Source organism: Pongo abelii, chromosome 13, assembly GCF_028885655.2.
Source record: "Pongo abelii isolate AG06213 chromosome 13, NHGRI_mPonAbe1-v2.0_pri, whole genome shotgun sequence".
Lineage (NCBI taxonomy): Eukaryota > Metazoa > Chordata > Mammalia > Primates > Hominidae > Pongo > Pongo abelii.
The window spans coordinates 128,101,438-128,153,064 of record NC_071998.2 but is presented as its reverse complement, the minus strand read 5'-3'; the positions used below and the strand labels follow the sequence as shown (position 1 = coordinate 128,153,064).

The window sequence follows — 51,627 nt, the reverse complement described above, 5'->3', positions numbered from 1 at the left end:
AAACCCACGTCTCTGAGCAGCCAGCAGCCAAGCTGTCCTGATGACATTTCCGGGTGGGCGCACAAGCCTGCGCTGTCCGTATATAATCGGCCCAGGCTGTGCAGCAGGGGAGCCCGGAGCCAGCCTGCGCTCTGTCCGTATATAATCAGCCCGGGCTGTGCAGCAGGGGAGCCCGGAGCCCGGACCCCGCCATGGAGGCCAGGCTGCCGTGCACCATCCTGGGTGTCCTCGTGGTGCTCCGACCACAGGTGGCAGCAGCCATGGAGGAGCTGGACCGGCAGAAGGTGGCTTCTCCTTCTTAGTTGGTGGGGCTCCTCCTACACCCCCAGCCCCGCAGGCTCAGGGAAGGAGGTCTCTCCCGGTGTGGGGAGCTCGTGGGGACGCTGGTGCCTGGCTAGACACTTCCTGTTAGCGGTATTTTCTTCTCTGCTGAGTCTGTGCTGGCAGCTGGGCCAGAGGCGCGCATTAGTAGGCCCAGAGAAGGTAGATGCCGGAGACGAAGATTCTTTCCTCCCGAAAATGATCAGGTTTTTAAGAGTCTCAGCGGAAGTCCCGGCTCTGGGCGGGTTGCTGAGGGCAGGAGGCCCCTCCCCTGGCGTGGTTGGCAGGCTGGCGAGGCGCTGCCCGAGCCACCTGTTCTCTGGCGTTTCTCACTCCGCCGCGCCCTGCAGGCTTTCTCTTCCAGGACCCTGCTCCTGGGTCCTGCCTCCGAGGTCAGGCAGGGCCTGTGGTTCCTCCCCACATGCCCCAAAAACCCCAGGGACTGTTCCGCGGCTCTAGATGGCCCAGTGGGGAGGGGCCGCCCTGTCGGCATTGCTGTCTGATGGCCTGAAGGGACCGCTTGGAGGGACACATGCCTGGGGACAGTGGGCTCACAGATGTCTTGCTGCTTTGCCACCGAGCCTCACAGCCATCTGCTGACCTCTCAGAGCCCAGCAGGCCCCTGCCCGGGGGTTGGTGGAATGCCCCTGGGGGTCTCAGACCCACTGCTCAGCTCTTGGCCAGGCTCTGTATCTCTCTAGATTGGAGGATTCTGGCGGGAAGTCGGTGTGGCCTCCGATCAAAGCCTGGTGCTGATGGCCCCGAAGCGGGTGGAGGGCTTGTTCCTCACCTTGAGCGGGAGTAACCTGACCGTGAAGGTCGCATATAACAGGTAAGAGGCCTGGGGGCTGCTGGAGAGGAAGAGGCACGCACAGCCGGGGACTGGACATGGGTTGCTGCACCCGCTGCAGTGTGGGGTCTGGGGTGAGTGCTGTCCCGCTGGTGGGCCAGCACTGCGTGTGCCCCTCTGCCTGAGCCCTCGACCCCCAGGCTCCTGGATCTGCATTTTATCCCAAATATAAGCATAGTGTTTTAATGAAGCCCCGTGAACTTAGAAGGAAGGAAAAGGGGTGTGGGACAGGTGGCTGGCTGGAGGGAACAGAGTCCCCAGGGGAAGGCCCCACCTGGCACATTCCCCGCCTCATCCTGCTCCAGGCCCTGGGATGCTCCACAGTGCTGCCTGTGCCCTTCCTAAAGACACAGCCCCACTCCAGGAAGGAGCCCAGCAGGCGGGACACAGGCTAGCATTTTCCCAATGGGCACTTTGCTGCCTTTCAGCTCAGGAAGCTGTGAGATAGAGAAGATCGTCGGCTCAGAAATAGACACTACGGGAAAATTCGCTTTTCCTGGTAAGTGCAGTTGCCCTGTGATGGCAAGTGGAACCCGGCTGTGCACACAGCTAGGCCTTATTGTTCCCCATGCTGTTCCCTGCACTGTTCCCTGCACTGTTCTCCATGCTGTTCCCTGAACTATTCCCTGTGCTGTTCCCTATGTTGTTCCCTGCACTGCTCCCTGCACTGTTCCACATGCTGTTTCCTGCACTATTCCCCATGCTGTTCCCTGCACTTTTCTCTGCACCATTCCCCATGCGTTCCCTGCACTGTTCCCTGCAATGTTCCCCACATTGTTCCCCATGCTGTTCCCTGCACTGTTCCCCATGCTGTTCCCTGCACTGTTCCCCATGCTGTTCCCTGCACTGTTCTCTGTACTGTTCCCTGAACTATTCCCTGTGCTGTTCCCCATGCTGTTCCCTGCACCATTCCCCATGCTGTTCCCTGCACCATTCCCCATGCTGTTCCCTGCAGGGTTCCCTGCACTGTTCCTCATGCTGTTCCCTGCACCATTCCCCATGCTGTTCCCTGCAGGGTTCCCTGCACTGTTCCTCATGCTGTTCCCTGCACCATTCCCCATGCTGTTCCCTGCAGGGTTCCCTGCACTGTTCCTCATGCTGTTCCCTGCACCATTCCCCATGCTGTTCCCTGCAGGGTTCCCTGCACTGTTCCTCATGCTGTTCCCTGCACCATTCCCCATGCTGTTCCCTGCAGGGTTCCCTGCACTGTTCCTCATGCTGTTCCCTGCACCATTCCCCATGCTGTTCCCTGCAGGGTTCCCTGCACTGTTCCTCATGCTGTTCCCTGTACCATTCCCCATGCTGTTCCCTGCAGGGTTCCCTGCACTGTTCCTCATGCTGTTCCCTGCACCATTCCCCATGCTGTTCCCTGCAGGGTTCCCTGCACTGTTCCTCGTGCTGTTCCCTGCACATTTCATGCCCCAGACCTTCCCATTCTCCCACCAACACACTCGATCATCCTTTGAAAGCTTCTGTAGTGTCTCCAACCACTCAGGTGCTGGGACTGGGTGGGGGCAGGCTGGAGTTAGACCCTGCAGACCCTGGCCTTCGAGGTCCGTCCCCCTCAGAGGTCTCCCCCAACGCCATGGCCGGCTCCTGAAGGCCACAGAGAGATCCACGTGCTGGACACCGACTACGAGGGCTACGCCATCCTGAGGGTGTCCCTGATGTGGCGGGGCAGGAACTTTCGCGTCCTCAAGTACTTCAGTAAGCTTGGCCCTGGGGGGCTCTGCCCAGCTGCCGCCCTTCCAGGGACTGCCCGCCCAGCCCCCCTGTGCCCCACAGCTCGCAGCCTTGAGGACGAGGACCAGCTGGGGTTCTGGAAGTTTCGGGAGCTGACAGCAGACACTGGTCTCTACCTGGCGGCCCGGCCTGGTGAGCCCAGGGGCCTTGGGGTGGCGGCTGGGCTGGGCCCTGTGGGCTGACTCTGCAGCTCCTCATGCTGGCCTATCCCGCAGGGCGGTGTGCCGAGCTCCTGAAGGAGGTGAGCCTGACCCCCGACCCTGGCCTGCGCTGAAATCCCCAGGCCCCTGGCCCAGTCCCTGGCCCTGTCAGGAGGCCCCCGTGGCTCCACCTCCCGGCCCTGGGATGGGGCCTGTTCACCCCTTCCTGTGAACAGGACACCAAACACCACCAGTGGGCAGCTCCAGAGATGAGTCTGTCTCTTGGTTTGGAAAGAGCTGGAGCCTCCAGGGTGGTGACCCTAGGCTGCCAGGCAGGGACCCTGGGAGGCTGGGGTCATGGGGTGCAGAGCTGGGTGGGGCAGGGGAGCAGAAATGGCGCCTTTTCTTCGGTGTTCCGTGCAGGACTGCCGGCTGCTTCTGCCCCTGAAGGTCCCGTCGGGGGCGGGGCACGCATCCTGCGGGCGCTGCCTCAGGGCTCCCATGTTGGGTACTGCAAGAACCCAGTGTCTCCCTCACCTCGCTTTGTCTTGGCCCTAGAGGTTGGGCCTGTTACCCCATTTTGCAGATTCAGAAGGCGCTCAGGGAGCTGGGTGCTTTGCGCAAAGCCAGGCAGCGAGGGCAGAAGCCCCCGCCACGTGGCCCTCATCGCAGCCCCGTGGGGCCTCCAGAGACCACACGGGCCTGAGCCCCTGCACTTTTGTGTCACAGGAGCTGATTTAACGGAGTTCCTGCCTCAGACCACGAGGTTCAGAGCGCCCGCCCACCCTGGCCCCTCCTGGGCACCCTGCCCACCAGGTCACCTGCACCTGCTCTGAATAAACTGTGAAGTCAAGCCACTGCCTGATGTGTCTTTCCGGAGGGCCGATGGGTGACAGGTGTGGGGGGACTTGCCTGCCCCAGGTCTGGCAACAGGAGGTGTGTTTTCCATGGCTACTGGACAAACAGTGTGGCTCACGTGCAAGGCAGCAGGCCCTGCCCTCCTGCCCTGCTAGGGTCGTGGTCAGGCTGCCCCAGGGTGTGGACCAGAGACAGAAACAGGGCTCCTGATGGAGTCTCAGCAGGTCTCTCAAATGCATGGAGGCCACACCCCTCCTGCCTGCATCCTCCATGGCTCCCCACTTCCCAGGGCTCCAGGCTCACGGCCCGTGCCCAAGGCCCTACCTGATGGACCCCGATTCCGGCCTCCCTGGACCCCCAGCTGCCCAGTCCTGCTCAGTGTCCGCTTCCACAGTGGACTGTCACCCCGTGGCCTCAGCTGCCACCAGCCGACTGCATCGCTTTCTCCTCCTGCCTGGCCTGGGACACGGGAAGGGCAAGGAAAGTGGCAGTGTCAGCCCGGAGGTTCTGCGCCCAGGCCCCTGGGGGTCAGCCGGTCCCCACACACGCAGGTGAGACAACCCGGGCTTACGAGGGTGGCTGCCTCGTCGGGGCGGCAGAAAGTGATACCTGAGGTCGAGTGGTGCCGGGAGCTCTGGGAGAACAGCCCGAGTGGGGGGACCTCACCGGCCCCCAGCATCGGCCGGGACACCAGAAAGTCCCTGCTAGGAACAAGGACTGCACCCTAGATGCGCCTCAAATCCAGAACCGTGCCCCCGAGACCCACAGGAGGGACATGTAGAGGCTGCATTCTGACAAGTTAGGGGCTCCTGGGAAACAGCTGTGACTTTGCGCAGCTGTGCCTGGCCGAAGCCCATGGGTTCAAGGAGCTTAGCCTTGACTTGGATTTCCTGCCGGAGGGGCTGTCACTCTCGCTGTCTGCTCAGGCTCCCGTAACAAAATACCCCAGACTGGGCACCTTAAACAACAGAACTGTATTTCCTCACCGTGCTGGAGGGTGGAAGTCCAAGATTAAGGTGCCGGAAAATGCAGTTTCTGGTGAGGGTTTCCTGCCCACTTGCAGAAGGCAGCCCCTCGCTGTGTCCTCACCTGGTGGGGAGCGCTCTCTGGGTGTCTCTTTTTCTCCTAATAAGGACACCGGCCTGTTAAATTAGGGCCACTACCTTTGACCTCACTTAATCTCGATTGCCTCCTAAGAGTCCCATGTCCTGAAACAGTGACCATGGGATCTGGGGCTTCAACGCAGGAATTTTGGGAGGGCAGAATTCATCCCAGAACAAAAGTCAGTGCTGTTTACAGGGCGACAGTAGATGCAGGGCCAACAACGTCCTGCCCAAAAGTCACTGGACGTCCAAAGACACAGAAAAATATGACCTGTGTTAAAAAAAGAAAAAAAAAGTTACTAAAAACTGACACCGAGAAGACCCAAAGTTGTACTCAGAAGATAAAAGTCTAAAACAGCCATTATAAGCAGTTAAAAGAAAAGCAAGATATACTCTAAGGAAAGAAATAGTGACACAATAGCATTAAAGGACTAATTGAGAAAGAAAGAATTAAGGAGTGAATGTAGGAGATCAGATCAGGAAATCAACAGAGAAATGGAAACTATAAAAAAGAAAAAATTATGGAACTGAAAAGTATAATAAATGAAAAATTTACTGGAAGGACTAATAGGAGTTGACCATGGCAAAAATAATGTCCATGAATTTGAGCACCAATCAGTGTAAATTATCCAGTCTGAGGAACAGAGAAGAAAATGGTTGATAGCACCTCAAAGATCTGTGGGGCAAGATCAAAAATGTAAACTAGCCTGAGAAAGAGAAGAGAGTGAGAATACATGAAGAAACAGTGGTCAAAATAACCCAAATTTGATGGAAACATCAACTTAGAAAGCCCAGAGGCTTGGAGAAACCCAGGCAGGATGAAAAAGAAAGCCTCACAAAAATCACACCTGGGGACATTATAGTCAAAGCACTGCCAACCAATGATTTGGATAAAAATTTAAAGGGATCTGTGGGTAAAAGACAGGGCACATCCAGGCTTGGTGGCTCACGTCTGTAATCCTGTAATCCCAGCACTTTGTGAGGCTGAGGCGGGAAGATCACTTGAGGTCAGGAGTTTGAGACCAGCCTGGGCAACATAGTGAGACTTTGTCTCTCTTTCAGAAAAAACAAAAAAGACAGGGCATGATATAGTTTGGCTCTGTGTCCCCACCCAAATCTCATGTGGCATTATTGTAATGCCCAATGTTGGAGATAGGGCTGGGTTGGAGGTGACTGGATCATGGGGGCGGGTTTCCCCTTGCTGTTCTCGTGATAGTGAGTTCTCAGGAGATCTGGTTGTTTAAAAGTGTGTAACACTTCCCCTTTCATTCTCTCTCCTGCTGGACATGTAAAGACGTACCTGCTTCCCCTTCACCTTCAGCTATGATTGAAAGTTTCCTGAGGCCTCCACAGCCATGATTCCTGTACAGCCTGTGGAACCATGAGCCAATTAAACTTCTTTTCTTCATAAATTACCCAGTCTCAGGTAGTTCTTCATAGCAATGTGAGAATTGACTAATACAGGGCATAAACAGGGGGACACAATGGCTGTCTTCTCATGGCAAATGGAAACCAGGAGATGACAATAGGCCATCTTTACATTGATGAAAAAAATCAACACAGAGCTCTTTATCTAGGACAAATATCCTTCAAAACTGAGAGTCAAATAAACATACTTTTTGACAAATGGAAATGGAGGGAATTTATCTCTAGCACAGCTTTGGTACAATAAATAAATACCAAGGATGTTCCTCAGGCAGAGGGAAATGACTCTGGATGGTCACTCAGGTCTGCAGGAAGAAGATCCGTGTGACAAGTGGGGACCAAGTGAGCCCACTGGAACCTGCATTCCTCGTCCTCCATTTGGTTACTTAATTATATCAGCAGGGACTCAGCAGGTCCTGTTTTCTTCCATAGGTTACAATTTATGACAATCATTTCTACCCAATGGGAGTGCCTTCAAAGTGGCTTCAGAGTGTTGTTGGTACATTCCCTGATTCCTTAAGCACATTTTTGCTTTTTGGCACAAAAAACATTCCAAGTTCCTCTTACGTTTTCTGTACACAGGCTTTGAATAATTCACCAGAGTCCTGGTTCCTTTTCATATAGAATGGTGTTGAGAAACCAAGCTCTGAGTGTTGGGTGTGCTTTTACTTTAACTGGGTCCAATTGTATCTAAACCTTCTCAACAGACAGAGCCTGGACTTTCCTTCCTCCCCTTCCTCCCTCCTTCTTCTTCTCCTCCCCTCCCTCCCTCTCTCTCTCTCCTTCTTCCCTTCCCCTCCCATTTCTCCCTCCCTCTCTCCCTCCTTCCTCCGCTCCCTGCCCTCCCTCCCTTCCGTCCTTCCTTCCCTCCTCCCTCTCTCCTTCCCTCCCTGCCTCTTCCCATCTGTCTACCAAAATCGGAGTTCACATAGAAACTTCCAATTCCAATCCGACGCCACAGGGTTCACTTTGATCTCTTCCCTTTCTGTATGTCTATATTTATAATTCTCTTTTCCAATACAGAGAAACCCATTATCCTTGATATATTTACTCATTTGGTCCCTTCTAGAGCACATGGAAAGTAGTATCAGAATTGCTCACCCAAACCACTGTTAGTCATGAGCCTGCCCACTAGAGCTTAGGATGTGTTTACAGCTCTTTCTGCCGTTAGCCCGCGAATACAGAGAAAAACTACTGTGTCCAGAAGTTACCAGGGGCAGTCCTTTCCCCTTCAGTGTGGATGTCATTTATTTATAATGCAACTGTATCCTATGTTAGGAATTTGTTTATTTTACTTTTGAGTATAATATACCAAATTACCTTGATTCCAAAGTCAAAACTATACAAAAACGTTTACTCAGAAAAAGTCTAATTTCATCCCCCTACTCTGTTCCAGCTCCCCACCCCGGCAGGGAACTAGTTTCATTAGACTCTGAGGTTTATCCTTCCTGTGTTTCTTTCTTTTTTTTTTTTTTTCTTTTTGCGATGGAGTCTCGCTCTGTTGCCCAGGCTGGAGTGCAGTGGCACAATCTCGGCTCACTGCAACTTTTGCCTCCCGGGTTCAAGTGATTCTCCTTCCTCAGCCCCCCGAGTAGCTGGGATTACAGGCATGCGCCACCACACCCTGCTAATTTTTGCATTTTTAATAGAGACGGGCTTTCCTAGAGACGGGCTTTCACTATGTTGGCCAGGCAGGTCTCGAACTCCTGACCTCAGGTCATCCACCCACCTCGGCCTCCCAAGTGCTGGGATTACAGGTGTGAGACCCCACGCCCAGCCTCATTCTTCTGTTTTGTTTCTTGTTTGTTTTTGTTATGTTTTTTTTGAGATGGAATCTCGCTTTGTCGCCCAGGCTGGAGTGCAGTGGAGCAATCTCAGCTCACAACCTCCGTCTCCCGGGTTCAAGCGATTCTCCTGCCTCAGCCTCCTGAGTAGCTGGGATTATAGGTGCACACCACCACGCCCGGCTAATTTTGAATTTTTAGTAGAGATGGGGTTTCGCCATGTTGGCCAGGTTGGCCTTGCACTCCCAACCTCAGATGATCCACCTGCCTCGGCCTCCCAAAGTGCTGGGATTAAAGGTGTAAGCCACCACACCTGGCCCTGTTTTTAATGGTATAAAGGTTTAAGGTATTTTTCCTATGATCCCTGTTTTACATAGTGTTTTTATTATATTTATATTAATGAAATTCTGTAATTTCAGTTTGTATTTTTCTTTTCATCTGAGAGTATTTTTAAAAATATGTTTAAAATGTTCCAGGCTGGGCGCAGTGGCTCACGCCTATAATCCCAGCACTTTGGGGGCTGAGGCAGGTGGATCACCTGAAGTCAGGAGTTCGAGACCAGCCTGGCCAACATGGTGAAACCCCGTCTCTACTAAAAACACAAAAATTAGCCAGGTGTGGTGGTGAGTAGCTGTAATCCCAACTACTAGGGAGGCTGAGGCAGGAGAATTGCTTGAACCCAGGAGGCAGAGGTGTCAGTGAGCCAAGATCGCGCCACTGCACTCCAGTCTAGGCGATAAAGGGAGGCATTGTCTCAAAAAAAAGAAAAAAAGAAAGAAAAGAAAAGATAAAATATTCCAATTTTCTTGTACTGCAGTCAGAGAAGGTTGGCATATTTGCACTTTAAGAAGCTTACTTACACTTTCTTCATGACCTAATGAAGACGAAGTTGTGTGCCTGTTTAACGCTCTCTCTCTCTTTTTTTTTTTGAGACAGGGTCTCTCTCTATAGCCCATGCTGGAGTGCAGTGGGCGCAATCATGGCTCACTGCAGCCTTGAACTCCTGGGCTCAAGAGATCCTCCCACTTCAGCCCGTTGAGTAGCTGGGACCACAGGCACACACCACCAAGCCCAGATAATTTTAAAATTTCTCTTAGGGGTGGGGCCTCATTTTGTTGCCCAGGCTGGTCTGCAACTCCTGGGCTCAAGTGAGACTCCCAAGGTGCTGGGATTCCAGGCGTGAGCCCCTACACCCGGCCTGCTGGCCCCCTCGCCTAACCGGTGTACCCATCCTCTCGGCTGACACTTTGCTCTTAGAAAGTGATGACCACTCAGGGCTGGGCACAGTGGCTCACGCCTGGAATCTCAGCACTTTGGGAGGCGAGGTGGGCAGATCACTTGATGTCAGGAGTTCAAGACCAGCCTGGACTTCCTTTCCTCCCCTCCCTCCCTCCCTCTTCTTCCCCTCCCCTGCCTCCCTCTCTCCCTCCTTCTTCCCTTCCCCTCCCCTTTCTCCCTCCCTCTCTCCCTCCTTCCTCCCCTCCCTCCCTCCCTTCCCTCCTTCCTCCCTCTCTCCTTCCTTCCCTCCCTCTCTCCATCTGTCTACCAAAATCAGGGTTCACATAGAAACTTCCAATTCCAATCCAACACCACAGGGTTCATTTTGATCTCTTCCCTTTCTGTATGTCTATATTTATAATTCTCTTTTCCAACACAGAGAAACCCATTATCCTTGATATGTTTACTCATTTGGTCCCTTCTAGAGCACATGGAAAGTAGTATCAGAATTGCTCACCCAGGCCAGGCGCGGTGGCTCACGCCTGTAATCCCAGCATTTTGGGAGGCCGAGGCAGGCAGATCACGAGGTCAGCAGTTCGAGACCAGGCTGACCAACATGGTGAAACCCCGTCTCTACCAAAAATACAAAAATTAGCTGGGCGTGGTGGCGCGTGCCTGTAATCCCAGCTCGCAGGAGGCTGAGGCAGGAGGATCGTTTGAATGGGGGAGGTGGAGGTTGCAGTGAGCCGAGATCGCACCACTGCACTCCAGCCTGGGTGACAGAGCGAGACCCCCATCTCAAAACAAAACAAAACAAAACAAAACAGAATTGCTCACCCAAACCACCGTGAGCCATGAGCCTGCCGAAGAGAGCTTAGGATGTGTTTACAGCTCCTTCTGCCATTAGCCCAAGAATACAGAGAAAAACTACTGTGTTCAGAAGTTACAGGGGGCAGTCCTTTCCCCTTCAGTGTGCCTGTCATTTATCTGTAATACAACTGTATCCCATGTCTGGAATTTGTTTATTTTCCTTTGAGTATAACAGTATAACACACCAAATTACTTTGATTCCAAAGTCAAAACTATACAAAAACGTTTACTCAAAAAAGTCTAACTTTATCCCCCCACTCTGTTCCAGCTCCCCGCCCCGGCAGGGAAATAGTCTCATTAGACTCTGAGGTTTATCCTTTGTTTTGTTTGTTTGTTTGTTTGTTTGTTTTTTGAGACAGAGTCTTAGTCACTCTGTCACCCAGCCTGGAGTGCAGTGGCACAATCTCGGCTCACTGCAACCCCCGCCTCCGGCGGAGGTTAAATTTTGCATCAACAAGGGTGCAAGGAGCACGTCCATGCAACAAGGCTCCAGTGCCCAGGGCCGCCTGCACTCACAGAGCTTACACTGCAGCCCTTGCCGCCTTCCCTGTACCCACGCAGCAGGGCCTGTGACCACCAGAGTGCAGGAGGAAGGCAGAAACCACACAGCTACTGGGGGCCAGGCCTGCCAAGACTGACTGGGCAGTGGGGCCAAGCGATTCTCCTGCCTCCGCCTCCTGAGTAGCTGGGATTACAGGCTTGCGCCACCACGCCTGGCTAATTTTTGTATTTTTAGTAGAGACGGGGTTTCACTACGTTGGCCAGGCTGGTCTCAAACTCCTGACCTCAGGTGATCCGCCTGCCTCAGCCTCCCAAAGTGCTGGGATGACAGGTGTGAGCCACAGCGCTTCGCTTGGCTGATGGTGTGTGCTGTTTTGTGGCTACCTCGAGAACCAGCCTCCCGCAGCCCTTAGGGACACTAGTGGGGCTGGCAGGTGTTTCCTTCTCAGAGGCCTGGCCCAGCTGCTTGGCTTCTTCCTTTTTGTATTTTTATTTTATTTTAGAGATGGGGTCTTGCTCCGTCACCCAGGCTGGGTACAGGGAAGGCGGCCAGGGCTGCAGTGTAAGCTCTGTGAGTGCAGGCGGCCCTGGGCACTCGAGCCTTGTTGCACGGACGTGCTCCTTGCACCCTTGTTGATGAATGAGCGAAGGTGTGTGGGAGTGAATCCCAGAGGGTGCAGGCCACAGCACTGGGGGAAGACCCTCCCAGCTGCCTCCCAGTGGGCTTCAGGGGCTCAGATAGACCCTGCCGAGCACCTCTGTCCTCTGCTCCCGGACGGGGGCTGCAGAGAGCTCTCAAGGGGCCTTGGGAGGCACAAGCAGGCCAGGGTCCCAGGGAGGGGAGGCAGGAGGCAGCAGGGCCGGACGGTGGCTGCAGGAGTGGAAGGAACAGGACAGTCTGTTCTGGGGGTGCTGGCTGTGGGGGACAGAGGCCAGGCCACAAAGCAGAATGGTGGGTGGGCCAGGAGGAGGTGGGAGCCTTTTTCAAAAGGCTTTCAGGGACTTTTTATATTTAATGATTGAAACAAAAGATATCCAAAACCGCAGCTCCTAAGAACCACTTGTTCTTGCCCTGGTTCCTCTCCTTGGGCTTGACCTTGGCCTCCTGCCGGGCCTGGCTGTGGACAGCAGGGTCCCTGCTTCCCAGACTGGGCGAGGGAGAGCGTGGGTCCCCAGGAACGGGGGAGGTGGTGCGGCTGGCTTTAGGATGCCCATTCTGGAACCTTCTGGTGGAAGAAAGCAGGGGATCAGTACAGTATACAGTATGGTTGATCCACACACTCCAGACCCTCTCCCGGCTGTGCAGCTGGTCTGATCTGGGCTCAGAGGCTGCCACTGCTCAGTGCCCCCCTGAGTAATTCTGCAGGAGGCCAGGAGGGTTCCTGGCAGTTAGTGCCACCCACACGGAGAAATTCAGAGCCATATAAACGGGTCTCCAGGGCCTGGAGGGACTGCACATCCTGGGCCTGCGGCACGGTTTGGACCTGGGAGGATGGGCGGCCTGCTGCTGGCTGCTTTTCTGGCTTTGGTCTCGGTGCCCAGGGCCCAGGCCGTGTGGTTGGGAAGACTGGACCCTAAGCAGGTACAGTCCCACTGGGGGTGGGGAAAGCTGGTCCTCGGGGGCCAGCCCCTCCTTTAAGGCCACAGAGCTTCTGGGTCCCCCAGGGCCAGCCCAGACCAGCATGGGCAGTGGGGAATGAGCTGGGCCAGCCCTTGGGGGGGTCCCAAAGGCAGGAGCCTCAGGGCAGAAGGGGTGGATGCTGGAGGGTTGGAGGCTGGAGGGCTGGAGAATTGGAGGCTGGAGACTGGAGGTTTCAGGGCTGGAGGCTGGAGGGCTGGATGGTTGGAGGCTGGAGACTGGAGGCTGGAGGGCTGGAAGCTGGAGGCTAGAAGGCTGAACAACTGGAGGCTGGAGGCTGCTGGGCTGGAGGGTGTAGGGCTGGAGAACTGGAGGCTAGAGGGCTGGAGGCTGGAGGGCTGGAGAGCTGGAGACTGGAGGCTGCAGGGCTGGAGGCTGGAGGTTGGAAGGTGGGAGGGCTGGAGCCTAGAGGCTGCAGGGCTGGAAGGCTGGAGGCTGGAGGTTGGAAGGTGGGAGGGCTGGAACCTAGAGGCTGCAGGGCTGGAAGGCTGGAGGCTGGAGGGTGGGAGATTTGGAGGCTGGAGGGCTGGAGGGCTGGGGAGTTGGAAGCTGGAGGCTGGAGGGCTGGAGGCTGGAGGCTAGAGGGCTGGAGAACTGGAAGCTAGAGGCTGCAAGGCTGGAAGGTTGGAGGCTGGAGGGCGGGAGGGCTGGAGACTGGAGGCTGGAGGGCTGGATGGTTAGAGGGTGGAGACTGGAGGCTACAGGGCTGGAAGGCTGGAGGCTGGAGGGTTTGAGGCTGGAGGCTAGAGGGCTGTAGAACTGGAGGCTGGGGGCTGCAAAGCTGGAGGCTGGAGGGCTGGAGAGCTGGAGGCTGGAGGGCTAGAAGCTGGAGGCTAGAGGGGTGGAAGGCTGGAGGGCTGGAGGCTAGAGGCTGCAAGGGTGGGGAGGCTAGAGGGCGAGAGGGTTGGAGGCTGGAGGCTGGAGGCTGGAGGGCTGGAAGGCTGAAGGCTGGAGGGTTGGAGGCTGAAGGCTGAGGCTGGAGGGTTGGAGGCTGGAGGCTGGAGGCTGGAGGGCTGGCGGCCCTCACAGGAGCGGCCTCAATGCAGCTTCTTGGGCCCTGGTACGTGCTTGCGGTGGCCTCCCGGGAAAAGGGCTTTGCCGTGGAGAAGGACACGAAGAACGTCGCGGGGGTGGTGGTGACCCTCACTTCAGAAAACAACCTGCAGATGCTGTCCTCTCAGCACGGGTGAGTGGGGCGGGTCCTGCCAGGCCTTCCCGCAGGCAGGACTGTGGCTCAGCCACATCATGTACTTTGCACATCTGCTCCCGGGCACCGCAGCCTGGGGGCTTCCCACGGCCCCTCTGCATCCCCCTCACTTTTCCCACTGGGCTCTGCGCAGAGCCACTAGCCCTCTGCCCAGCCACTCACATCTGTGTCCTTGGGGCCTCCAGGTGGGACTCCCACCTTCAATACCGCGGGCGGGCACTGCTCTGACCACGCTCCTTCATGCATCCCTGTCCTGGGTCATCTGGGCTGCAGGCTGTGGTCAGAGCTGGGGAAGCCTGTGGTCTCAGCAGGCCTTTTCCGGGAATTCTGTTTAAAGGAGGGTGATGCATTTGGACCTAAGAACCACTGGTTCTTTCAAAACATGAATCCCCAAACAATATGGTCGTGGACGCTGTTGGCCAGACTGGCCTTGTGGCCTCAGGCGGGTGCACCCCACCACAGGCATGGCTGGTGGTGGCGTGCGGGGGTGGGGTGGGCCAGGCTGTGGGACGGCCGTGCTACACAGGGGACACCTACAGGGCAGCCGGGCTGTGGGGGTAGCCGTGCTGGGGCAGGAGTCGGTGCCCACCCTCCCTTCGCAGAAGAGTGGCCTGCTGGGTGGCGTGGTGGGTGTCTAGCCCCTGGCAGGCTGGCGGCAGAGCCCAGGCCTGAACCACTGAGCCAGGCATGGGGCCCAGAGAGAAGAACCTGCGCTCCTCCCCAGCGTGCCTTCCTCATGCGCCTGCAGGGTATGGGCAGGGGCCCCACTGCACCCCCCGGGCCAGGCCTGGCCTCAGGGCGAGCTGGGACCAAGGGGCTCCAGGCTGAGGTGGCAGCTCCCATGTAGCTTTCCTAGTTCTTGCTGTTTCTCCCGCATGGACTCAGCCTCAGCTTCCTTCGTTGGCAAACGCCACTGCACCTTTGCTGGGTTTTGCTCACTCTGGGGACTGACCACTTAGGGAGCGCCGGCCCCTTTCCCCGAGTCGCAGGCGAACCCCCACCCCACCCCGTCCTTCCCCCGAGTCACGGGCGAACCTCCCGTCTGTCGAGTCTCCTGTTGCGTCCTCAGCAGCATTCAGTGTTCCTGGTGGAGATCTGGCACTGAGGGTCTCTCAGGAGGTGAACGGGAGTGTCCGCCCCTCTCAGGACTCCCGCGCAGTCCACTCTCCGAGAGCAGGTTTCCAGGCATTGGGGCATCTGGCAGAAGATGGAAGCTCTGGCCTCACTGCCGGCTGGCCTGGCCTGGACTCCTGAGCTCCGTCTCCTCTCACCGGGCCCTGGGGTCTTGACCCTGAGTGGGTGATGGGCCCCTTCTTTTCCAGGCTGGAGGGGTGCAGCCAGAGTGTCATGGAGCTGATAAAGCGAAACTCCGGATGGGTGTTTGAGAATCCCTGTGAGTCTGACGGCCACGGCCTCACCCAGGCCGTTCTTCCCTGCAGCATCCCCACGCCCCCTGCGGGCAGGGACGGAGGGCTGACTCCACTCCCGAGTGCCAGGAGGCTACACGGGCTGGTCTTGGGATTGGTGCCCATCCTGAGGGTGAAGAGAGGCCCCTGGACAGAGGACTGGAACCTTGCTCCCAGCAGGCTCAGATGCCAGTGGGGCCCAGCCAAGGTCCCCATGCAGAGGTGCAGAGGGCGAGGGGCCTGTTCAGTGGCTGTCCACAGGGACAGGGACAGAGCTGGGCCGGTGTGACCCAGCCGCTCCTCATTCACACCCGGGACAGGCTGGGGCAGTGCTTGTCTGTCTGTCCGTCAGTGTCTGAAAGCCCCTTGATGCTGGCACCAGGTGGGGTCAGGGGTGGAGGACAAAGCTTGGGGGCTCTGGGTGTGCTTGGAGGGGTCTCCTGGGGTGGGGGGCTCTCACTTGAATTGGCCCTTCCGTCCCTGTGGCCAGCATCAGCTCAGTGGCCCCTGGATGGATACAGCAGCTGCCCTCCCCCACGGCGGGGGGTTTTGTTTCCTAGCAATAGGAGTGCTGGAGCTCCGGGTGCTGGCCACCAACTTCAGAGACTATGCCATCATCTTCACTCAGCTGGAGTTCGGGGACGAGCCCTTCAACACCGTGGAGCTGTACAGTGAGTGTGCCGTGCGGGGCCCACGTGGGGAGCTGTGTGGTGAGTGGGCCGCGCAGGACCACATGCAGGCCAAGTTCCCCCACTTTGAGGCTCGCTGCACTGGAGGTGGCCTTGGAAGGACCGGGGCCAGCATCCCAGGGCAGGTGGCCTCCTCCCTAACCCTTCCCAGCCCCTCCCCGGCCCCTCCCCGGCCCCTCCCCAGCTCTCAGAGGTTGCTTCCCCCTGCACTGCCCTGGTTGCCCCCAGGTCGGATGGAGACAGCCAGCCAGGAGGCCATGGGGCTCTTCACCAAGTGGAGCAGGAGCCTGGGCTTCCTGTCACAGCAGCAGGCCCAGCTGCAGAAGGATCGTGAGTGTCCACCGGAGCAGCCACGGGGGAGGCTTGGGGCAAGTTCTGGGGCCCACAGGCCGTGATGGGGTGACACAGACCCTGGGGCTGATTCTGGCTTCTGCCTGACTCAGTCGCTCTCAGGGAGTCAGGCAGGCTGAGGGAGTCTTCACCTGCCCTTGCCCAAAGTCAGGCCTGGGGGTCTGGTCCCCATGGCAGGCGAGTCTTGTGGGCAGGGCCCTGGGGTGCTGGGAGGCTCAGTCCTTTTTCACAGCCAGTCTTGCCTCCCCTTCTAGTCACCTGTGCTCACAAGATCCTTCTGGTAAGCCGCCGTCCTGAGCCTCACCCTGGGCTCTCTTGAGGGTAGGGGGTGGGGGAGGCCACCCTCCGCACAGTGGGTGGGAGGACCCTCTGCCCAAGCCCACGGGGTTCGTGGCTCCACTGCCTCTAAGGCGGCTGAGGGTGTGGAGGAGCCTCCGTGGTGGGCTGGGCCCCCTCACACTCGTCTTGGTTTTCAGTGAGTGCTGCGCCCCCAGTAGGGATGGCGCCCGCAGGGTCCTGTGACCTCGGCCAGTGTCCACCCACCTCGCTCAGCGGCTCCCGGGGCCCAGCACCAGCTCAGAATAAAGTGATTCCACAGCAAACCAAGGATGCTCTTGACTGGGGGCCAGCGGGGGGATTGCGGGGAGGATGGCGGGGGTTCGCCACCAAGGGCCAAGCCACAGAGCCATAGAGCCAGCTGCAAAGAAGACGCTTGCCCAACCCAGTCCCTTGCCAGAGCCCCTCTGGGTCTTCAGACACCCAAACTCAGGCCCAGGCTCGGAGTTGGGGGCTGGTCGGGGGACACAGCCTGGGAGGAAGCCAGCAGTGACGTCCACCAGGACCACGGCTGGGGTGCCACAGGCTCCAAGGACTTCCCAGGACGAGAGAGAGGTGGCTGGTGGGGCTCAGAGTGGCCCCTGACCCCCCAGGCTTAAGCTTCTCTGGGCTGGGGTTGTGTCTCTTGCCTGGGCAGGGGCGGGGACCCCAGACGCCCAAGGCTGCAGATCCTCCTGTGTTCTGATGGGCGTGGGGGGCTGCCTGCCTTCCTGGGAGAAGCACAGGCCGTGGAGGCCTCGTGGCTGGATGGGGTGCTGGGGACTGTGCGAGGCTCATGCTGGAGTGAGGCAAGGTGCACACAGATGTCTTGACCTGCAAGGCTGGGCACCCACACATGCACACACACACACCCACGGGCACGGGCACACAGCCCTGGCCCGCCCTTCGGCACCTGCTCAGGTGCTGGGTGCCAGGCCCTCAAGAAGGTGGTGGGGGCTGTGTGTGTGACTGCCGCGTGGGGCTTTCCACATCCACATCTGCCCCAGAAGGGCCACAATCAGCCCTTTGCCTGTCATCTGGGAGGTCTAGGATGAGGGCCAGGGCTTAATGAGTCTCAGCGGCACACACAGTAACCCCAGGCCAGGCACTGAGGGCAGGAGGGTCCTGGGGCCTCAGAGGGGCCTCTGTCTGCCGGGGCAGCCCAGGCCAGCAGTGACCACGGGGCGGGGCAGTGCCGGCTGCACCGAAGTGCCTGGGGGTGGTCCCTGGGCAGGGAGAAGGTAGCAGAGCCCAAAGCCACACCTGCTGCCTCCCTCACCTCCCTCCCCTCCCTCCTCTCCCGACACAGGCTGTCGGCTCCAGGGAGGTTTAAACACTGGCCTTGGCGGCTGAGGGAGGAGGGTGAAGATGAGGCAGGGGCTGCTGGTGCTGTTGCTGGTGCTGGTGCTAGTGCTGGCTGCAGGGTCCCAGGTGCAGAAGTGGTACCCCAGGGAGTCCCACACCCTCAACTGGAACAAGGTGAGCCATGCGCCGCTGGTCCCTGAGCCGGGCGCCGGCCCTGGAGCTGGAGCAGGCTCCTGCACAGTCTCCCGGCAGCCGCCCAGGAGCAGGGCTACCAGGAGTTCCAGGCACGGGCGCTGCGCACCTGGCCTCTCCCACTGCAGCCTCTGGCACAGGGGCCCTGCAAGTTGCAGGGCAAAGGCAGGGAGCCTCGAGGGGGTTCAGGGGGGTCGGGGGGGTCAGGGAGGGTCAGGGTGGAGGGGCCCAGAGCGCTGTGGCCGAGGAGGTCGGGAGACGCCCAGAGTACAGAGTGGGTGTGGAGCAAGCTGGGCATATTCTGTAGCGGGAGGGCCCGGGCACCTGCTGAGTAAGCCATGGGAGCAGCACTCATTGGCACGGCGGTGCTCAGGGCGCTGGGGTTGGCAGCAGGCAGAGTTGGGGGCCAGGGGCGGGCGGGAAGGGAAGTAGCTGAGCAGTACCCGGCCCCCAGGAGGCCACGTGGAAAGGAGCCGGGGCCTCTGAGGTAGGGGGGCCTCCCACTTGCTGGCACCCACGGCCCAGCCCTGTGCTGCCTGGGGTCCCTGACCAGCCGGGCACCTGCTTCTCTGCGGCCCTGCTCCAGTGGCCAGGGCTTAAGTGGCCGGGACCGAGGCGGCACCTGGGCGAGGCTGGGGCTCCGGCTCACAGAAGGGTCACTTGTCTCCTGGGTTCTCTAGCTGGGAACCTCGGGGGTGGGGACAGCCCCCGGTGGCAGCTCCTGTCCCCACCCACACACCTGCTGCGCAGTTTTCAGGGTTCTGGTACATTCTGGCCACGGCCACTGACGCCCAGGGATTCTTGCCAGCCAGGGACAAGAGGAAGCTGGGGGCGTCCGTGGTAAAGGTGAACAAAGTGGGCCAGCTCCGCGTGCTCCTCGCCTTTAGCCGGTGAGTGGGCAGCGTCCCCCGGCAAGGTTCTCCCCTTCCAGGAGGAGGGAGCTGCCTGGGGGCTGGAAAGGAGTCCGGGAGGAGGCTGTCTGTCTGGAAGTTCCACAAGGACCGTCCCCCCACTTTCTCCCCCTAAAATCAGAGGAAGCCGCTTGCAGCCCCTGGGCCCCACACGGGCGGGTGTTGGGAGGAAGTCGCCTGCAGCCCCTGGGCCCCACACGGGTGGGTGTTGGGAGTTTCTCCCTTGCCATGGGACAGGCCCCAGTCCGAATTGGAAAATCCTCAAACCACAGAGCCTCAAATTGACACAAGTTGGATAGTGAAGCAAAAAAGTGGGGACCTGGGGCCCCAACCTTCCCAGGTCCCATGGGAGCAGGGGCGAGACCGAGACGTGTGGGTGGGGCTCGGCGGTCGGCGGGCAGGAGGAGGGGTTCCCTGGTCTGTAGCCTGAGCCCCCGCCTTGGCCCCAGGTTGAAGGGGTGCCAGTCCCAGGAGGTGATCTTGAGGAAAGACGGGAAGAAGCCGGTGTTCAGGAACACCTGTGCGTACACGGCGGGCCCAAGGGAAGGACGGGAGGGAGGTGTGCTCGGGCTCTGGGCCCCGGAGGAGCTGCGTGATATGCCTCTGTCCCCCCTGTGCCTTGAGCAGGCCCCTTGTCCCCAAAAGCACATGGCAGGCGGGCGTCAGGCTGGCTGTGTTCCTAGAGCCCACAGGTCATGTGCTGGGCGGCCTGGCCCGGGAGGGGAGGCCCCGGGACCGCACTCAGTCCCTCTAGACACCTGCACCTGGGTGGGGGCTCCAAGGCCTCAGACACCAGGGGTCAGGGCTGCGGGCTGGCACAGCCACGCCATTCGGGGACCAGCGGGCGTCTCTGGGCGTCTCTTTCAGTGAAAGGGGTGAAGGCCTTCCACGTGCTGTCCACTGACTACAGCTACGGCCTGGTCTACCTCCGCCTGGGGCGTGCGGCCCAAAACTACAAGAACCTGCTGCTCTTCCGTGAGCGGGCACAGCGGATGGCGGAGGATGGTGGAGGGGGTGCAGAGGGAGGCATAGAGGGGCTCTGGGCACACGGCACCGGGCAGGACCCAGGGGGTGAGGCAGGCAGGGAGAGTGGGGGTTGGGGAGGTGGTCGGGGCAGGGGCAGTGGAAGCCGAGACCACAGCAGTCAGGTCCTGGAGTTCGCTGAAGCAAGGATGGGGGACGTCAGGAAGAGGTCGCAGAGCAGGGCGGGCCATCCAGGGGATGTGGAGGCCACCAGGATGGTGGCGGGTGCAGGTGCAACGTTCTGGGTGAGAGACACAATGGGGATGAGGAGGCGTGGGAGGGGTCCCAGGTAAGGGTCTGCCCGGGATGGAGGGGTGTGGAAGTGACCCAGTGTGGGTTAAGGGCCACAAACCCAATTCTAGGCACCAACCACTTGGGGTACAGAGAAAGGAGTGGCCCTCCCGGTTGGAACGGGTAGAGGGGAGGTGGGGTCCTGGGGTCTCAGTCGAGGTGGGGCACGCTCAGGGTGCAGCAAGCCGGGGCACAGCTGAGGGGCTGGCTGGAGGGTATTCTGCAGGCAGAGAGGGCTCCCCAGGCGACAGCGTGGTGACCCCGGCTTCCCGAGCCTGGCCGCCTCATAAGTGGGGAGGGGCCCAGCGGCCGCTGTCCTCCGCTGGCTGACCCCTGCTTCACGCCTAAGCTCTGAGGACATTTCAGCAGCTCCCGGGGTAGGCATGGGGGTCAGGGTGCAGACCCTAAAATGGCCAGAGCTGGAGTCTCTGATGTGATCCTGATCTCAACCTCAGATAGAGAGAATGTTTCGAGCTTCCAGAGTCTGAAGGAATTCATGGACGCGTGTGACATTCTGGGGCTCTCCAAGGCCGCCGTCATCCTCCCGAAAGATGGTAAGCTGTGTCTTCAGCCTTTTGCCCTCCTGGCCCTACCTGCCCGTCCCACTGGGGAGCTGATTCATTGGGGGAAGGAGAGATGAAAGGACCCATTTGAAAGGTGCCATTTTAAAGATCCGTCCAAACGTGCCTCCCACCTCCTGCCGCCCCTGAGAATCGGGGCTTGGCCTAGCAGGCCTGGCACCGACAGCGAGAGGCATCCGGAGCAGATGCTGCATCTGACCAGGCGGTGCTGCGGCTGTGGCTGCACGATCGGGGGCTGCATGTCTGTGTTCTCGTGGTGCCCAAGATGAGCATGCATGGAACCAGCAAGCAGCCGGGGCAGACGTGTTCACGGCTCCTGTGTCTCCTCCGAGCAGTCAGCCCACGCGTGGCTGTTTTCCTCTCCCACAGCGTCCTGTGCACACACCATCCTGCCATGAGAGCCAGCGTCCTCTGCTCTTTCCTTTCGACATGTGGTCCTCCCAGACCCCAGGAGCGTTGTTCCAGATGTCAAGTGGAGACCACGGCTTGTTGAGAGGTGTTTGGTAACTCTAGGTCATTGACAGTGTGAAAATCAAGTGGCTCAAGGGATCCTTTATGATCACAGAAAGATGGGGGAAGGAGGATACAGGCTGACCGGGTGGCGAGATGTCAGCCAGGCCCCTTCCCCAGTGTCCTCTGGAGCACACTGCAGGCTGCTGCTGTTCCCTGTCTGCTGTGAAATAGACCACAGGCCGGCCCAACGCAGTCCTCGCTGTGTGCCTTCCCTCTGCCCTCCAGGCCGCCGCCACCCTCTGCGTTCCTTGACATCCTGCACTTTCTCAGGAAGCCGTTCCCATATCCACCCAACATGGAGGAGCCCCCATGATGTGCCAGGCAGCATGCTGGCCCCTGCGGCTGTGTTAGGGAGCAGAATTGGCAAACGCAGACCCAGAGTTGATGCCTGATCAGAAGAAGCCAACCTCAGCAGCGTGATCACCTGGATACTCGAGTATAGACCCTAGATCACCTGGAAACTCGAGTATAGACCCTAGAAGTGTATCTAGGGGCAGCCAGGGCCCAACAACAGCAGGTCTAACTCATTCCATCCAGGGCAGCATCAGGGAGAGCTTCCTGGGGGAAGTGGCATTTGTGCTCACCTGGGAAGTGTGGTGGGTGTTAAGTCAGTACGGATGGGGCTGGAGGAGCAGGGGTGCATCCCCAGAACAGGACGTGACTTCTGAAAAGACATCAGAGTAGAGAAAATGGCTTCTCAAGGAGATTGGGGATGCCAGTATGAGAATGATGTTGGGGAGAGCTGCAGAGGAGCGGGAGGGGGCCCACCGGACCATGGCACCTCGAAGGCTACAGTGAAGGGCTTGGGTCTCACTCAACGGGTGATGACGGGAGGTTGTCTGAGATGAACCCCCCAACTGAATGAATGGACCCTCTTCTGGCCAAGGGGATCCCAAAGAAACCCTGAACCCGAGTCCTCAGCCATGATGGGGTAAGGGGTCAGCCCCTCCTTCTGGCCCGAGAAGAGATCAGAGAGTGGTTCTGGGCAGTCCGTGGAGAATTTGCTCAGCTGCACGTGTACACGCTTCTCCTTTCATCAATATTCATGACTCCTCCTGAAGCTTATTGAACGTCTATATTTGGCCATCTCCTTCAGCATAAATTCCTCTTCCCTCTGCTCCTCCCTCCAAGTGTCTGTTCCAGGCTTCTGGCCCGAGGCTACGCTTCCTAGCCTGTCAGAAGGACTGCCCTGCTGGCTGCAATCTCTTATGAGAAATAAAGTTCTCCTGTGTGCAGAAAAGCAGTTTGGAGCCCGGGCAACATGGTGAGACCTCATCTCTACAAAAAATACAAAAATTACAAAATTAGCTGAGCACGGTGGTGGGCGCCTGTAGTCCTAGCTACTCAGGAGGCTAAGGTGGGAGGATTGCTTGAAACTGGGAGGTTGAGTGAGTCAGGATCGCGCCACTGCACTCCAGCCTGGGCAACAGAGTGAGACTCTGTCTCAAAAAACATATATATAGGCCAGGCATGGTGGCTCACACCTGTAATCCCAGCACTTTGGGAGGCCGAAGCAGGCAGATCATGAGGTCAAGCGATCGAGACCATCCTGGCCAACACGGTGAAATCCCGTCTCTATTAAAAATACAAAAAATTAGCCAGACGTGGTGGCACACGCCTGTAATCCCAGCTATTCAGGAGGCTGCGGCAGGAGAATTGCTTGAACCCAGGAGGCAGAGGTTGCAGTGAGCCAAGATCTTGGCTCCATTGCACTCCAGCCTGGTGACAGAGTGAGACTCCATCTCAAAAAAAATTTCATATATATATATATATTTTATATATTGTATATGTTATAACATATATATAAAAGGCTGGGCGCCTGTAATCCCAACACTTTGGGAGGCTGAACCAGGTGAATCACTTGAGGTCAGGGGTTCGAGACCAGCCTGACCAACATAGAGAAAAACTGTCTCTACTAAAAATACAAAGTTAGCCGTGAGTGGTGGCGCATGCCTATAATCCCAGCTACTCGGGAGGCTGAGGCAGGAGAGTAGCTTGAACCTGGGAGGTGGAGGTTGCGGTGAGCCGAGATCATGCCATTGCACTCCAGCCTGGGCAATGAGAGATAAATTCCATCTCAAAAACAAAAACAAAAAATACAGCCGGGCATGGTGGCTCACACCTGTAATCCCAGCACTTTGGGAGGCCGAGATGGGTGTATCACAAGGTCAGGATTTCAAGATCAGTCTGGCCAAGATGCTGAAACCCTGTCTCTACTAAAAAAATACAAAAATTAGCCGGGTGTGGTGGTGGGCACCTGTAATCCCAGCTACTTGGGAGGCTAAGGCAGGAGAATCGCTTGAACCCAGGCAGCAGAGGCTGCAGTGAACCGAGATCGCTCCACCGCACTCCACTGGGCGACGGAGCAAGACTCCTTCTCAAAAATAAAAAAAATAAAAAAAAATAATACAGGCTGGGTTCAGTGGCTCACGCCTGTAATCCCAGCACTTTGGGAGGCCAAGGCGGGCGGATCACGAAGTCAGGAGTTTGAGACCAGCCTGGCCAACATGGTGAAACTCTGTCTCTACTAAAATACAAAAAAATTAGCCGGGCATGGTGGTGCGTGCCTGTAGTCCCAGCAACTCAGGAGGTTGAGGCAGGAGAATCACTTGAACCCGGGAGGCAGAGGTTGCAGTGAGCCGAGATCACGCCACTGCACTCCAGCCTGGGTGACAAGAGCGAGACTCCATCTCAAGAAACACGTCCACGACCCAGCACGTTCCGCAAAGCTCCTCTGGGTCTTCCCGCCCCAGCCCCAGCCCAAGGAGCCACTGGTTGTCTTCCTGTTATTACATCGATTTCCATTTTCTGGAGTCTCCTGTAAATGAGATCACTCTGCATGCACCCTGTGTCGGGGGTCCGGCTTCCTTCATTCCCAGAGCTGAACAGCTATTGTGAGATTCACCCACGCTGTGTGGTCACTCGTTCATTCCCTTTCATTGTTGGCTGCTGCTCTGTGTTGTGGTGGTCCCAGGGTGAATTTCAGATTGTGGCCACGTGCGGTGGCTCAGGCCTGTCATCCCAGTACTTTGGGAGGCTGAGGCAGGCAGATCACTTGAGGTCAGGAGTTCGAGACCAACCTGGCCAACATGGTGAAACCCCGTCTCTACTGAAAATACAAAAATTAGCCAGGCGTGGTGGCAGGTACCTGTAATCCCAGCTACTGGGGAGGCTGAGGCAGGAGAATCACTTGAACCTGGGAGGTCGAGGTTGCAGTGAGCTGAAATCATGCCACTGCATTCCAGCCTGGGTAACAGAGCAAGGCTCCATCTCAAAAAAAAAAAGAGAAAGAAAGAGACAGAAAAAGAAAGGAAGAAAGAAAGAAAGAAGGAAAGAAAGAAAGAAAGAAAGAAAGAAAGAAAGAAAGAAAGAAAGAAAGAAAGAAAGAAAGAAAGAAAGAAACTAACTCCAGGATTTAGATGTAGCAGGTGTGGTGCACGCACTCATGGTGACTGCTCCTCAGGAGGCTGAGGTCGGAGGATGGCTTGAGCCCAGGAGGTCAAGGCTGCTGTGAGCCGATTGCACCACTGCACTCCAGCCTGGGTGACAGAGCAGACCCTGTCTCAAAAAACATTAAAGAGCGGCAGAGACGTGGCTACTTCTTCCAGAATCCCAGGCCAAGGCACAGTCATGGAGAGGTGGGCCCAGGCCCCCCGGCCCCCCTTCAATGTCCCTGCTCCCTCATGCAGGCTGGCTGCAGAGGCAGGACACGAGCTGAGCAGGAGCCCCAAACTGCTGTCCGGCCTTGAGAACCCTGAGTGTGGGCCTCTGAACCGCCCATTCACCAGGGTGAGGGCAATGGCTCTGTCCCGGGGGCTCTGACTCTGCACCCCCCTTCCCTGGGCCTGGCTCTGTCCTGGGGGCCCCAGGTTCTGCACCCCCCTTCCCTGGGCCCAGGGAAGCAGTCATCTCCACAACTCAATCCTGTCAGTGGGCAGAAGAAGGAAGAAGGGAAGGAGCCAGGAGAATGGGGAGAGGGGATCACTTGGGGTCCCACAGGCAGGGAGGGAGGGGCAGCAGGAGAGGTTAGACGCGTACACGCCACCCGTGCCAGTGCAACTCGCTCTGCAGCGTGCCACCTGGTGGGTCAGAATTGCTCACAGTTCTGTGGGTACCAGCCGCCACCCTCCGCAGGGCCCGTGCGGTCTATGACGCCCTTTCATCACACACAGCCCTGTGGGTTAGGCCCGCTCCGTGGCCCTGGAGTGAGCCTCAGAGACACCATAGCCTCAGCTGCTTCCTGGACAACACCATTTCCCTGACCCCCATTTCAGAGGCAGCGGCACGGCCAGGGTTCTCTCTGGAGGAAGATGAGAACAAGAATCCAGGGGAGGCCGGGCATGGTGGCTCACGCCTGTAATCCCAGCACTTTGGGAGGGAGGCACAGAGGTGTATCACCTGAGGTCAAGAGTTCGAGACCAGCCTGGCCAACATGGTGAAACCTCCTCTCTACTAAAAATACAAAAATTAGTCGGGCATGGTGGTGCATGCCTGTAATCTCAGCTACTTGGGAGGCTGAGGCAGGAGAATCGCTTGAACCCGGGAGGTGGAGGCTATAGTGAGCAGAGATCGTGCCACTGCACTCCCGCCTGGGTGACAGCAAGAGACTCTGCCTCAAAAAAAAAAAAAAATCCGGGGGAGCCCATAGGCGTGTCTGCTACAGATGAGCCCCCAGGTGAGCCCACAGCCTGTGGACATCCCTGCTGGCTGGCAGCAGAGACAGCTGCGGCCGGGCCGATGGGGCCGGCCAGTGCTCCTGGACACCCCCCACCTCCCAAGGGCCCTGTGCAGTTCTGTCCTGGAGTGACAATGGTCACTCCACTGGGCCTCTGAGCCTCTGAGGTCCAGGTTGGGGACGAAAGGTGGCAGGGAGTGGCCTGAGGCTCTTGCGAGAGCCCCACAGTTTGGGTCAGAGTCTGCAATTCCCAAAGGTTCCAGCATGGGGCTGGGCACCTGTGTGGCCCCATGGAAGGTGTTTAAAGACCCAGAGTCACCAGTTGGGGCTGATGGCTCTTTCACTGCACGTGGCTGAGTCATCTTTCTCCTTTCTGTTAAGCAAAAGCCCTAACAGTTTCAAAGAACTGGATAAGTGTGGGCGGCAAGCCGTCCGAGTGCCGAGGCAAGAGACCGAGGGCATGAGCTGTTCCAGTTTAATAAAATATATCAAACAACAAGAGTTATACTAGATCTAGATCATAGACATATTATATATGAATATCATTAATCATTAGTTTATAGCAATTACTCTTTATTCCAATATTATAATAATCCTCACTCTATAATCACAACCTAGGAAAAACCAGGCCTACAGAGATAGGAGCTGAGGGGACATGGTGAGAAGTGACCAGAAGATGAGTGCGAGCCTCCTGTTAGCCCAGACAGGGCCACTAGAGGGCTCCTTGGTCTAGCGGTGACGCCAGCATCTGGGAAGACGCCCGTTGCCAAGCGGACCGTGATCTAGTGGTAGCGTCAGTGCCAAGGAAAAACACCTGCTACTTAGCAGACAGGGAAAGAGAGTCTCCCTTTCCCCGGGGGAGTTTAGAGAAGACTCTACTCCTCCACCTCTTGTGGAGGGCCTGACATCAGTCAGGTTCGCCCGCAGTTATCCGGAGGCCTAACGGTCTCCCTGTGATGCTGTGCTTCAGTGGTCACACTCCTAGTCCGCCTTCGTGTTCCATCCTGTACACCTGGCTCTGCCTTCTAGATAGCAGTAGCAAATCAGTGAAAGTACTAAAAGTCTCTGATATGCAGAAATAATGGTGTAAGCTGTCTTTCTCTCTGTCTCCTCTCTCTCTCTGCCTCGGCTGCCAGGCAGGGAAGGGCCCCCTGTCGAGTGGACACGTGACCCACGTGACCTCACCTATCATTGGAGATGACTCACACTCTTTACCCTGCCCCCTTGTCTTGTACCCAATAAATACCAGCACAGCCTGGCATCCGGGGCCACTACCGGTCTCCGCGTCTTTGTGGTAGTGGTCCCCCAGGCCCAGCTGTCTTTTCTTTTATCTCTTTGTCTTTATTTCTTTATTTCTACAATTTCTCGTCTCCGCACATGAGGAGAAAAACCCACCGACCCTGTGGGGCTGGTCCCTACAGATAGGAAGGGCCGACCTCCAGGTGATGAAAACCAGGTGGACCGTGGGGTCAGGCTGAGTTTCTGCAGCCCCATATCAGGCCTGCACTGTGAATGGCCACCGGCTGTGGGGGGTCCTGGCATGCCCCAGTACTGCAGACTGGGGATATCAGAAGCTCATTCTCAGTTCTAGAGGCTCCAAGTCCAGACCCAGGTGTTGCAGGGTCACGCTCCTCCGAAGGCACTGAAGGAGGCTCTTTCCTGTCTCTTCCAGCCGCGGGCGGTGCTGGTAGGTCTGGGTGTTCTGGGGCTGGGGCTGCACCTCTCCCATCACTGCCCCCGCCCTCCCGAGGCCTTGTCTCCTGTGGCCAGCCCCGCTCTTCTCCGCAGTCATTGGATCTAGGACCTTATTTTGTCTTTCGATTTGTTTTTTTGAGACAGGGTCTCACTCTGTCGCTCAGGCTGGAGGGCCGTGGCACAATCATGGCTCACTCCAGCCTCGACCTCCTGGGCTCAAGCGATCCTCCTACCGCTGCCTCCCGAGTAGCTGGGATGAGTGTGCAGCACGACACCCAGCGAATTTGTTTTTATTTTTTGTAGAGCCAGAGTCTTTCTATGTTGCCTGGGCTGGTCTCGAACTCCTGGGCTCAAGCTATCCTCCCAGCTTGATTTTCCAAAGTGCTGGGGTTACAGGTGTGAGCAGCTGCACCCAGACACACTATTCCACACATGGTCATGCTCACAGGTTCAGGTGGAATGACATTTTGCAGACAGTGTTCAGCCCTGCACAGTCACCTTCCCCCCCGATCTTCCCCAACCAGGGTCAGACTTCCCCAGCACTCTTCCCTTCCCCATGGAGGCCTGATCCCTGCTCATGGCCAAAACGTCCTGGGGTGCCTGGCTTTACACACTCTGCAGCCCCAGCAGCACTCGCCAGCAGCCCTGCAGGGCTCCACGGGGTACTCTGACTTGTACTCACCCTTCCACCTGTCACGTGACCTGGGGCAGGGGCGTGACGCCTCCACCTTCCCACTTCCACACTCACCACCCACGTCATGGCCCTCTGCATTTGGACTTCGTGTAGAGGCCAGGAGCCCCTGCATTTTCTCCAGGAATGTGTTCCAGCCTCAGGGCCAGCTTCGCCCAGGCCTCGACCTGAAAGATGTTCACACGGCTCCTTCAAAGCCCTCCCCATCAGTGCCAATCCACAAAGCAATTCCAGAATGTCCCAACCCTCAGGGGTGTGGTGGTGGAGAGAGCTTTGGGGCGATGCAAACCCTTGGTAATGACCTTGGTGTGAACCTGTGTCCACAAGGCAGCCAAAGCAGGGAGGGGAAGGCATCCACGTGTAGTTGATTTGTTGTTTTATCCAGAATGGTGATCTGTGAAGTCTGGAAGAAATTCTGAGTCGTCACAGAGAGTGTGGGTGTTCTGGGACTGCGGGCTGTCTGTTGCTGTCGCTCTTGTTTTGCTTGTTTTTTTTTGAGAGGGAGTCTCAGTCTGTCACCCAGGCTGGAATGCAGTGGCACAATCTCTGCTCACTGCAACCTCTGCCTCCCAGGTTCAAGTGATTCTCCTGCCTCAGCCTCCCGAGTAGCTGGGATTATAGGCGCACACCATCATGCCCAGCTGATTTTTGCATTTTTAGTAGAGATGGGGTTTCCCCATGTTGGCCAGGCTGGTCTCGAACTCCTGACCTCAGGTGATCCACCTGCCTTGGCCTCCCAAAGTGCTGGGATTACAGGCGTGAGCCACTGCGCCAGGCCTGTTTGGTTGGGTTTTTAAATTTTTTTTTTATTTTTTTGAGACGGTGTCTCACTCTGTCGCCCAGGCCGGAGTGCAGTGGCACAATCTCAGCTCACTGCAAACTCCGCCTCCCGGGTTCAAGCGATTCTCCCACCTCAGCCTCCTGAGTAGCTGGGATTATAGGCACCCACTATCATCACTGGCTAATTTTTGTATTTTTGTAAAGATTGGGTTTCACTATATTGACCAGTCTGGTCTTGAACTCCTGACCTCAGGTGATCCACCCACCTCAGCCTCCCAAAGTTCTGGGGTTACAGGTGTGAGCCACCGCGCCTGATGAGCTTCTATTTTGTTTCGAATGGTAAGTGCTGTGGTTTGAATGTGTCCTCTCCAAAATTCAGATGTTGCCAGTGTGAACGTATCAAGAGGTGGGGCCTTTGAAGAGGCGATTAGGCCATGAGGTCTCCTCCCATGTGAAAGGGATGAAGGCCCTTTTGAAGCAGCATCCAGCCTCCTGCTAGGCTGCTCTGCTGCTACGGGACAGAGCAAGAAGGCCCTTACCAGACGCCAGACACTCGCGTTGTTGAGGGTTCCCCCTGCATGAATGGGATGAAGACCCTTCTGAAGCAGCATCCTGCTAGACTGCTGTGCTGCTGCTACAGGACACAGCAAGAAGGCCCTTACCAGACGCCAGATACTCCCCTTGTTCCCAGACCTCCCAGCCTCCAGAACTGTTCTGTTCTTTATAATTTACCCAGTCTCAGGTATTTTGTTATAGCAGCACAAATAAACTAAGGCAGTAAATAATTTTCTTAATTTTTTTATTGCAGTAAAATATACGGAACATAAAATTCACCATTTTAACCTTTTTTTTAAAGACAGGTTCTCTCTCTGTTATCCAGGCTGGAGTGCAGTGGCACAATCACAGGTCAATGCAGCCTCAAACTCCTGGGCTCAAGGGATCCTCCCACCTCAGCCACCTGAGCATCTAGGATTACAGACTATGCCTGGCTAATTTTGTCCAGCTAATTTTCACCATGTTGCCCAGGCTGGTCTGGAACTCCTGGCCTCAAGCAATCTGCCCACCTTGACCTCTCAAAGGACTGGGATTACAGGCATGAACCACCACACCCGGCCTGGCCCTAACCTTTTTTTTTTTTGAGACAGAGTCTCGCTCTGTTCCCCAGGCTGGAGTGCAATGGCTAGATCTCGGCTCACCACAACCTCTGCCTCCCGGGTTCAAGCGATTCTCTTGCCTCAGCTCCCGAGTAGTTGGGATTATAGGCATGCACCACCACGCTCGGCTAATTTTGTATTTTTAGTAGAGATGACGTTTCTCCATGTTGGTCAGGATGGTCTCAAACTCCCGACCTCAGGTGATCCGCCCACTTCAGCCTCCCAAAGTGCTGGGATTACAGACATGAGCCACTGCACCTGGCCTGCCCTAACCATTTTTAAGTGCACACTCCAGTGGCATTAAGTACATTCACATTGTTGTGCGACCATCACCACCATCATCTTCTCCAGATTTTTTTTTTTTTTTGAGACCCAGGCTGGAGTGCAGAGGCCTGATCTCGGCTCACTGCAAACTCCGCCTCCTGGGTTCACGCCATTCTCCCACCTCAGCCTCCCAAGTAGCTGGGATTACAAGCGTGCGCCACTATGCCCGGCTAATTTTTGTATTTTTAGTAGAGACGGGGTTTCACCATGTTGGCCAGGATGGTCATGAACTCCTGACCTCAGGTGATCCACCCACCTCGGCCTCCCAAAGTGTTGGCCTTACAGGCGTGAGCTACCGCACCCAGCCTGGGCTGACCTTCTGCACAGAAGTGCCATCTACCTATCCTCTGACCTCTGTCATGTGACCCGCAGCAGGGGATGTGACATCTCCACCTTCTAAGTACCCCACTGTCATGAGGCAGCTCCTCTCTCAGGTGCTGGGGCACAGGTCCTCTCCTGGGTCTCAGCAGGTCATGGTCTGCTCCGGGGCTATGCATACTGGTTTCAGTAAGTGCTTGGTAGATCTGCCCCCCAGCATGGAGCAAGTGCTGGGTCGGGGTGCAGTGGACTCAGTATCTCTGAAGGAGGAGATGTCTCTTGCCCTCTCTCCACAGCTAGAGCTTTCACTAGCTACAGAGCTACAGCCAACTCCTGCACCAGCTCAGAAGGTAGAGCCAGCCCCGGCCTACAACTCGGGTGCTAGTTCCAGGATCAGAGCCAGCTCCAGCAACAGCTCCAGCAGCACACCCAGAGATAGGGGCAGCTCTGGCCACTTCCGTGCCGACTCCAGTGTAGCTCCAGCATCCGCCCTCTAGCCAGGACCAGCTCCAAAACCATTTGCATAGTTAGGGCCAAATATCAGCATCAGGTTCAGAAAAAGAGCCAGGGCCAGCATCATCTACAGGACCAGCTTCAGCACCGCGGCTCACACCAGTGTGGGTTCCTGTACCAGCTCAAGAACTATGACCACAGCCAGCACAACTCCAGATCTCACTCCAGCTGCCGCACCAGCTCTACAACCTACTCCAGAAACAGAGGCAGCTCTATCACCAAATCTGGTGCCACCTCCGGTGACTGCTCGGGCACCGGCTCCAAAACCAGTTCCAGAGTTTAAGCCAGTTCCAGGTGTAGACCTCAAGCCAGTGCCAGGTTCAGAGGAAGGGTCAGCCGCAGCATCACCTCCAGAGCCAGAGCTGGCACCAGATATAAAGCGATGGCTGATTCCACAACCAGAACCAGAATTAGAGGCAGCTCCAGAGCTACAGCCATCTCAGACCTGCACCAGCTCCTGCACCAGCTTCAGAATGAGAGCCAGAGTTCCTGCCAGCTCTAGAGCAAAATCCAATCAAGAACCAGCTCTAGCACCATATCCAGAGCTAGGACCAGCTTTGACACTTTTCCCAGGGCAAAGACTAGCAACAGCAACACAGCTAGAGGCAGCTCCAGAACATCAGTCCCTGGGGCAGAGCCAGCTTGTCTCCAACAACCATGTCTGTGCTAGGACAGAGCCTGCACCATCTCTGGAGGTGGAGCCTGCTCTGGTGCCAGCTGCAGCCCCAACACCAGAGCTACAACCCAGCCTGCTGGTGGGACCACACAGGGAGGAGCCTCAGACCACGCAGTTGCAGCCCAGTTGCAAGGTGTCCTGGGGTCCTGGGCTGGGGCTTTTCTTAGGAGCCCTGGGGTGTTTTCTGGCTTTGCAAAGGCAATGAAAATTTGAGTTGAATTTATCACCAGCTCCTGCCCCCTCTAAGCGAGCACCTGAGCTGGAGCCAGCTCCCGCACCCCGGCCTTCCTGGCCTTTGCCTGTGGCTGCAGAGAGCAGGCTGAGCGAGCAGCCTCATCTCCTGGTGTCCCCTCCAGGCTTAAGGCTAGAGCGGTCTGCGCTGTGCAATGCGGAGGCTGCCCAGCCCCAGGACAGCAGCGCGGCCTTCCTCCCGGCCCCTGCGGCTCAGGCCTGTCATCCCCTGCTCTGGAGCTCGCGTCCTGGTCCGAGTCCCGGCTCCACCCACCGTTCGCACCCGGCGACCGCGGCGAGTCGCTTGGCCGCGAGGCCTGGGTGTCCCGCCCTGCGCGGTGACCGAGGTCCCAGGACACAGCGCAGACAGGGCGCTAGTCAGGCCTGGCCGGGGTCACCCCGCCTGCCGGGACCCTCGCCCGCTTCAGCACTCATTAGGCGCCTGGTGTGTACCCGCGCCCATGGCCGACACCGGCAGAGCCCCTGGTGGGGAAGGGACAGGGCGCGTGGCGGGAGCCCCATGCTGCCCCGGGCGGCGCTGCTCGACAGTCACGGGAGCCGCCCCAATGGCTGGGACCACCGGGACCCACGGACTCGTGGAGCGTCCTCCTGAGCCGGCCTGGGAATCCTCCGCGAAAACGGGGAGCCGCGCGTGACCGTGGCGTGCCCGGCACCCGGCGGGTCGGAGACGGCGCGGCCCCGGCTGCTGGCCCCGTGGGGCGGTCGCGGTGCAGGACACGGGTCACAGCGCTGCCGCTGCTCTGCGTGGCGAACCCACGCGCCCGCCCGCCAGCCACTGAGCAGCGCCCACGTGCGGGCGCGGGGAGCGGCACGGCCGGCGACCGCTGGGGGGCGCTGCTCGGGCGGGGCGGATTGACTCTTGCGGGCCGCCGTACGCGCTATAAAAGGCGCGGCGCGTCCCCTCTCGTCCTCTGCGCGCGCCGGCGGCTGCCGTGGTGGGTGGGCAGCTGCCATTCTGTTCTCGGCCAGTTCTCGAGCGCCTCCCCGGGCCCCGCCCTGCAGCCTCGGTCTCCCTGGCGCTGCGCGGCCTAGGGGACTGGGCTGCTGGCCTCCGGGTGCGGGGTGGGGGCAGGCTCTGACCTGGGGCGTCCTGGCCGCGTGAGCCGCGGGATGGGGGCCCCGGAGGAGGCGCCGCTGTTGTGTTCCTTGGTGGAGAGGGCGCTGCCGGCCCTGCGCGGTTTCCAGCCAGGAAGCTTCGGGAAGCCTGGTGCGAGGTGAGTGCGCGAATTCGGATCTTAGAGAAAAGCACCCCGTTTACCCACGACCCTTCCGTTCCTGCTGCTGCATCCCTGAGTCGCTGAGGCTGTGGGAAGATGTTTGTCGGCATCTTTGAAAAATTGATTTCTTAACGCTGTGTCCACGCGTCAGGTGGTTTCCTTGCCACTGTCGCTGCTCAGCGGGAGGCTGTTCTGGCGGGAGGAGGACTGCTCGGTTGTCTGGTGGGCATTCCGCCTCGTGGTCTTGGTCCCTTGATACCTGCAGGGGATCAGCAGCCCGCGTTCCGTGGCCACTGTGTTGTAACTCCAACTTCCCCTCCCGCAAATTAATCATAGAGTAAGGGGAGAGAGTAACATGGGTCGGATTTTTCTAGAATGGTCCTTGTGACAGCTTTTTGGTGGTAGGGACCTTCTTTGGTCCGCCTTCCTGGAGACCAGATGCAGCAAAACGCGGTCTTTTTTTTTTTTTTTTTTTTTTTTTTTATCGAGACAGAGTCTCACTCAGTCGCCCAGGCTGGAGTGCAATGGCGCGATCTCAGCTCACTACCACCTTTGCCTCCTGGGTTCAAGCGATTTTCCTGCTTCAGCCTCCCGAGTAGCTGGGATTACAGGCGCCGCCACTAGGCCAGCTAACTTTTTTTTTTTTTTTTTTTTAGAGAGACGGGTTTCACCATGGTGGCCAGGCTGGTTTTGAACTCCTGACTTCAGGTGATCCGCCCACCTCGGTCTCCCAAAAAATGCAGTGTTTATGTGATGCTCCTCTGTGGTGTTTGCAAGATTTATACAAAATTGGGGTTTCTTTTTTCTCTAGGACGTCTGCTCACTGGAAACGACACGTGCGTGGGGTGTTGGGTAAGTTGGTGCATTGGAGCTGGAACAGGGTCAATCCTCCAGTGTAACTAAGCCCTGCTGTGCAACATCTTAAGTGACTGGAGGGACCAGTCGGTCTTGTGTTCATATTGTGGCTAGAAGCTCTCTCTCCAGGGGAATAAAAACGGATTGTTTCATCTTCAACAGGACACTGCCCCTAGAGGCGTTGCAGCTGTGGCTGCTGTGTCACATCTGTGTCATTAGGTGGCAGAGATTAGAGAGGCTATGTCTACGCTCAGCGTTCTGCCCTGTGAACGTTTGAATGTTTGATAGTCTGACACTCCTGTTTTTTGGACAGGCATCTGTTTTCCTTCGCTGGTATCTGGGAGAGAGGGCGGGCCTTGTGAGTGGGCTTTCTAACCCTCGCGCTGGGCTAGGCTGGCCTCTAGGGGTCTGAAGGGACAGTGGGAAGGTAGAGGGTGCCTTCATCAGGAGCAGCCTTCATGAGTGAGTTTTAAGAACCTGTGAGGATCGGTCAGGTCTGGTGTGCGCTGGGTCATGCCGTACACCGTGTCAGGATCACGCAGGACGGGACTGGGGAAGGGTTTGCTGGTGTCTCAGTTAATAGCAGTAACGGCAGCCACTTGTGTTCTTGATTCTTTGCCAAGCATTCTTGTTATTTAACACAGGAAGGAGGTGACTTCGCCTGTGATGGACTTCCAGTGTGAGCACTGGCCAGAGTGACCAGGCCGACCAGCACCAGCCCTGATCCAGGTAAGAGGTGAGGCAGAGGCTTGCCCTCCCTCCCTGCCTGCTCTGGCTGCCAGGTAGGTGTGAGCGGCTGCCCTGCAGATGCTGTCCTGGACCTGTCGGCACCACAGACAGTTGCTCTGCTGTGCCTGTGGCCTCGGGGCAAAGAGAAAGTGGCGATTTCTACACTCAGTGCTCGGGAACCAGTGGGCATTGAGAATGGTTTATGGCCTGACATTACTTGAAACCAAAGCCAGGCAGCGTTTGGGTTTTCGCTTCTGGAAACCACCTAACCTGGTTTGCCCCATGAGGGAGGGGCAGCAACATTGCTGGGAACCCTGAGGTGTAGATATGTATAAATGAGCTGTGTGTGTATCTGAAGCTCCGGGCACTTGGGTTACCAGGACTGTGCGTCTCACTCCCAGGCCTTGTTCAGGAAATGATTCTGTAGGTCTGTCTGGGAGGCCTTGGGCAAGTTTGACTAAGAACAGTTGAGCTGGGACAAACAGGCTATTCCTGTCCAGCATTATTAATCCCAGTTGGGCGGGGGCGGGGGTGGCAGGGTGCAATTCCTGTGCACAAAGGCAGGGCCCTGGGTAGGGGTCAGGAGCTGCCTTGCCCAGAGACGTGTCTGGGTCACTTTGGAAACAGGAATCCTTTCCCCAGAATGGGTAGGAATGAGGGTACAGAGGCCAAAGACACAGCTGCACATCCTGCAGTGCCTGGGACGCCCTACAGTGAAGAGTGATGTGGCCCTAAATGTCAGCAGTGCCAGTGTCAGACTTCTGCTAAGAGATAGTATCAAGAAAGATAACTTTAAAATACAGTTTCTGGAGGCCGGGTGCGGTGGCTCATGCCTATAATCCCAGCACTTTGGGAGGGAGGCACAGAGGTGTATCACCTGAGGTCAAGAGTTCGAGACCAGCCTGGCCAACATGGTGAAACCTCCTCTCTACTAAAAATACAAAAATTAACTGGGCATGGTGGTGCATGCCTGTAATCTCAGCTACTTGGGAGGCTGAGGCAGGAGAATCGCTTAAACCCGGGAGGCAGAGGTTGCAGTGAGCCGAGATCATGCCACTGCACTCCACCCTGGGCAACACAGTGGGACTGTCTCAAAAAAAAAAAAAAAAAAAAAAAAAGTACAGTTTCGGGATTTCATAAATTGGGTTCCCTGAGGGTCATTTGGTGGATCTGGGTTAAAGAACCCTGGTCTGCATCACTGTCCTTGTTTATTTTTCAGACGCAGAGGCCAAGATGTGGGCCCAGCCCTGTGCCAGAAGGCTGGCTGGAATAAAGGTACAGATACAGGCCTCACCCCCTCTGGGACCACTGGCACTCAGGGTGTTTGCAGCCTGAGCCCAGCTTTCCAGAAGCCCACCTGCCCCCAGGGCCACAGCTGCAGCTCCTGCTCTGCTGTCATTACAGGGATGGGCAGGCTGGCATGGGGACACCCGCTGCCCCTGCCTGGGTAGTGCTGTGTATTTCCGCCGGCCAGGGGCCACTGCCAGGACCACCCCTCCATTTTCATATCCCGATTCTTAAGTTCTGCCATTGTGGTATTCTGGTGGAAAAAAAAGAACCGCTTGGCTGTTTTTGAACTGTCTGGAACCTAAGATCCCGAATCCCCCCCCCCCCCCCCCCGCAGGGGGAAAATCTATATGGAAAACATTTATTTTAAAATACAGGATGAAGTGAATTAAAAGATTTAAATGCACATTTCTTTAAGGATAGTATTTCTGTGTTGGCAAAATTTGAGAATAAATTGGTCTTGAATGGAATGGATTGTCTTGACTCATACATTGCGGAGCAGAGCCCGCCCTGAAGAAAGGTGTTGCTGTGGTGGGATCATCCCACCAGGGTCCTTGCCTGTTCTCCTAGGGGACGGTTGCTGGGTGCCCTGGGCTACTGGGGAGAGCGTACGGGGCTGGAGAAGGTGGCCATTCCTGGGCTGTTTCCTAGGGAATGAGTTCTACATCTTACGGCTGGATTTCGTAAAATCAGTTTTTAAAATACCGCATATATCTGTTTTCTTACTAGAACACCTTTTTCTTGGTCTGTTGTGCCACAGCCCAGGTTTGGGGGGGTACTGGTCATTGACCGTTTCAGAAGCTGCTGTGTTAGGGGAACTGCCCTGGTGGCTTCAGAGGTGTGTGTGGGTTGAAGGGCAGGCAGGGGCTCTGGAATAGACCTCACCTTGGACTAACACCTGAGGGCTGCCTCCCCAGGATTCAGGGGCTCAACCCCAGCCTGAGTGCCTGGGCTGGGTGGATCCACAGCAGGACGAAGGGTCCCAGGCGCAGCATCGATGGGGGCTCAGAGTCCTCAGCCCTGGGCATTACATAAAAGCTGTTTATTGACATTACATTCTTCAGAGTAACAAACCCCCTTGGAGGGCCCTCCTGCCGGGATGTCCACGTCCGCCTTTGCTCTGAGCTGGGGTCTCATGTCTGTGGTGTTGGAATCCAGAGCCCTGACCATAGGGGAGTGATTTTGCAACAGAGTTGCATTTCACATCTTCTGACAGGATTCCTTGAGGAAGGGCTGGACCTTGGCACCTGGCCAGCTCCAGGAAGGGTGGCCAGGCCCCTCGCTGCCGCATCAAGAGTACTTGGTGTTGGAGATCTTCTTCCAGAGCAGAGTCTTGAGGTGGCTGAGCACCAGCGAGTGATGGGCCTCTACCTGGCTGGCCAGCCCACTCAGCGTGGTGCAGGTGCGCAGCTGTGTGCCCAGCTCCTCGCGGAGGTCGGCGGGCGCGCCAGGCAGCAGGTAGCCCCGTAGCAGCGCGCACACCTTGGCCAGGTTGGGCTGGATGAGGTCGCCCTTGCACTGCCTCATCAGCCTGTCACATGGGGCCCTGCAGTCGCGCCCATAGGTGCAGTCGGCGCTGTGTTCGCAGCGGCGGCCCTGCAGGAAGCGGCGCACGGTGGCCTCGGGTGCCACCTGCTGCAGGTCGGCCATCTTGAAGTCGTAGGTGGCTGTGTAGCCCACGTTGGCCAGTGTGGTCTCACACATGTAGAAAGTCCCATAAGAGCCGTGGAAGAGCTCCTCCACGAACTCCAGCAGGCCGATGGCAATCTTGGCCCGCCAAGGCCACGCGGGCCCCAGCCACTGCTGGAGAGCACCCTGCAGGGCAGGCGGCAGCAGTGGGCGCAACAGGGGTGGAAGGGCGGCCGCGTGCCAGGCGCCATGCGGCACGCCCTCGGTGAGGTAGAGGTCCCCGCAGTAGCCCAGCAGTCTGGAGGCGTGCTCCTTCTCCTGCAGGGACAGCAGCAGCAGGAACTCGTTACGCTGCAGCAGGGCCCACACGGACTTGGCTTCCGCCAAGGACACACGGTTGTCCTTGTTGAAGTCAGCCATGAGCAGGACCTGGCCAACCAGCGCCGGCAGGGAAGGCAGGTCTCCCAGGTTCGCCTGGTGTTTGGGACCAAAGAAAGGAAAAGCCCGTTGATTTGATGTCTGGGAGCACAAGCTGGCCTTGACCTGGTCCTCCTGGCGGGGTGGTCTGCCGGCCAGACCAGCACATCTGCCAGGTTAGGGGTCCCAGCCCACAGCTACACGGGTGGAGGAGGCAGCCAGCAACGTGTCCACTCACTCTGCTGGCCTGTGTTGCTGCTGCCAGACAGACCTCCTGCCTCCTGGCAGCCTTGGGTGCACCTGGAGAGCTCGGGGGTGGGCACCTGGGCAGAGAAGCCTCAGAGCTTCCCTGAGGATGAGAATCGGCACAGGGCGGAGGGCATGCACTGGCTGAAGCCCTGGGAAGCGGCCCCTCTCCACAAGCCCTGGTCTCCATTCGGGGCACCTGCCCTGCTGGACCCACGGCCCTTCACTGCAGGAGCCTCCTCTCGACCTCAGCTGCCAGCCCACCGGAGCCCCCAACCCTTGCCCCCAGCCCTGGAGAGGCTCCTTCCCTGGCAGGGCTCATGCCCAGGGGCTGGGGGAGATGGGAGGTCTGCCCAGGGTCCACTTGGGCCCATCTGTGCCTTTGCGCTGGGCATGTTGGTGCCAGGGCCGCCCGCTGGGCACATGACTGTGGTGTGGACTCCTGCCCTGCCCCCCAGGAGAGCTGCCTGACCTTGAGGAAGCTGAGGGTCATCTCCCGGAATTCCTTGATGGAGGTGCCCCGGGTGGGCTTGTCAAACAGTACCAGCTCCCGCCGGGGGGCCACATCCGACCGGGCCTTGGAGTCCAGGGTCTCCTCAATGCCACACTTGATGGTTACATCCTTGTCCCGCCAGAGCCCGCTGTACACCTGGACAGGGCCATAGAGGTCCTCCGTGCAGACGTCCCCCTCCCACTGCATGGGCAGTATCAGCCCCAGGCCCACCCGCCCTGCCAGTGGCTATACCTGTTGGCCCGCGGCCACCGAAAGGCAGGTCCTCCACTCCACCATATGCAGCTCACACAGGTCCTGGCAGACGGAGCCCGAGATGATCCCCTTGCGGTACTGGTCACACTGAGGAGACAGGTGCAGGGCGTGCCGGGCGGGGCAGACACGCCCCTGCCCCACTGAGCCCCTCCCCACAGGCCCGAAGTCCTGCTGGCAGGGGCCTCCACTTGCTGTAGTTGAAAAGCTGCCAGCCCCTCACACAGGCAGTGCCGGGGCCCTGGGTCATGCCACTGGTGGCTGCAGAATGGGGCTGTTGGCTGCAGGGGCAGCCCCGCCAACCCTCCGGTCCGGTCCCGTCCCCACCATCCTGGCTCCTGTAACAGGACGGCACAGCAAAGGCCACTGCCTGGACATGAGACACACACCACACCCAGTATCAACCCCGGGCCAGGGCCAGAGGCAGGGACCTGGAGGCAGCTCTCCCGCCCAGCCGACCCAGCTCACTGGACCAGCCAGGCATTGGCCGGTGAACTAGAATTCACCCTAGTCCCTAATATCTACACCACCAGCTGCCACACGCGCTCTCTCTGCCTGACTCTTCATTCCTGCCTCGGGTGACGCCAGGAGGGAGGACGGCCCCCCTGACTCACGGCGCCCTCCCTGCCCGGATCAGTAAGTGAGACATCCCTGAACTTGTTTCCCATGGTGGTGCTGACTGGACTGCGTCTTCCATCTGAAGGGCCAGGAGCTGCCCCGCCCAGGCAGGGCTTTCCCCGGGATGCCAGGAAGAACAAAAGGGTGGGCTCTTGGTGCCCAGTGATGGATGGTCAGGCTGGCAGAACCTGGACAGGAGTCAGACAAGAGCCACAGGGCCTCTGTCAGAGAAGCAACCCCCCGGTCACAGGTCAAACAGCTGGGTGTCATCCCGTGAAGGGCACCGCGTCCAGCTCCTCTGCTCCCCGTCAGGGCGAGCTGCCAGCCATTCTGCACTGGGCACTCATGGGGGTTCTCACGACAGATCCTGATGCCCAGAGCCACATCTGCATGGCAGCTTCTGGGTGGCTTTCCACCTCTCCCAGGCGTGGGTCTCCTCCTGTCCCAAGGACTTGGCCTCCATCTTCAGCCTGGCCCAGCCTTCCCCAGGCTGAGGCAGGAGCACAGGCCGCGGCCTCACTGTTTGCCTCAAGTGCAGCCAGGACAGGGCTCACCGCCAGAGCTGACAGTCTCAAGGGTACCCCTGGGGTGGAGCGGGCAATGGAGCCCCAGCCTCTACCTCCTCTCCAGGCCCTTCGAGGCCAGTGCCCAGGCTCAAGCGCTCCGTTGTCAGAGCTGTTTGTCAAGGCTTAGAAAATGGACCCCTGGGGCTCCACAATGACTCCGGGCCTGTCCTTCCCGGTCCCACAGGCCCCCTCCTTAGCCAGACCCCCAGGGAGACATTGTTAGCGGTAATTACATCAGGCCTGGGGCTGGCTGCCGCCCCTCCTCAGCCCCCACCCCAGCTCCAGGAGCCTGGCAGCCCCTCAATCCCAGCGCCCCGCAGGAGGTGACGGAGCAATGGAGCTGGCCCGCCCCTCTAGGGGTGGGGGGAGAATTCCTGGATCTACAGCCTCAGTTGCCATGGAGCCTGGCCGAGCAGGCTTGGAGGGAGCTGGGGAGGGGAGCTGCGGAACACCCCGCCCTCCAGGGGTGGGGAGGAGGGAGGATCCCCGCCCCCCACACACCAAGGATGGGGACCAGAGTGAGATGGGCCAACTGAAGGCCGAGGACCCCGCCACGTGAGTCATGAAGGCAGCCTCTGTTCCGGCAGCAAGAAAACGCCGGCTCTTCATCAAGACAGAAAAGGAAAATGAAGGAAAACCGCACACTTGTCCAACCCTCCACCTTGCAGGCAGGCCCTTTGCCACTGGAATCCACTCCCGTCCGCAGACCAGCCCCCTGCACCCGGGGCCCCCGACCAGCCAGCTCCCTGCACCCGGAGCCCCAGACCAGCCCCCTGCACCCGGAACCCCAGACCAGCCCCCTGCACCCGGAACCCCAGACCAGCCCCCTGCACCCGGAACCCCAGACCAGCCCCCTGCACCCAGAACCCCAGACCACCCAGCCCCTGAACCCGGAACCCCAGACCAGCCCCCTGCACCCGGAGCCCCAGACCCGCAGGAGGCTGCCCTGCTCCTGGCACACAGTGGTGCTGGGGAAGGAGCCTGTGGGTGACACTGCTCTCTGCCAGGCTGGGGCTGGGGCTGGGGCTCCGGGGTCCCCCAGGAGTGGGGAGATGGAGCTACCCCCATGGTCCTGGGCGCCTCCCAGCACCTAGCAGGGTGGGGAGAGGCTTCCTCAGAGGCTGAGGCGGGCGTGTGCTTGGCCTCATCAGGGCCCCCACCGCACATCGGTCCCCTCACCACCCAGCCTGTTCCCCGTCCGCAGCAGGGCTCAGTGGGGACTCACGGTCCAGTTCTTGGCCTCGCGAGGGACCTGGTGGAACCTGGGACTGGCCCTGCACTGCTGCTGCCTTGCTGTGTGAACTGGGCCAGCCTCTGCACCTCTCTGAGGCGTCCAATGCCCCCACGAGGCGGGGCAGGGAACCTCCTCTGGGAAGGAGGGGACGTCTCCATGGCCCCTGGGGTGGCTTCAGGAGAGCTGGGCTTGGCCTGACCTCTGGGAAGGCTCTGAGCAGCCAGGGAAACCCCCGCTGGGCAAAGGGCCAGGGCACCCTGGGAAACTGACGCTGCAGCTTCCTCTCGTTTGCGGGGGCACCTCCTCCTGCTCCGCAGCGGCCTTTGTGGTCCGGCACCCAGTAGGAGCTCAGAACCCGCCTGGCCATGTGAATCCTCTGCTCACTCCCACCCGCCCCGACCCACAACACCCCAGCCCGGAGGTCCAGCCCCTCCACCTCGTCGGTCCTTCTAGGAGCTCCAGGGGTGCGGCTGCTCGGGGCACAGCCCTCCCCATCCATGGCCCCAGGGCGAGCCCAATGTGCCACCCTCCCGCCCTGCTGGGCTTAGAGGCCCCCTGGACTTCAAGGGTGAGCAAGGCCTGGTGCCAGAGGCCCAGAGGTCTCCCCTGGGCTGGCATGGGCTCCAAACAAGTCCTGAGCACAGAAGCTCTCCTAGCTCCGGACCCCACACCCCACTCCTCCACTGCCACCTCTGGGCCTTTCCACATGTGGCCCCCGTCAGACATGGCTCTGTGGGGCACAGGCCTGCCCACGCCCACCCGGGTAGCTTCATCCACCACCCAGTTGCCAGGAGAGGCGCCCTCCCCATCTGACGGAGGACATACTGAACCTGGGGTCTCCCTGCACCCAATCCCCCATGACAACCCACGGTGGCCACTGCTACAGGCCAGATCCTTCTATGCCCAGGCCTGACCCCAAGGGGAGTGGAGGCATCGGAACCCTGGTCATCGGGCAGCCTGGGGTCAAAATTCAGTGGGGGACCCGCCCAGTTCTGGGCGAGTCTAGGGTCTGCCAGGAAGACAGAGCTGGGATGACCTCCCCTCTGAGCTAGTCACAGGGTGTGGGGAGGGACAGGGGTCACCTTGGTGTGCACTCATGTGGACACTTTTGCTCCCAGACACACACATGCTCACATACGCCAGGGGACTTAGCCCTGTCTCCCTGAGGTGGAGGCTGTGGAGGACCTTGCCCTGCCACCTGCCTCGGGGGACCCCTGGTCCCAGGGGAGCTAGCAAGGCCACTAAGGCCAGCACATGGGAGTCTCCATCCCGGGCCACAGAGGATATCCTGTGGGGGCCTCCATCCCGGACCAGTGAGGCCAGCACATGGGGGTCTCCATTCCCAGGCCACGGAGGATATCATGTGGGGGGCTCTATCCCGGCCAGTGAGGACACCACACGGGGGTCTCTATCCTGGACCAGTGAGGCCAGCTGCCCACCCCAGGCTTCCTGCTAAACATCATCCCTCCCAAAGATTTCTGGAGTCTGCCCTGCCGTCTGCCCCCAGCCCCCAGCCTCAAGCCTCTCCCTCTCTCCTGGGCCCCTACAGCCGCCCCCACGTCTCCCCCATCCTCCTCTGGACCCCCATCCTCCACATCCAGCCTGAGGCAGCCTCGTACATCTCCCCCGTCCTCCCCTGGACCCCCGTCCTCCACACCCAGCCTGAGGCAGCTTTGCAGATTCCACCTAGAAACCCACGTGCCTCGTGGGCCCTGGGTCTGGGGAGGAAGGTGTCTCCAGGGCCTGATGCCCCAGCGTCTTGGGCAGCAGGGGGCACGGCCCAGTCCCCAGCCCGCACAAGCAACACTTACAATGACCACCTGGCAGACATGGCCACGACAGCGCTCCGAGTAGGACGAGTAGTGCACGTACACCAGCCAGCTGCCCGCAAAGACACCCAGCCAGGCCAGGAAGATGCAGCGGACCCTGAGGCCTGGGAGCCGACCCTGTGGGGGAAGGGGCTGCGTGAGGAGGTGCCCTCGGGGCACCCAGGCTCAGGGTGCTCTCAACCCCACTTCCCACGGGAAGGGCCTCCGGATCCACCCCAGCCTTCCCGTGCCATCCCCTTGGCCCGCTGGCGCCCCCGTCTTCTAGAATCACCCCCAGCTCAGCGACACCCCACTCCTGGCTCTGCCTCTCAGAATCACCCCCAGCTCAGCGACACCCCGCTCCTGCCTCTGCCTCTCTAGGGTCACATACCAGGGGCTGCAGGGGCCGGAGGTGGGGGCAGGCGCTGCCCAGACTTTTCAGTTATGGGCAGGTACAAATAAATGTCAAAATCAGGGGACTACAGGGTGGCTGATTCTTTCCTCTGCTGAATGAAGATTTTTTTTTTTTTTTTTTTTAAGAGGGAGTCTCACTCTGTAGCCCAGGCTGCAGTGCAGTGGTGCGATCTCGGCTCACTGCAACCTCTGCCTCCTGGGTTCAAGCGATTCTCCTGCCTCAGCCTCCCCAGTAACTGGGACCACAGGCATGCACCACCACGACCAGCTAATTTTTGTATTTTTAGTAGAGATGGGGTTTCACCATGTTGGCTAGGCTGGTCTTGAACTCCTGACCTCAGGTGATCTACCTGCCTTGGCCTCCCAAAGTGCTGGGATTACAGGTGTGAGCCACTGTGCCCGGCCGAATGAAGATACTTTTACAAACCCTTCCTATGCTGACCTCATTTCATCACATCGTCACCTCCGCACAAGGCCAGGTGAGCGCGCCCACCGCGAGAGACACTGCCCCTGTTTTTCCCACTGTAACGCAGATTGGTGGGAAGTTCCGGCCGGACCAGGTCCGCAAGGAGAACCAGGTTTGGAGAACGGGGCCCCAGGAGCCCAACGCAGCCACATCCTGGAAGCCTTTAAGAGATGCAGGCGGGCCGGGCACGGTGGCTCACCCTGTAAACCCAGCACTCTGGGAGGCTGAGGCAGGCAGATTGCTTGAGCCCAGGAGTTTGAGACCATCCTGGGCAACATAGTGAAACCCCGCCTCTACAAAAATACAAAAATTAGCTGGGTGCGGTGGCTCACCTTGTAATCCCAGCTCTTTGGGAGGCTGAGGTGGGTGGCTTGCTTGAGCTCAGGAGTTCGAGACCAGCCCGGGCAACATGGCAAAACCCCATCTCTACTAAAAATACAAAATTAGCTGGACATGGTGACTCACTTCTGTAGTCCCAGCTACTTGGGAGGCTGAGGCTGGAGGACTGATTGAACCCGGGAGGTTGAAGCTGCAGTGAGCTGTGACCGCAAACTACACTCCAGCCTGGGTGACAAAGCGAGACCCTATCTCAGAAAAAAAAAAAAAAGACACAGACTCAGACACCAATGTTCACAACAGCCCAGCGATGGGCAGTCCTTGAGTTCACAGCTGGGGGATGGAAGAGCAGCTGCGTCTATCCTATCACACTGCGGAGTGACTGCGCCCTGAGAAGGAAGGAGATTCTGATGTTCACCCAGAAGGGAGGAACCCCAGGACAAGAGGCTCAGTGAAATGAGCCCGTCACCAAAGCACAAATCCTGCAGGACCCACTTACACGAGGTCCCCAGAGTCACCAAAATCATAGAGACAGGGAGGACAGTCGAGGGAGCCGGGGGCTGGGAAGGGACTGGGAGTGTGCGTTTGATGCAGACAGAGCTTCAGTTTGGGAAGCTGGAGAGCTCTGCAGACAGCGGGAGGTGACCACTAAACTGTGCACTTAAGCAGGGTTAAGATGATACATTTTATGCTATATGTATTTTACCACAGTTAAAAATTAAGACCAGGTGCGGCGGCTCACGCCTGTAATCCCAGCACTTTGGGAGGCTGAGGCAGGCGGATCACCTGAGGTCGGGAGTTGGAGACCAGCCTGACCAACATGGAGAAACGCCATCTCTACTAAAAATACAAAATTAGCCAGGCATGGTGGCACACGCCTGTAATCCCAGTTACTTGGCAAGCTGAGGCAGGAGAATCGCTTGAACCCGGGAGGCAGAGGTTGTGGTGAGCTGAGATGGCACCATTGCACTCCAGCCTGGGCGACAGAGTGAGACTCCATCTCAAAAAAAAAAGTAAGCACGCAGCCGCTGGCCCCTGCCTAAAGCTCTGACCCAGATGTCTGGGAGCCAGCTTTTAGGGAGGGCTCCAGGTCACTCTGCCATCCTCAGTCCCTCTGCCTTGGTTTTCCTACCAGCATGAGGAGGCTCAGGCATGGGCTCTAGAGTGCAGGCCTCCAAGCTGGGCTTCCAAGGGCGACAGCCAGGGACAGCTGCATGCCACCTTCCCTCTCCCCAGCCCCCTAGCAAATTTCAGGCCTCTCAGGCACTGGCCAGCAGAGCGGACTTGCCCTACGCAGGGGCTCAGACATCCCTGACCTGCAGCTGAAGGGTGAAGGGCCCAGGCTTGGGGGCCAGCTTCCCCTCAGAGAGGCCCCACTGCTGGCTCCAAGCACTCCCTGTGGCCTCCTGACCACCTGCGGCCAGGGAGAGGCTGCCCACTGGTCACATCCTCCTCCTGGCAGCGCCTGGCCACACCCCCACGTGCCCAAGTCAGAGCCCCCATCAGAGGTCGTGGGCTGCAGCCCAGCTTAGGCCGTGAGCAGGGGACTCCTCCCTAAAATGGGGCCACCAGCTCCTCAACGAGGACAAGGCACAGCCCAGGCAGCTGAAGTCGTTTTTTCTGGTTCTTTCAGGATGGGTGGGCCCTGGTCTCCTGCTTCCCCGGCATCCACTCACTGATGGCCGCCCCAGGCAGGGCTACAGAGGGAGGACCCCCAGCAGCTGGGGAAGGGCCCAGAGCTCCAGTAGCAGTGGGGTCCTGGGGGTCCTGGAGCAGAGGACGTGGCTCCGGTGGGGGGAGCCCTCCAGGCCCAGGTTGGTCTCCGTCCCCTCAGACCACTTGTCCTGGGCACTGAATCTGTTTCCGGCAGACTTGCTCAAGATGAAAAACAGGAAAGCAGAGAAACAATGGGCGGTGGGTGTTGTTCTGGCAGGATAAGGTCGGACGGCTCCATCTGGGGTGAACGTGCCGGAGGCAGGGCCACGCAGGGAGGCCCAGCATGGGCGGGGCCTCGGAGGACAGCCAGGAGGAGGGAGGTTGCAGCTGGCCTTGGGCCTAGGGCTGACCCCAGCTGGGGACAGTGATGCCAAGCTAGGGACTTACCCAGTTCTGCTCCCCAGAGCCCCAACTGGGCTTGGGCCAGGGCCTATTTCCGCCTGGCCAGCTCTGGTTCATCCCCCAGCTCTTTCGTTGCTGTTGTTCTTTTGAGACAGGGTCTTGCTGTGTTGCCCAGGCTGGAGTGCAGTGGTCCAGTCACAGCTCACTGCAGCCTCGAACTCCCAGCTTCAAGTGACCCTCCCACCAAGGCTCCCAAGGTCCTGGCATTACAGGCAGGAGTCACCTCGCCCAGCTCTCCCCTAGGTCTTGATCTTCCCCAGCTGCCATCCCTGACCCCGCTGTGGGTCCTGGGGTCCCAAGCAGCTGCTCTGCAAGGCTCCCACAGTGCTCCCTGGCCCACCCTGGCTCCCGGGCCTGGCACAGATGGACGGGCAAAGCTTGAGTGTGGAGGTGGCCCCACCATCCAGGACGTGGGCTGGGGCTTTGCAGGGGCAGGTGGGGACCAGCTCCCGGTGTAGCCACTTGGAGGGTCACCCAGGGGATGGGAACAGCACAGTGGTCCTCAGCCCAGCAGGCTCAGACCATGGGCCGGGAGCCCCACAGCACTAACCCAGAAAAGCAGTTCACAAGGCCAGGAAACTGAGGCCCTCACCACTAGAGGGGCAGGCTGGGCTCCCACCAGGGCTCTGGCCCCGAGCCAGCCACCCTGGGAACAGCCAACACTCCTCTGCTGCCATTCCTGGGCGGAGCTCCAAGCATCAGCATCTCTTCTGCAGCTGCTGGTCGAGGCCTTTCCTTGGGGGAGGGGACCACTGTGCACCCCACCTCCCAGTGACCGGGGTGGTCCTCAGACCCCTTAGCTCTCACCCTGCCCCAAGGCTGAGCCGGGACCACCACAACCTGAAGCCCCAGGTAGGCACAGAGGGTCTTGCTGCAATCTGTGAGTTGCTGGGTTCCATACACTCTTCCCAGAAGGGGAGCTGAGGCTAGCCAGGCCCTGAGCTCAGGCAGGACCCAGGCAGGGTTCCTCCTGCTGACCCAGGACCACCCTGCGGGGGCCAGGGAGATACAGGCAAATCTGACCAGGACTGGCTCCTCTGGCAGATGGCTGGGGTCCTGGAGAGTCGGGGAGGGCATCCCATCAGAGGCCGGGCCCCGGATGATTGAAGCCTGATGGGCCTGGCCTGCATCTCCCCAAAGCAGAAGGTGAAAGGGCTCCTGGCAGCTGGAACCCAAGGCAGCCTGGGCCTCCCCTGCGGACCCGGCCAGGCCCCTGGGGGGGACGGTGACTTGTTCAAGGTCATCCCGGGGTCAGGGCAGGATCCCCGCGCTATGGCTGGCTGATAGGATGAAGGGGCAGGGGGCGGGGAGGTCATGTCCTTGCCAGGGCGTTTCTGTGTGTCCCAAGTTTTCTACCGCAGAACAACACACCTTATTTTTTAAGTGGAGAAAAGAGGAAAGGACTTTTGTGTGGTTTCTGGGCCTGGGGGGCAGGGACCGCCTGCAGGTCGGGGCGAGGGCCTCCAGGCCGCAGCATCCCCGCGCCCCGACCTTCCTGTCGCCGCCACCGCCCCTCCCCCAGCGTCCCGTCCTTCCCGAGCCACTCGCCCCCTCCCCGCTGCCCACCCTGGGCTCATGAACCCCTCGTGTCCGAACCCGGGGTCCCGCTCCGCACTCCGCCCACTCCGGGGCTGGAGCTCGGCCTCCCCAAGCAGAGGCGGCCGGGGGCGGCGGGCGCGCACCGCGCTTACCTGCAGGCCCTTGGAGAAGGGGCAGAAGAGCACCAGGTGCGCCAGGCGCCGCAGCCGCCGCATGGTGGGCTCCGGCCGGGACTGCGCGGGCCCCGCGGCTCGCTCGGCCTCAGCCCCGGCCCGGCCCGGCCCGCAGCGGCCGCCGCTCCCTCGCCATGCGGGCCGCGCGCCCCCGGGCCCGCGTTAAAGGCGAGGGCGCGCGCCTTTCTGACGGCCGACGGCGGCGCGGCGGGGCGCGCGGGGGAGGGTCGCGGCGGAGGCGCGCGGGGGCGGGGCTTGGCGCGCGGCCCGCCCTCGACCCCGGCTCGGCTGAGGAGGGGGCGGGCACCGAGGCCCCGCCCACCCGCAGACCCCGCCCCTCATGCAACGGGGCTGCGGGAGGGGCCGGGGGCGCGCGGGATGGGCCGGGAGCCGGAGCCGGGGCCGGGGGCGCGCCTGTCGGGCTCCTGGGCGTCTCGAGAGCTCTTCCCACGCTGGAGAGAGGCCCCGTGCGCTGCGCAGGCTGCGGGGTTCAGGGCTCCCCACGCGCGCCCCCGGTTCGAGGCCGCAGAGCCAGGGCTGGTCCTTCCCCTGGGTCCTCAGGATGGGGTCAGTCGCGCGGAGCCCTGGGCTGGCCGAGCCTGCAGCCCGCCCCAGGGTCCGATCCTTCCCTCCTGGCTGAGACCCCACGCCTTGGCCACTCGCCGCGAGGACACTCCCTTCGCCTCCGCGTGGGATGCTCGGGGATGAGCCGCTGCCGCCTCCACAGGCAGGTTCCGTGTGAACAGAAGCTTTCATTGCACTTGGGTAAACACCTGGGGGGGCTGAGTTGGACAGTGAGGGATGTGGGGCGCAGCCAGCAGCTGCCAAGACTCGCTCCCTCCCCGCGGCCGCCGGCGCTTCCAGCTGCTCCGCATCCCGGGCGGCTCTTGCTATCCGCAGGTTTTTAAATTTTAGCCATTTCCCTGGTGGTGGCGTCTCGCTGGGGCTGTGGTTCGCGTGTTTAACACACTTTCTGCGTGCTCAGTTACCACCTGTGTATCTTCTCCGAAGTCCATTCAAGTTTTTGACCATTAATAAAAATCACGTTGTTTCCTTATTATTAAGTTTTGAGACTTCTTTACATTTTGGTTTTAATTTTTAATATCTAGAATGAGACTGGGTCTCGCTGTTTTGCCCAGGCTGGTCTCGAACTCCTGGGCTCAAGGGATCATCCCGCCTTGGCCTCCCAAAGTGCTGGGGTTACAGGCATGAGTCACCCGGTGCCCAGCCAAGACTTTTTTTTTTTTTTTTTTTGAGAGGGAGTCTTGCTATGTTGCCCAGGCGGGAGTGGTCTCAAACTCCTGGCCTCAAGTGATCCACCTGCCTCAGCCTCCTAAAGTGCTGGGATTACAGGCGTGAGTCACCATGCCTGGCCTGAGACTTCTTTATATCTTCTGGATATCTGCTCATTATTACACATGTGATTTGCAAGGATTTTTCTCCCAGTCCGTGGCTTTCTTTTCATTCTCTTAACAGTTTATTTCTTTTCTTTTCTTTTTTTTTTTGATGGAGTGTCACTCTTGTAGCCCAGGCTGGAGTTCAGTGGCGCGATCTCAGCTCACTGCAACCTCCGCCACCCAGCTTCAAGAGATTCTCCTGCCTCAGCCTCCCAAGTAGCTGGAACTACAGGTGCAAGCCACCATGCCCGGCTAATTTTTGTATTTTTAGTAGAGACAGGGTTTTGCAATGTTGGCAAGGCTGATCTCGAACCCCTAACCTCAGGGTGATCCGCCCGCCTCGGCCTCCCAAAGTGCTGGGATTACAGGTGTGAGCCACCGCGCCTGGCCAACCGTATCTTTCAAGGAGAAGTTGTTGATTTTGATAAGGGCCAATTTAACTATTTTTTTCTTTTATAGATTGTGCTTTTGCTTATTTGTTTTGAGACGAGTTCTCACTCTGTCACCCAGGTGGGAGTCCAGTGGCCCAATCATGGTTCACTGAAGCTTCCAGCTCCTGGGTCAAGCGATCCTCCTGCCTCAGCCTCCTAAGTAGCTGGGACTACAGGTGTGTGCCACCACCACACCAGCCTATTTTTTTTTTTTTTTTTTTTTTTTTTGAGACAGAGTCTTGCTCTGTCGCCAAGCTGGAGTGCTGTGGTGCGATCTCGGCTCACTGCAACCTCTGACTCCCTGGTTCAAGTGATTCTCCTGCCTCTGCCTCCCGAGTAGCTGGGATTACAGGCACTTGCCACCATGCCCAGATAATTTTTGTATTTTTAGTAGAGACATGGTTTCACTGTGTTGGCCAGGATCACTCCTGACCTCATGATCCGCCTGGCTTGGCCTCCCAAAGTGCTGGCATTACAGGCATGAGCCACCGCGCCTGGCCACACCAGGCTAATTTTTTAGTGTTTTGTAGAGATGGGGTTTTGCCATGTTGCCCAGGCTGGTCTTGAACTTTTGGGCTCAAGCGATCCTCCGACGTTGGCTTCCCAAAGCACTGGGATTCTGGGCGTGAGTGAGCCACTGCAACCAGCCCGGATCGTGCTCTGAGTGTGTCATCTCTAAGAAATTTTTGCCTAACTGAAGGTCACGAAGGTTTTCTGTGCTTTCTTCTAGAAGTTGTATAGTATTCGGCTTCATATTTAAGTCAACGACCCAATTCCAGTTAACTTTTGTGTATTGTGCAGGGTGTGGATCGGAGGGTTTTCAGTTTGGGGCTTGGGGGTTTTGTTAGCATTTTTTGCACATGTACATCCAATCCTTCTGGTATCATCTGTTGAAAGAATGAGCCCCTCCCCACAGAATTGCGTGGCAGGGAGTTAAACAGAGAGGGACAAGGCCAGGGGGCAATGGGGTCAGGGTTCTATGCCAGGTATAGAAAGGAGGGGTGGGCCTGGGGGTGTGGCAGTGGCCTAGGCCAGAGACCTGGATGGACAGGGCTGGAGGCAACATGAGG

The 51,627-nt window shown here is 58.5% G+C and overlaps 4 protein-coding genes, 1 long non-coding RNA gene and 2 other non-coding genes across 19 annotated transcripts in view; 6 read left to right on the top strand and 1 right to left on the bottom strand.

Moving 5' to 3' along the window:
* Positions 1 to 3,927, top strand: part of LCN8 (lipocalin 8) — a 4,372-nt gene extending 445 nt beyond the window's left edge. The window contains exons 1-8 of one of the 3 annotated variants that reach the window (XM_063714127.1): positions 1 to 118; positions 172 to 284; positions 1,023 to 1,153; positions 1,600 to 1,670; positions 2,774 to 2,878; positions 2,957 to 3,046; positions 3,130 to 3,155; positions 3,784 to 3,927. The exon at positions 1 to 118 is cut by the window's left edge and continues 113 nt beyond it. In XM_063714127.1, the coding sequence (XP_063570197.1) occupies positions 1 to 118; positions 172 to 284; positions 1,023 to 1,153; positions 1,600 to 1,670; positions 2,774 to 2,878; positions 2,957 to 3,046; positions 3,130 to 3,155; positions 3,784 to 3,795 (666 nt within the window). In that variant the 3' untranslated portion in view covers positions 3,796 to 3,927. Of the gene's footprint in view, positions 119 to 171; positions 285 to 721; positions 1,154 to 1,599; positions 1,671 to 2,666; positions 2,879 to 2,956; positions 3,047 to 3,129; positions 3,156 to 3,783 lie in introns of those variants that run through there. The other 2 variants (XM_063714128.1, XR_008510163.2) reach the window with 2 other exon arrangements.
* An 8,336-nt stretch (positions 3,928 to 12,263) lies between these two features.
* Positions 12,264 to 16,707, top strand: LCN6 (lipocalin 6). The gene is made up of 7 exons (XM_002820398.2): positions 12,264 to 12,395; positions 13,499 to 13,638; positions 14,982 to 15,052; positions 15,626 to 15,736; positions 15,983 to 16,084; positions 16,360 to 16,385; positions 16,582 to 16,707. Exons 1-7 carry the CDS (start codon positions 12,306 to 12,308, stop codon positions 16,582 to 16,584), a joined length of 543 nt encoding a protein of 180 aa, XP_002820444.1. The 5' UTR covers positions 12,264 to 12,305; the 3' UTR covers positions 16,585 to 16,707.
* A 1,044-nt stretch (positions 16,708 to 17,751) lies between these two features.
* On the top strand, positions 17,752 to 21,121 carry LCN10 (lipocalin 10). The gene is made up of 6 exons (XM_024252418.2): positions 17,752 to 17,899; positions 18,668 to 18,807; positions 19,278 to 19,387; positions 19,696 to 19,803; positions 20,598 to 20,696; positions 21,093 to 21,121. The coding sequence occupies exons 1-6, from the start codon at positions 17,789 to 17,791 to the stop codon at positions 21,119 to 21,121; spliced, it is 597 nt and encodes a 198-aa protein (XP_024108186.2). The 5' UTR covers positions 17,752 to 17,788.
* A 12,061-nt stretch (positions 21,122 to 33,182) lies between these two features.
* On the top strand, positions 33,183 to 36,872 carry LOC100936436 (uncharacterized). Its single transcript, XR_655808.4, has 4 exons — positions 33,183 to 33,528; positions 34,343 to 34,383; positions 35,031 to 35,115; positions 36,335 to 36,872. It is a non-coding gene; the product is annotated as an uncharacterized LOC100936436 (long non-coding RNA).
* LOC112135041 (small nucleolar RNA SNORA17) lies at positions 34,552 to 34,683 on the top strand. The gene has a single exon (XR_002916356.2). It is a non-coding gene; the product is annotated as a small nucleolar RNA SNORA17 (small nucleolar RNA).
* LOC112135040 (small nucleolar RNA SNORA43) lies at positions 35,196 to 35,331 on the top strand. The gene has a single exon (XR_002916355.1). It is a non-coding gene; the product is annotated as a small nucleolar RNA SNORA43 (small nucleolar RNA).
* Positions 36,630 to 48,865, bottom strand: DIPK1B (divergent protein kinase domain 1B). Of its 11 annotated transcripts, none has more exons than XM_063714539.1 (7): positions 48,709 to 48,794; positions 47,003 to 48,388; positions 43,687 to 43,821; positions 39,440 to 39,547; positions 39,167 to 39,343; positions 38,687 to 38,797; positions 36,630 to 38,505 (listed from the first exon to the last, which is right to left on the bottom strand). In XM_063714539.1, exons 2-7 carry the CDS (start codon positions 47,072 to 47,074, stop codon positions 37,693 to 37,695), a joined length of 1,416 nt encoding a protein of 471 aa, XP_063570609.1. In that variant the 5' UTR covers positions 47,075 to 48,388; positions 48,709 to 48,794; the 3' UTR covers positions 36,630 to 37,692. The 11 variants fall into 11 exon arrangements, with proteins under 11 accessions (XP_063570609.1, XP_063570613.1, XP_063570610.1 ...); XM_063714543.1 differs by lacking the exon at positions 47,003 to 48,388 and adding an exon at positions 45,029 to 45,127 and having other exon boundaries at positions 48,709 to 48,723; XM_063714540.1 differs by lacking the exon at positions 47,003 to 48,388 and having other exon boundaries at positions 48,709 to 48,840.
* Positions 48,866 to 51,627: the final 2,762 nt, after the last annotated feature.

Coding starts and splice junctions, on each gene's coding strand:
- LCN6 (XM_002820398.2), top strand. CDS start 12,306: ATGGGCGGCCTGCTGCTGGCTGCTTTTCTGGCTTTGGTCTCGGTGCCC. Junction 12,396..13,498: donor GAAGACTGGACCCTAAGCAG/GTACAGTCCCAC, acceptor GCCTCAATGCAG/CTTCTTGGGCCCTGGTACGT. Junction 13,639..14,981: donor ATGCTGTCCTCTCAGCACGG/GTGAGTGGGGCG, acceptor CTTCTTTTCCAG/GCTGGAGGGGTGCAGCCAGA.
- LCN10 (XM_024252418.2), top strand. CDS start 17,789: ATGAGGCAGGGGCTGCTGGTGCTGTTGCTGGTGCTGGTGCTAGTGCTG. Junction 18,808..19,277: donor GTGCTCCTCGCCTTTAGCCG/GTGAGTGGGCAG, acceptor CCTTGGCCCCAG/GTTGAAGGGGTGCCAGTCCC. Junction 19,804..20,597: donor CAAGAACCTGCTGCTCTTCC/GTGAGCGGGCAC, acceptor TCTCAACCTCAG/ATAGAGAGAATGTTTCGAGC.
- DIPK1B (XM_063714539.1), bottom strand. CDS start 47,074: ATGAACCAGAGCTGGCCAGGCGGAAATAGGCCCTGGCCCAAGCCCAGT. Junction 39,548..43,686: donor ATGTCTGCCAGGTGGTCATT/GTAAGTGTTGCT, acceptor CTGTCTCCTCAG/TGTGACCAGTACCGCAAGGG. Junction 38,798..39,166: donor TGACCCTCAGCTTCCTCAAG/GTCAGGCAGCTC, acceptor TCTCATCCTCAG/GGAAGCTCTGAGGCTTCTCT.